This window comes from Malus domestica, chromosome 14 (genome assembly GCF_042453785.1).
Source record: "Malus domestica chromosome 14, GDT2T_hap1".
Lineage (NCBI taxonomy): Eukaryota > Viridiplantae > Streptophyta > Magnoliopsida > Rosales > Rosaceae > Malus > Malus domestica.
In genome coordinates this window covers 15,085,298-15,157,230 of record NC_091674.1, presented here as the reverse complement: position 1 = coordinate 15,157,230, position 71,933 = coordinate 15,085,298, and the positions used below count along the sequence as shown (strand labels likewise).

Sequence of the window (71,933 nt, the reverse complement as noted above, 5' to 3'; positions counted from 1 at the left end):
GAGTATTCTCCCTCAAACGGTTTGAAGGTTAGAGATCCCTTGTTGTGCATTCACTTGCCTCCATGGCTAAGTGGCTTAACCCCAACTATGTCGTGGACACCCTCTGATGGAGTGACTTTGACATAGTCAAAGATCAAGGACCTAACCACAAGACAACTATGATGCCTCAGGTCAAAAAACTACTTTGCATTATCCCAACCATGAGTTCTCATGTGACATGAATATGAGAACTCCTTGTTGATCGTGTTCAGTGGACTTATTCTCTATTGAGCACTTATATGCTTATCTTGGTGTCAGTCACACCAATGACTCGAGACTAGTCATTCTCCTTAAGATCAGGAATGTCAATGCCCAATTGGCAATCCTATGATCAGGAATGTTTAGGATATGTATATGAAAGAGAATAGTCTTATAAATCTAACTTCTTTAGATCACATTATCCCAATTACATATTCCTTGGACTTATCGTTTGAGCATATAACATTTATATGAGACAGCTTAAAACAATAATCTTTGCCCTTTATATTAAACTAGAATAGTTTAACATGTGAAATATCTGTAAAGTATCATCATATGATTGGTTATAGGGCACATTTCCAACACGCACTACAACTCCCTAGCACGAGTATCGCGTCACGAGCGATCGTCGTCTAGAACAAATATCAAATCATGTCTCAAAATTCTAATCGATAGAACACCTAATTACATAAAACACATTCCCAAGGATGTTCTAGAATGCTTTGTGACCTATTGACCAAAAGTTAATTGTCAGTCAAAGGCCGACGGTAAGGTCCACAACCCTATGTAATTCGATCCAGAAGATCCGCACCTTGGATTTCCTATCCGCAACTTCCCAAGGGTTTCAATAAGCTTCTAGAACAATGTCCTAAAGTTTCGGAATGATCCAACAGTCAGATCTCCGCCAATTGTTAAAAATTAAGTGGCAGCTGACGTTTAGATTTACAAACTTAGAAAACCCATTCGAGAAGATCCATATGTCAGATTCTCTATTCGTCAGTTCTTAATATCCTTAAATATTATGTACTATTACGTATCAAAGTTTGGTGACGATCCAATGATCGGATCATCAAATCATATAATAACCAAGTGGCAGCCCTTAATAGAAATATAACCAAACAATGGAATTTCATCAATCAGATGTCTAATATGGAATTGGGGCACTCACTTTATCCTAGAGAGGTCAAATGGTGTCTCTGCCCACGCGCCGCCCCGACCCGTGGGAAAAAATCAATTATTTCCAAAAATTACAAAATTTCATAGAAATGAAGATCTTAATGAGTAGAAAAAGTTTTATACTTGTGGCCAAGTCCAATTTGGCCGGGAAAAGCTCCAATTTCCCTCGAACTCGCCGGAAACCTTAGGAATAGGTGGCTTCGATTCGTCACCTCCGGTGCTCCGCCACCCCTATAGTTGTTTGGGCTTTGTTCTAGGCTTCAAGGGGAGTATAATGGTGGTGAAGATCGAAAGAATTCGCTTCACAAATGGTGGTTCAAAGTTTGGAACCACTCGAACCAGTCGGTGGGTTTCTAGCAACATCAGGCTAAAACCAGTCGGTGGTTCAAAGTTGTGATGAGGTTTGATGATGATGGAAATTGGACGAAAAAACCGTCGGATTTTCTGCCCAAAACTGGGCCAACTCGCGGGTCCAAGGCCAGTTTCCTCTCTCCTTTCCCTCATGTTTCTCCTTTCTCTCCTCCTAATGGGTCCATCTCCTCACCTCTTTCTTCTAGTTGGTCCATCCACCCTCCTTTTCTCTCCTCCAATTGGGGCAATCCCTTCTCCCATCTCTCCTTTCTTCCTCCTCTCATCCGTCTCTCTCACTCATCACAATCATCCACGTGGCTCCCTAAAAAAAGTCACAAAAATATCTCCCAAAAATGAAATTTATCAATTTGTCCTCAGTATTCGATGTTTCGTAAAATTTTAACCGTAGCTCCGATTTTGATTCTGCTTGCACCTACGCATTCGTATCGTCGAGTACTCCGAGAATACGATAAAATAATAGCTCGTATGCATTATTAAAACATGGTCAACTAAAGTCAACAATCTCACTTCTAGAGCATTTTCGTCAATTTCACATTTTTCAAATTAATAAAATCGTAAAATCAGGGACAAGTTATCACATATACCTTTATGTAGGTAACAAAAAAATTTAAACATTTGATTTCGTAGTAATAATTTTAGCTTAGGCCACCCACAAAATAATTCCTGGCTCCACTGCCAACCACCTCAGCTGCCATTCGAGTAGTTGTACAAATATTAATTTTTAATATAATTAAATAAATATTTAAGGTTGTGATTGATTTTTGGCCTTTTAATTAATATAATGAGAATTAAAGAATTTATTTAAATTAATTTTTTTTTAATCTTGAGTATTTAAAAAAATTAAAACGGTTAGGGGACGAATATATCACCGAGCAAACTTTTATTGTTTTTTTTTTAACAGTTACCGGACGAAATTCTCGTCGGGCCAAAATTTTCATTTTATTAATTTCGAGTGACGCAACGAAGTTATGTCATCGGATTAGATGTATTTGTTGGGTGAAGTAAGTCAATGCTTCTTTATTACTCGGCGACTTCTTTCGTCGGTCAAACTCAGTTCACCCGACGGATGTGTATTTTTCATCGAATAAGACTTCGAGCGACTGTTTTTGCGTGACCAATTTGTCCTGAAGGATATTCAATGAAACCCAATTTGACCAGACAAATTATTTCCTCTGGCAAGGGATATTTTTTTTAGTTGTTTTGGTAAATAAAAACCAAGGATCAGGGTCTGGAGATTGACAAGCAAATGCCTACTTAAGCGATGTCCATGCTTACATACAGATTTTTATTTTTGATATTTTGGTCCGAAGCTTACATAAATATTAAGTTGGACTTAAGCTTAGATAATTATATATAATCATGTGATGAGTGAATCTGTGAAGAATCGCGATATAATGCCAAATAGGTTGTAATCGATTCTACATAGTAGAAATATTCGTAACTGAGCATTAACGAAGCTTTGCTCAATCAATCAAACTTTTTTTTTAAGAAAGAAGGGATCCATGAGTAATATATTTCATGACTTCTTATTTGTTTTTAATTAATAATAGGGAAAGAACATGGATCTCGTGTAACATTAGGAAGAGAAGTATGGACCAAGTGCAAGTTTTATTTTTGTCAAGAGAAGATTTTCATTAAGATAATTATCAAGAGGCTGGGTTACAACTGCGAAGGTATTTTACCTCCATCCGGTCTTTACAAGCTACAAGTGCTGTTCTTGAGTTCGTGTCTTAATGGCATATCTGTGATCTTTGGTTTGAGGTGATTACACTTTTCTTACATTAGAATCATTTAAAAGAAATTTAGACAGAATCAAATGGAGGTGACACATTTGTACTATTAGGGGTGCATCTGTATTTTTCACTCAAAAAAATGTTGTTGAGAGGCAGTGCCCTTGTGGTGTATGGAGGTTGATCATGTAAAGTGACATATCTTTGATAAGGAGTGGTGCTCTGCATCACTCTTGGTGCTTCCCTTGCTTCCCACAAGATTGTGTTCGTGTAGGGTAATCAGTAATGATCTTCTTACTCCGACTCTGTGTGTGAAATTTTGGGGTAAACTTTTGCTTGCTATACTACGTTTAAGAATTTCTTGTTCTTTGCTTTGGAAGGAGGATCCTTCTCTATTAGGGTTTGTTTTACTTGCAGATGTATTTGGCCCGGCCTTTGTTGTGCGAGGAAGTTGTTTGTTTATTAAAAAAAAATGAATGAAAATTAACATGCACATAAATATAATAATGCTCAACTTCAAAAATGAAAATTTCTTGTAATTAATGGGATAATACAATTTATTAGAATCGGAACCCCGAAATGTCCTAAGCCAAGAGTGTAAATTTCAAGCACATAGAACTAGTCTAGTATGACGACTCTTTCCATCCACCTACAAATTCCAACTCTCGATCATTGGTCACCTGAGAAAAAAACACATAATTACTTGAAAATATTCAAAGAATAATTCTGTTGAGAATATCAAATCCCACATTCAGAATTTAGAAGCGCTATCGCGTTATCTATTGATAATAATTTGGGTTCAATATTTTGATTTTAAGCATGAAAGTAATTAATGAAAAAGAAAAATTACAGCTGGAGTGAACGTGAATCCGATTTTAATCTCTCCGTGGTACTTTTTGTTCCTTAGGACATTGTATTTCATTGGTGGTAGTTTCCCTTCCTCATAAATTGTTCTTAGTGGAATACTGCAATGATCATGAAACCATAGTTCTTATGTTAAAGTACATATTAAGAAAACTGCGAATGTAAATCTAACTTGAATGTTAATTGACTAGAATTTTTTTTTTTTACATATTTTGGCCACAACTTGCCTTAATTCTCCCACAAAGTCATCGGCGGTACCAGTATCCTTGTCCATGATCATCAGGTGGAGTTCTGTCACACCATCAGCGACGCTGAATACAAAGTTCTCATTCCATTCTGGATTGGACCCTTGTGCTGCACAAACATAAAACTATATTTTTCGAATGACCGTTGGCAAGACATTAATTTTATTTAAACACGAACAAGTTATTCCTAGCTCCCCCATTTGTTTGCATGTAGAAAAAATATTACTCTACAATGTAAATAAATGTATGAGATTTGGCGGACTAGAACTGATCACCTGTTGCGACCTTGCTCTTCTTCTGCTGTTTCTTGCAGGTGATGATGACATAAGGATCCATATTGCCTACAATTGAACATTTTAATTACATCAAAAGAGAAAAATTTATTGTAAACTCTATTTAAAGGGCTCACAATGTAAACTTGATAAACAGAATGACAATACCAAACTCAACTCATCAGCAGGTCACGTTATATTTACCATTACAAAAAATATATATTTGCACACACAAAAAAATCGTGAGTGAGATCAAAGAGAGCCAAATTTACCGAAAAACTCTGTGTTTTTAAGGCCCTTGGCATTAACAAGGTTAACTTCAAGAGTTCCTCGAGGCATTTTCGCTATCGAAAGGTATAGATCTCTAGAGAGAAACAGTTAAAAGGTATAAACTTAAGAGGAAAACAATTAAAGGTATACAAATCCCAGGAGAGTGCGTAACAAAGGTATAAAAGCTCCCAAGGAGAAGAGATCAAGAGTTGATTCTGGATCTCTTTCCTTTTGGCGGGCTATGAAATTGCCGCCAGGTATTAATACTTTTCTCAACTGTTGTTTCGGACAAAGGATGGTTTGGAGGGTATGAGAACCAGGTCAAAGTGCATGGCTGGTGTATAACCTGGCCGTGTTTATCGGGGTATGAGCAATGATCATTACCATCGACTTTGAGGCCTAAATATGAGGGGGTTTAACACACTTAACTGGATAGCATGTCTTAATTTAATTCATCTACAAATTTACATTTTCAAAGCACAATAAGATGAAATAATATTTGGAATGCATCATGAAAGTAAGTTTGAAACTTTATAATCTAGATGGAGGGTGTGCATGATCTTCAAGATTTCTGAAAGAGAGAATTGTAAGTGATTTTTAATAGTGTAAAAGAAGAACAAAAACCAGAAATATCAATACTCACGACTATTTTATGGCACGAGTCACCATCGATCACTATATAATTTTTCGAGACTAGAGATGCATTCTTGGGCATTTTAGTCATGGCCAGTGTTAATATGAAATAATTGAATTTGATTTGGTGCTTGTCATATTTACTATTAGCAATGAAAACTTAGTTCAATGGCAAAGGTACTTAATTAGCTGCATGACAAAGGCTAAACTTTATAATCTAGAGCCTTCTATTCAAAATTTGAAACTGGGCAGTGAGGCTCGTAACATTTTATTTTTATTTTTTTTTTATGTACATATATAATTGCAAATGGGTATAGCTACAAGTATGTTTAGTTTAGCCTTTTCACTTTGTTGGAGTCTGTGATATTATAATTACTCTTCTAGAAATAATTTTCGCACATTCTTTTTAGTTTATCACACACCCATCTTTCTTTCTAGCCATTAGATTAAATAAGCCAAACAAAATCAACGATTATGTTTAAATGGGGTGTGCAAGAGGCTAAAAAACATGTGCGTTTATCATTTCCCTTACACTATCTTTGGATGAAGAAATTTAAAATTTCTAAGGAATTTTAAAATGAAGGAAATTGAAATGATGGGAATTTATTTTCTGGAATTTGTTTCTTTCCCCTTCTACCTCTGCCTCCCTCTCATTCCCACTATGTATAGATTTTGAGTAACGAATGCATATATTAAATTAAAGTAAAGCATGAACTAAAAAAAAATCTAAGTCTCATGAAATTCAAGGCCTAGTGGATGGTGAACCAAGACTCTTTTCATAAAATGAAGAAGAAAGATTGAGCTTTCATTCCCTTCAAGCTCATCCTTGTTTTCACAAGGTTATCACCCATGCGAGGGCCTTCATTCCTCTTCATATGCTCCACGGATTTGGCTCCTTGAATCCTTGGAATTTTGCTTCTTCCCTGCTCCTTTGCTTCTTGAAGATTTGGTGAAAGGATTCTCCAAGCACCAAAAGGTTGGTGCCTCTAATTCTCCACACCAAGGATGTGATGTGAAGAGATGAGATGGAAGACCTATAAGATATTTGATGCTAGTTGTTGGGAGACTTTTAGGTCGAGGTGAACTTGGGCTTTGTGAACGTCCTCTTGTCTCCCTTGGTTTGATTTCATACTAGGCCCCTGAATATCTCGAAAGAATTCGTATGTCTTAGGAAATACTCTGGTTAGATCAATAACTCAAAGATAGCATCATTAAGCAAATATGGCTTGCTCAAGTGAGGCATGGTGTGGAAACTAGAAGTTCATCAATTTAGCATGAGAGAGAGAGAGAGAAATAGAGAGTTTGCATGGTTGAATAGGGTTCTTGGTTAGATCTGTAAACACGAAAATTGTGTATCGAATGAAACGAGAACACGTGTACAAAGTACATTTGTATTAATTTGAAGTTGTAGGCTACAATCTCTGTTTACAACTTTTCCTTTAATTCAATCTTCAAATTTGATGTAGATGGTTGATTGTTGATCCAAGGGTCACAATGACTTGATCTCGGATGAACGATTTAAGCGATTGCTTCAAGTTTTGAGCTTGAAAACAACGCGTGGATGATCTTCACCTCTAAGGTGCGGCAAGGGTAGTGTTTGATATGGGATTTCGTTGCTTCAAGGGTCTTGGTGACTTGATCTTGAAATGAACATTGCTACAAGTTTATAAGCTTGCAACAAATTCTTGAAGGAATCGGCACAAGCGCTTGTTGATTATTCAAGGAAGTGCTTTGGCTTTGGTCGAGAGAAAACTTCAGCTTCGGTTAAATGTTATTTGAAGAGAGCTTTGGCAGCATATTACTCTTCAAAGGTTTGGCAGAGGTTCTTCTATGTGGAGATTTTTTTACCCTTATGCTTGTGGAAGGACCTTGTATTTATAGGCTTTTCAAGGCTTGCCTTTGGGTGGATTTGGCTTTGATTTATGTTCTGATTCATCCATGGGAGAATTTAGGCATGTTTTGTGTCTTAATTTCAGCCACTTTACTCCCTTGGCCGAAATTATGAGGCGTTGCTTTCCCAAGTTAGTCTTCCACAAGAGTTACTTTTGGTAATGCGTCTCCTGGCTTTTAAGCGTTGATCTTCTATGTGAGCTAGGAAGGGAAAGTCAGCCTTCCTCTTCATTAAATGTACATCTTACTGGACTGTCACGTTAACTTAAGGCTTAGGATTTGGTTACTTCCTAACTAGATTGGTTGGCTTGCTAGGGAAAGAAGGAAACTAGGTTTGTTCTCTCTCAAGCTCACCCATGTGGACTTCAAAGGTTATTGGCTTGGATATTTGGGCACCCAAGTAGCCCAAAGTCTTCTATAATCTTGACTCTGCGTAGGCCCAATATGCTTCCGTAATCATTCACACAACAATTCACTTGGCAAGCGCCAGACATGTGACTTGGGCTTACTTTAGCATGAATAGTAGTTTAGCGTGATAAGGCTTGGCATGACGTGTATGCATGGATTTGCGTGAGGATGATGTGATTTATATAGATGTCCATTTTAATAATCGTAGCGTGGCATGATTTTAAATATTTCATTTTCTCGATTTCGCGCCTTTTTATGTATTTAGGCTTGGCTTATGGCCTTTTATGATGATGGCTTTGAGACTTGGTTGTTAATGTGAAATTAAACTAGCACACAAATTAAACCCTCTTTTTTACAATTGTAGTATGGATAAATAGGGATCATTCTAGGCCAAAGATCAGGAAGGACTGCTAATCTACTCAAATTAGACTCAATTTTACTTAACTAGACTTAAAAACACTAAACTAGACTCTTATGACTCAAAACTGACTCAAACTACTCAAAACAGCACAAAACAAGCAAACTGACTCAAAACTAACACTAAAGATGACTTTGGACGAATTCTAAACTAAAAAGACTCAAAACATTAAAAAGACACCAATTGGACAGATTCTAACCTAAAAACACAAAATAGAAAGGGGGGTTGGTTTTTTTGACGAATTTAAAACTTAAACTAAGTACTTGCAAACACAAACTAAAGCTAATACGAAATTCGATGTTTTTAAGAGGTGAATGGCTTGCTAGAGGGTCCTTCTCCACACATGACACATATGCATACGAATCGATTTCCAGTTACTCTTTCTATACACCATGAATGACAATGCCCTAGATTAACTGTGAACAACACTAATTAACCCTCAAATTTTCCTAAGTTCATTGAATTGGACTCAGCGTCTCAACCAAATTATTCTTATCAAGTTCCCTACACGAACAACATGATAGAGATACATATCAAAGATCATTAAGTTCTATGAAAATCATAAGCATTGACAAGGCATTCGTAACTCTGAACAACATGATACTCTTGCTAGGAATTCACTTAACACAATCATGGCCAGTGACCTCCACTACTTATAAATATAAGTTCATAACTATTAGGTGAAACTCCTTTATATTTTAGCATCAAATTCATGCATGCAAACTAAGTATGCATCCTTAATCAACATACAAGAACAAGTTCTGAATTAAACAATTAAGCAAATTGCATTCACGATTCATGGACTAATAACTGAAAGTAATCAATTCATATGCAATATATGTTCATGGCTTTGAATTCGCCTCTAACCAAAACGAGTTTAGTTCCTCATGTTTCGCACGTAAACAAAGATAACTTAAATTAAACATTGAAAACAAGAGATAGAATACACCTAAGAACGCTCCAACAATCCAAGCTTGAATGGTAGGGCACGATAAAGGGTCTCTTCTCCTTTCTCCTTGCAAAGTTGCGGCACAAGAGGGATTTTCTGTGTATGATGGATGTGTGGTGCGATTTTATGGTGAGAGATGGGTGAATTATGAATGCTGTGGCACAATATATTTATAGGGAGAAGGGAAGGCACGGCATAGGCTGAGAAGGAAGGGAATTAGGATTCCAAATTAGCAAGGAAATAGGACAATTCTCATCATATTTCAGGGAGGAAAATGAGTAGTCTTTGCATCAAGAAATACAGCTTCTAGAAGGGCTAGGTGCAGCACCAATTTAAGGATAGGATCTTGGCTTCTAGAAACCTGATTTGTAGGTACTTTAATGTGAAATTGATCCCTCCCCCCCCCCCTTTCAGTTGGAACTAAGGTAAGATAAGATTAAGATAGGATAAGATAAGATAAGGTTAATTTGGATAAGATAAGGTTGGATAATGTTTTGGATAATGTTCATTCTTTTTGGCTAATTCCTTGTCTTCAATCTTGTATGTCCAAAACAAAGGGAGTTCAAGGCCCTTTCAACCACTTCCTCGATCACATTTTGTTTTTAATGAGAATAGGTTCATTAACGTAACCAGATTTGAATGCAAATGGGACTCTTAAGTAGAGAACAATTGAAATCATCTTAAATACATGCTGGAAAGTAAATTAAGCGACATATCTACAAAATAAAAGTGTAAATAAAGAGATTCGGGCAACATTTAACCTTGTCGGGCAAGGTCAAATTTGTTGCAACCACTTCTCTTTGGGTTTACAGAGGGTTGTATGTTAAGAAGGATAGAAAGTAAATAGGTTTTACATGAGGAAATCGATACTACCATACTAAGGGAAGGTAGTAGAGCTTCTATACTAGACAAAAGATGGCTTTTCCTAAGGGAACTATTGTTCAAAGGATTGATCCTGGATAAGTTTCAGCTTTCTAGGTATGAACTGCCTTGAGAGCAGAATTTGTATATCTTTTGATTGGTTAGGTGAGTGTCATTGTCTTTGGTGTCTCTTCCTCATTTTATAGGTAGTTTGGCCCAACTGTCTTGGCTTTGCTCTTGGCCAATGGCTTTCGAGGGGTAGTGAGTCATCTCTTATTTACTTATTTATGCCATCAAAAAGTGCTTTTTGGCTAGTAGTGAGCTGGTCTCTGTCACCCATCACTTTAGTCATAGGCACATAACCTATATTGCGACTGAGACAACCTCACTTTGCTTCAGGCCTCTCCATTAGGCTTCGGGCAAGTCCTCATCTTCCTTCAATCTTCCTTATTTCCTTTCAATATTAACCATGACACCTAAACTTCACCCTACATGTGAGTTTGGTGAGAGGATCATCAACCTGCGATGTCGACTCAATGACCTTTTTCATCCTCAGGCTGGCTTGAACCTATCCATTTTCTTCAAAGAATGAGGTGTCCATTCTATGGGGCTAGCTTAGACTGCCTGAGTCCCTGTTGCAGTGAAGAACAATATTACTGTAGCTAATTGGTTCACTCCCAGCCCTTACTCCATCGAGGCTTACATCTCGGCCTCCAAATGGTCCAATTTCTAAAAGGGCTTCCCACTAATGAAGGATGAAACTTGGTCGCAGTGGGTGGATGAGCTCGAGCCTATTTAGAAGTAGAAGTGGATGGCTCATGGGATCTACGAGTTCATTATTCTCTCCAAGATCACTGTGATTTCTAAGCCCTAGCTCCTAACCAAAACTCTTCTCTTTTGGAACAATGAGACCAATACATTCGATTTCAGAATGGGTCATATGTCTCCTACATTCCTAGACGTGGCTTAAGTCTCTGGGCTGAGGCCCTCAGGCAGGTGCGTGGACATCACCCATGATTGGTCTTCGCCCTTATGCCCGACCATTACAAGCTTGGGCGCATCGGAGTCCATCACTTGTCTGGAGTATAACTCATCAAATTTCAAGAGCTAGAGACATCATTCGCGGGCTTCATCCCATTTGCAAAAAAGAATTTTAGCCTACCCTTCTCTACTGCAGATAGGGCTCAGGAACACATGTGTTTTCTCCTGTACTGGTTGAACAAACATGTGTTCCCAAACAAGTTCAAATGAGTAAAATTGGAGTGGATTCCCTTGGTGGAGGCACTGCATTCCTTTGATGACGTACCATCTCCTCTTCGAGATGACCAGAGGCTAGCTCTTCGAAACCAACCTCAACGGGCTAACTTAGATGGTCCAACTCTGGCTCCAATGGTATTTCCTTAAGTTTTGGGCGCCTAACTTGGAGTTCCTTGAGGGCATAGCTCCAGCCCGCATCTTGTTAGAGACTTCTCCTACGAACCATTTGCCTTGCCTGCCTTTATTTCTTCAGAGCTTGTCAAAATCGGGCAAACTTGGAGTGGGGTGCCTCTGTGCTCAGGAGGTACCCATGGTTCTCAGACCAGATCTTTCAAGATGCTTTTGGAAAGGATGCCAGCGATCTTTGCAAAGAGAAATTCATAAGCTGCATCCAATAATGGGACCTGGCTTGGGGAATGCAGGGTGACCGAACCGGTTATAAGCATGGGCTAGAGGTCTACCACCCTAATTTCTGTGTTAGACAACTAATCTTTAGGTAGGCGATCCCAGTACCCTACTTTAACTCCATGCACTATGGAACCTCCTTCTGTTTTCGTTCTTCCTCTGATGTGACCTTTCGGGCAGCTCGGCATAGCTTGAAGGTGATAAGTAGAATCGCCCACAAGCCCGTGGCTCTCAATTTTGAATGCACCTGCACAAAATGCACAGTTAATAGGTTCGACAGTTACAAAACCACAGTGCAGGGTATGCTCTAAGTTTCACTTTGGTGAATGTAGATATAAGGGGAAGCCTAAATGCTATAACTGTGAAAGGTTTAGACACTGGGCTCGAGAGTGTACTGCAGGTAAATCAGTGCAAAAGGCTAACAGTGCTAATCAAATAAAGATGGGAACTTGTTTTATGCAAATAGCATTATTTCTGGATCAGTTGTCAATGGTGAATGGTATATTGACAGTTGTTGTAGCAACCACATGACTGGAAATGAGAAGTTATTGGTTGATATAAGGACAAATGTGGTAGGCAAAGTACAAATGCCAACTGGTGAGCTTATGAATGTAGCTGGAATAGGGACTCTAGTAATTGATACTAGTAAGGGCAGAAAATACATCAAAGAGGTAATGTATCTACCTAGATTGAAGGAGAACTTACTGAGTGTGGGACAAATGGATGAGCATGGGTATTATTTGTTGTTTGGAGGTAAAATGTGCATCATTTTTTATAGTTCTTAACTAGAATGTCTTGTAATTAAAGTAGAAATGAAGAGGAATAGATGATATTCTTTAGCACTATTACTTGATGATCATATAGCTTTGAAAACATGTTTGTCTCACTCTACTTGGACCTGGCACAAAAGGCTAGGCCGTTTGCATCTAAAGAGGTTAAAACAACTCAAAGAGAAGGAAATGGTGCATGAACTTCCATACTTAGAAGAAGTTGATGAAATGTGTGAAGGTTGTTAGCTTGGAAAGCAACATAGAGAGTGGTTCCCAGAGAATTAGGCATGGAGAGCAAACAATCCACTAGAGTTGATTCATGTGGATTTATGTGGACCTATGCAAAATGAGTCCATAGCTGGTAATAAATATTTCATGCTTCTTGTAGATGACTGCACAAGAATGATGTGGGTTTCTTTTCTTAGATACAAGTCAGATGTATTGAATTGTTTTAGAAAATTCAAATCCATGGTAGAGCTACATAGTGGTTTCAAAGTGAAGTGCCTGAGAAGTGATAGAGGGGGTGAATTCACATCTTGTGAGTTTAACAAGTTGTGCGAAGATGACGGTATTCAAAGACAACTCTCTATGGCTATACTCCACAACAGAATTGAGTTGTAGAGAGAAAGAACAGAACGGTAGTTGAAATGGCAAAAGCTATGCTTCATGATAAAGGGTTACCTTACTATTTATGGGCAGAATATGTACACATAGCTGTCTACATACTGAATAGGTGTCCTACAAAAGCTCTCGGAGATATAACTCATTTTGAAGCATTCAGTGATCGAAAACCAGGGATTGCACATTTCAAAATCTTTGGTTGTTTGTGCTATGTACACATATCAAGTGAGTTGAGACAAAAACTAGATGCAAAGAGTGTCAAGGGCATATTTGTGGGTTATGCCACTTGTGAAAAGGGGTATAGAGTGTATGATCTTTTTACTAAGAAACTTATACTCTCAAGAGATGTTGTGTTTGATGAAAATGCAGCTTGGGAGTGGAAGAAGGTCTCTGAGAATTCTGTAATTGTGCTTAATCATGATGAGCTATTTGAGATGCCTAATAGTACATCACTTGGAGCAACTCCTGAAGGTTAGGACCATACTCAATCACCAAGCTTGTTATCTTCTCATGAATCAGCAAGTGATATAAGTAGCAGTATGAGAAAGTCTCAAGCAATTATGGAACCTGGATGATGTTCTAGCTCAATGCAATATCTGCATTATGGAACCTGAAAAGTTTGATGAGGCAACTAAGGATGAATCATGGATGATAGCTATGACAGATGAATTGCAAATGATTGAAAAGAATGCAACATGGGAGATAGTGGACAGACCAACTGATAAACCTATAATTTGGGTTAAATGGGTGTTCAAGACCAAGCTTAACCTTGATGGATCAGTGCAGAAAAATAAAGCAAGGCTGGTAGCCAAGGGATATGCTCAGAAACCAGGTGTTGACTATAATGAGACTTTTGCACCTGTGGCTAGACTCGATACAATTCGAACACTAGTTGCATTGGCAGCACAGAAGAATTGGAAGGGCTTAAAACAGGCACCAAGGGCCTGGTATAGTGAAAATGACTCTTATTTTGCTCAATATGGATTTGAAAAGAGTCAAAGTGAGGCCACTCTATATACTAAAACCAGAGGAGAAACATAAATTATGATTGTGTCTCTATATGTAGATGACATTGTGTACACATGTAATAGTCAAACAATGTTGAAGGAATTCAAGAGAGACATGATGCAAAGTATGAAATGACAGATTTGGGGCTCTTGCATCATTTTTCTGGGAATGGGAGTCATCCAAACACACACAAGCATTTTTATTCATCAAAGAAAGTATGTTATATCTTTCTTGAACAATTTTGGCTTGAGTGAGTGTAAATCTGCTGCTACACCTTTGGTTACAACTGAGAAGCTTAGTAAAGATGATGGCAGTGGTCCAGCAAATGAAGAACAATATAGGAAGATCGTGGGAAGCTTATTGTATCTCACAGCTACAAGACCTGATGTAATGTATGCAACTAGTTTACTTGCAAGATTCATGCACTGTCCCACCAACTAACACTATGGAACTGCCAAAAGAGTTCTCACGTATATTAAAGGAACACTTGACTATGGTTTGGAATATGTGAAGGGAAGAAATGCAATTCTAATTGGTTACTATGATAGTGACTGGGGTGGCTCAGTTGATGACAGTAAAAGCACCACAGGGTATGCTTTCTCTTTTGGTAGTGAGATTTTCTATTAGGCTTCAATCAAACAAAACTGTGTACACTCTCTACTGCTGAAGAAAAGAATATTAGTGCATCAGAGGCAACTGCACAAGCAATTTGGCTCAGATTTGTATTAGAGGACTTTGGTGAATTTCAAACTGAGGCTACTCCACTTCAGTGTGATAATATTGTTGCAATTGCCATCACAAAGAACCTTGTGTTTCATCAGAAAATTAAGCATATTGATCGAAGATATCACTTCATCAAGGATGCTTTATAGGAAGGAATCATTGATCTTGTTTACTGTCCTACAAATGAGCAAGTAGCAAATATCTTCACAAAGTCATTGGCTAAGGATCGGTTCTGCTATCTCAGGGATAAACTTGGAGTGAAATCAGCTCAAAACTTAAAGGGGAGTGTAGAATTGTAAGTAATGATCTGATTAGTAAATAAGAAGCCCCTTAATGTTAATTGTGTATGCACTTAATCTTATAGAATGACAAGTGTGAGGCTCCATTATGTAAGACTAAAATAGCCATGTGTAGTGATCCTAGAAGTTAGCTAGATGTGTGGCTGAGATCAAATGTGATGTGTGTGGATCTAGCTAAGGCGAAAATGGTTATGAAATGCACGTGTGTGTGCTCATTTTTCTATTAAGAGAAATATATTCCTCTCTGCAATTTTTGCAAAAGAGAAGGAGAACATTCATTCTTTTTACATTCTACAATCCTTTTCTTATCACCATCTTTGCATAACTCAGATAAATATTACACACTAACAAGTTTTCTGGAGAACGAACACACACGAAGGCGAAGAAAGACGCTGCAGAAGCCAAAATGCCAAAAGATTGAAGTTGCCCTTTTAAAGAATCTTCCAACCTTCAAGAAGTAGATTCAACCAGTTTCAACGTTCTTATTCCTCCTATGCTGCCTTGTAAGCTGAAACCAAGGCTAATGAGAAAGTAATTAAAAACACACACTAGCTTGAAAAGCTAACAGAAATTAACTAAAACAACCAACATCATCGTCCAATCCAACAAGCAAAATACGAACTGACCAAGCCACCCCCTCTATGCCCTTCAGTTCAAGCATTTGGCTACCATTCGTGGCGGGGGTGGCCGGGAATGAGATGATGGGTTAGAACTGCAATGAATTGTAGTAAAGAGGGTTTGATCAGAAATGTTAGATTGGTTGTTATATAGGAATTTTAGGTAGATCATGAGGGCAATGAAAGGGAGTGATGACTTTTTAGTGCTAAAGGAAAAGTAGAAAAAAAAAGTGAGAAACGGAGATTCAGCATCTTCAAAAGGATATGCCATTGGCACCACCCTTGCCTCCGCATTTGATATCCATGCATGACACCTTTTTCATTCTTGCTCTTTCATGTTTCCTTTTTGCAAAACACCTGTATATGCACACATCATAAAATTTCAATTTGACAATCACCGGAAAAAACCTTTCCAGACAAAATAAATAATTTCATCAGGCCAAATAAAGTTTTTGTCGCATAAGGTTTGCCCCATAAACTTTGTCGAGCAATGTTCGTAGCTTAAAGCTCGTTGCACGAAGTTTTGCTCGACAGATTTTCATTTTCGTTTGCCCGATGCAATTACCGATGAAAATTTACGTCGAGCAAAGTGCGTTGACGCAATTACCAACGAATATTGCCCGACAATAGATTTTTGTCAGTCAATGGTGTATTTATGGAATAAAAAAATTTAAAAAAAAAAACAATTTGCCCGACAAATACATGCTCAACAAATATTTCAACGAGCAAACTGTTTAAATTTTTTTAGTTTATAATAAATATATTTAATTTATATTGATTAGTTGTAATTATATTAATCTCAAAAGATATCACAATATGAAAAAGTTATTTAATTATATTAAAACTGAAATGTTCGTACAATGATATTAAAACTAAAAATATTAAATTATTCTCCATGACGCATTGTCTCTAAGTTCATGTCGAACTGCTTCAGTCCAAAAGTCGTCCATCAAATAGATTATAAGCTTTGAAAATGGTCGCAGAGCCAGTGCCAATCGTCTATCCTTTCCACATGATCTAGGGTGGATGGAACAGAGATCCATCGTGAGATGTAAAAGTCTCGTAGAATTGTGCATCTGGTGCATCCACTCCTTGAAACGAACAATCCATATCGAGTTATGTAGTCGGACATACCCCGCTCTTCCAAGTCAATCTCAAAATAGTCCAGAAATAGACAAAAAAAAAAAAAGTGTTAGTTTAAAAATACACTAATAATATTAAATTAAAAAAACACACACACTTATTGAGAGCACTACTATCATTGCCTCCTTCACTTCGGGGGCAAGCTTTTTCCACCTAGAGGCTTTCGTAGGGCACTTAGTGCGGATGATGGCTCTATATGTGCACTCAACCGCATGTGGACTTGGACGCCCGCACGCATATTGCAATTGTCGTAAATGATCCCTTATCTTGTAGTGCGTTATGCTTGAAATGCGCGATGGCAACACCAGTGGAAAATATTGCAAAAAAATTTAAAATTTCTAATATTTCCTAAAAAGTTCTAATATTTTCTAAACATTTATAATATTTGTAAAATTTCCTAATTATTGTAAAATTTCTAATAATTCCAAATTTGTAATTTATTGTAAAATTTAAATTGATGATCAGGTCCTTTCATTGTATTTTTTTAGAGTCGAGGAGTGTAGTTGTAAACGATCATCAATCGAAGCTAAAATAACCGTTAAATAATGATGATACATTTCTAATCATCTAAGGATTTCTTCTCGTTACTAATCCCTAAAAATTTGCTTTTTGTGATTTTTTACGTATGCGATCTCCTACTATATTCCACAAGTTTGACGATTGGATCATTGAAATTAGTTTTGCAGACTGTGAAAACCATCGAAGGAATTAAATATGCAAAAATGTCCTTCACCTTTGCCCAAAAAAATCATTCATTTTGCCCAACGAACTTTTAACCCTCAACCCTAATCCCTAAATCAAACCTTTGCCTGACAAAACTTTAACCTTTCCGTTGAGCAAGGTTATATTGCCTGATGAAACTTTAACCTTTCTGTTAACCTCAACCCTAATCCCAAATATTTCTATGTTGTATAAATTGGACTACTTTCCAACCAACACCCCCCCCCCCCCCGGGTGCCTTTGGATCATCAAGTTAGAATACTTGTTTTTCCGCATATAAACATTAGTGGAATCAAACACTGCATTTGTAGTGTGAATCCAAATGTAAAAATGAGGAGTTGCACAAGATGTGAAGCGTAGGAGGCACGTGACTAATGGAAAAAACAAAAATGGGAATCAGACACTGTAACGTAGTGTCTGAATCCAAGTGTAAAAAAACAGAACCAGGAAACAAACTCTGCATTGTAGCGTTTGAATCCAAATGTAAAAATCAAGAGCCACGCGAGGTGTGAAGCGTGCAAATGATGGAAAAAACGAAATCGAAAAACAGACACTGCAACCAGCGTCTAAATGAAATGCTAAAACAAAATCAAAAGCAGACATTGACTTATTCCAAAATATAAAAATATAAGAGATGAGGGTGTCAATTGAAGTGGGTGCCAGCTCTAGCGACAGATTTTGTAATTTTTGTTTATTTTAAATGCATTTAAGTATTATAATACATGATTGATCTATTTATATTTAACATAAACATTATAATATGTGGTTAATATTGTAACTTTTTATTAATTTTCTACACAATCACCCAAAAAAAATTATCTATATCAACCACTTTGGTGATGTAATGCGTTTGTTTTAAATGTGTAAGGTTCGGTAGGCCTTTTTCTTGAATGTTGTTTGCTTCATGTAGTGTGAGAATGTGAGTGAGATTTCATGCTCTCATAGTGACACCAGCAACCACAAAAAAAAAATGTTAAAAAGCTTTCAATCGCTTGCGTAATGCCTTGCGGATGAAGCTTCCCTTTTCTTTTTGCTTTTCTTTTTTTCTTTTCCACAAAAAAAAATAAAAAATTATATTTGACCCTAACTGCCAATTAGTCAAAGAAAAATTAAAATACATAAATAATTAGGGGTGTGAATAAGCAGAAAAAGAGTGCAGATATCATTTTCCTTTCTAAAAGAAGCGAACTAATGCTCAACTTGGTCCAAAAAAGAAAAGCATCGCTCAATTTTTTATTTTTTTTATTTGAGCAATATTCTAATTGGAAGAATATTACCTAATGCCTAGCCATACTTTGCAAGACTGATTTTCCACTATGGTCTAGTGATATTCCTCTTCACTGGTAAGTGAGATGTCTTGGGCTCGATTATTGCCAAAAACGAATTTGAACCACATTATTGCTAATTCATTGTGAGGCTTTAGCCCACTCCTCATCCCTTTAGTGTAATAATATTGTTTGTGCAAAAAAAAATGTGCAGGCAAATAATCTGGTATATAATACTATCAAAACGTTGATTACTACCTATCATATTATTTAAAATTTGTACTTCTAATTAACAATTTGTGAAACTTTCGACCTTTGGCTACGACGTATATTCTCCTCTACTCACTCACTTCACTTGCATATTCATGAAGAAGAAAAATTGTGATATACAGAGTTACGCGAAAAAGCTACCTGAGAGTGGAAGACTCAAGAAAACGGCATCAATGGAGTTGTCATGGTCATTCATCAAAACCACCTTTTGCCACCCTTGGCTACTTTGAGTTTCATCACAAGTTCTTCGCGCTGAGCTTCTACCTCCGCGTATCTCAGGCTCATGTGCAAGTAGCGCTCGCGAATGTCTTTCAGTTCCGTCTCTAGAGATGACCTTGAGTATTCGTGTCTTTCTTCAGCTTTTGAATTTCGATGAGCATCTGCATGATTGTGTCGAGCCTCAGACAAGCACCTGCGGGGGTGATAGTATATGTCTGTTAAATGACTTGTACATAATAGGTTTACCGTAAGAAGACAAATGATACTTAATGAGTTTTTTTTTTTTTTTTTTTCCGGACACATGATACTTAATGTGTTTTGAAGGCCTAATGTGTTTCCTCTTACACTCACCTATCAAGTTGAACTTTGTAAGTGTTATTTACTTCCAATGCCTTAACAAGTTCATCTTCAAGCAACTTAATCTTTAAACCAAGTTCTTCAACGTCATTTGGACTTTCATCATGAAATTCGACTCCGTTATCATCCTGTAATGGCAGAGAGTAAAAGGATGAAAACTAAGTAGACGATTTGTAAAGTTACATGAAACTAAAAACATATATTCATATACACTGTTATTATGCGTATGTCTTGTTGTACTAAGTCAACATAAAGAAAATGAGAACATATTTTGGCATTGCAAGATCAGCTGTAGAAGCAGGATATAAAATGTCTAACCTCTCTTTGATGCTGGTTTCTATACGGATAATTCTGATCTGTTGCATTTCCAAGCACCTGACCATTCTTCAAAATTGGCTTCCTTCTAAAATCACGACGGTGAATGCTGTTCCTCACCATTTCATTCTGTTTAGAGAAAAATCAAAGAATATCAGAAAGTAGTACCTTTACAGTCTTGACACCAACTGTTAATAAGCATATAACGAAAAAATGATACTTACTTTTGGGACCTTCATATCTTCACCAACAGGAATAACTCTGGTGCCGCCTTTTGATGAGCTGGAAATTGGACTGCTACAATCCCTGTGTTTCTTTTTTTCTTCCCTTGTCACTTTCAATTCTTGTTCAAGGGCTTGAGACTTTCTTAGGAACTCACTTCTCTCATCCTCAAGTAGCTGTATTTCCAGCTGATACTGCTCGTTGACTCTCCTGATCTGGTTGAGCTCATTCTTCAGCTCGGCATACTGTGCACACAAAGCCTCTTTTGCAGTTAGATCACCTTCCATCTGCAGAAATTTTTCCTCCAAGAGAACTTTATTACGTTGGCAATCCTCCAAGTCAAATAAGGCCTTCTCCAATGTTGATATCTTCTCATGGAATGAACTCTTCTCTGCCTTCAGATCTTCACATTCCTCAGATATTGAATCCAATAACGTTTCCAATTTTTCTTTCTCGAACTTGGTTGCATCCAGCTCATTCTTGAAAGCCAAAACTTCCTCCTGACAACGAGTTAGTTTCTCAAATTGAACCTTCATATTGGTGGATTCTTCCACCACCTGTTGACGTTCATAATCAGAAACTGTAAGCTTTAGTTCAAGATCATTCACATTGGTCTTCGGTTTTGCTTCACTTGATTTGTAATTCTCCAACAACTTCAATAGCTTTTCATGGTCAGCTGTTGTTGACTCCTGATTTTGTTTATCAGCAAGCTCAGCGAATAGGCCTTGTAACTTCGCTTCAGATTCTGTTCTCATAATATTCAATTCATCCTCCATCTGTATCGCTTTAGATTGAAACTCTAGGAGAGTAGATTGAAGCATTTCCTTCTCAGTTCGTAGTCTGGATGCTTCCTGGACAGCATCTGAAGCTGGTCCTTCTCTTTCTTCATGAGTAGCAGCAAATTGCTTGGTAAGTCGTTCTACCTCTTCCTGAAGGCTCTCAACTTCAATCGTCTTCTCCAAATACATCTTGTTGAACAAACTTTCTTCCAATGTAAGTTTCTCCTTATATTTCATGTTTTCATCAAGAAGTGCATCTAATTCTGAATTCAGGCTCTCCTCTTTTGAGGTGACATTTTCCAGCATTAAAGAAAGATCTTTTTCCAGCACTTCAACTCTTTTGGAGCAATTTGTAAAGCTCTCCTGTGATTGATTCAACTTTGCCTCCAGGAGGGAACAGAGCTGATGCAACTCCAGCTTTTGCTTCCTCAACTCGTCATTTGAATTCTGAATAGAATTGCACTCCTCAATGAGGCTCTCAGCAGTACCTTGTAGCTTCGGGTTTGCCCTTTTCAGAAATTCACATTCTTCTCGAGCTTCTGACCACTGCCTCTCTAAGTCCTTTAATTTCTGTTTCAGTTCAACTTTATCAGATATCATCTCAATGTTTAATCTACTAATCTCATCTTGGAGACTCAGAGAATAAGATTGGGAATTGTCTAATTCTAACTGATTGGCCTCTTTTTCATCCGTCAAGCATCTTTGTTGAGCTTCAAGTGCAGAAATATGTGCTGACAACTGTATGTTTTCTTGTTGAAACTCTGATAGATGAAGGTCCAGTTCACATTTATCAGCTTCTAGCTCTGAAGATTTCCTTTCAAGTACCTTATGTGTGGAAACATGGGAATTCACACTTCTGCTAAGCACCATTAATTCATTCCGCAAATCATTCAAACACTTAGAGCTGATATCGCCTTCCCTTAATACAACTTCCATCTGTTCCTCTAACTCTATTTTTTCCTTCTGAAGGTTGGAAACCTCAGCTTGTAATTCATTTTGTACCCCTCTTAGAAGACCAATTTCTTCTTCTTTGGTTAGTAAGTTCACCTCAAGCTTTTCTATCTCAAACATCTTCTCCGTCAATTCTTTACCCAGCTCTTTTACTTTACTTTCTAGTTCCATTTTCAAGCCGTCAAGTACTTGAACTGAAGCATCATTATTATTTGTAATCTCCCCAAGCACTTTCTTGTTAAGCTTCTCCTCTGCATTCTGTAATTGGGGTTTATTTTCAGTCACTTTGGACTCAAAGCTGGTAAAAGAATCGACTAAAAGCTCACTGGCTGGAAGTTCAACAGGTGCGTATCCCCCTGACGATTTTTTCTTCGCTGTCCTAAGCTTGCATAAGAGCTCTAAGTTTTCTTCCGTCAGCTCATTGCAATCTCGTTCTAGCTCGTTCACCTTTTCTTTCAAGTCCTCAATTTCACTGATCAGATCTGCTTCACTTCCACTCATGGTGATGGAATCCATTTCTGCAGAATGCCTTTCTTTGAGAGACTCGGACACCTTTTCTTTCAGTTTAACAATTTCGTGTTCCTTCAAAAGCAATTTACTTTTGTATTCTGTCTCAATATCCAAAAGGGAGTGTTCGTTCAGACTCGATCCATTCTCTATCTCATGATTTTTCTCTTCCACGGTTTGTTCCAGCTGTTGCACCACGACTTGCAACTTGTTCTCTGATTCCTGCAATTGTTGCAGCTGAAGCTTTAAATTTCTGTTTTCCTCTGTAGTTAAATTGATCAAGTTTTCCATATCACCAAATGTCGACTGTAGTCCTGAAAGATTCTCCAATTCCACCTTTTGTTTTTCAATTGTCTCTTCCAGCTCCTGGAGAACTGAAACCAGCTCAATATTTGATTCTTGACTTCTCTCCAACTGCAGGGACAAATTGGCTGTGGATTCTTTTTGAAAGTTCAGTTCATCTTGGAATGCCTTCTTAATCTCGGGCGTTCCTCCATCCTGAGAAGTTAAATCCTCACTGGCTGTTTGTTTTACCATTGCATTCTCAAGCAACAAATGCAAGTGTTCAACTTCTTTCTTCAAGCCATCGCGTTCTGCATATGCTGCTGAAAGCTCCACATGAATATTTGCCTGCTTTTTGGACTGATCAGAGAACTCTGCCCTCAGTATATCCAAATCAAGCATTAGCTTCCTGGCGTTCCTCTCCCACATCTTAGCTTCCGCATGTAACTCTTCAATCGTAACTTCTGCCGCATCCAGAAGGTTTTTAGAAGAATCAGTGGTGCTTAAAGAAGATTCTGTAAAATCTTTCCTGGAATTCTGAGTCTGAATTCCTGAACCATTAACCCTGGAATTAAATGATGAATGGTTTGACAGAGAACGAATATCAGCAGGAAAATTTCCATGAGTTGTACCAATTAGGGAGGTGGTTGAATCTTGTCTTCCTATCAGGTGGTTGCCTTCAACACTAAGGTTGCTTCTTGCGGACATATTATCCCTTCTTATGGAGCCCTCTGCTGAGTCATAGCTGCGATGTGAACCTGATGCGGAGAAACTACTATCCTACAAGAAGTGAGGAAGGTTTATTAATTTCCATGGTAAGGATAGACCAGAGCCTGTTAATAAGCATTTTAATCCATCAGCTGGTTATGCAGCACGCAAAACATAAAGCTAATATGGTCTAGATATTGGTCACTTCAGTACTAAAAAACTGAATGAAATTTCGATGAAATCATCATTAGCTAAATCTATGCTTCAAAAAACACAACATTCTTAAGTTTAAGATCATGCTCTGGATTGAATGAAACAAACCCAATAAAGCCACCAAATGAAGCAGGTAATGCTGTATCGTCATTAGCTAAATCTATGTGTCAAAAAACACAACATTCTTAAGTTTAAGATCATGCTCTGGATTGAATGAAGCAAACCCAATAAAGCCACCAAATGAAGCAGGTAATGCTGTATCGTAATAGCATTATGAAAAGACATGATCGATCAGAAAATGGGAAAGAAAAATTATTAGGGGAAAGTGTAAACATACTCGACTCCCAGGCTCTCCAGGATTTGAGATCAAGCCAAAATCTTTTCTGGAGGAAGATCCAGCACTCCATACAACGGAGCTATTAGATCCATCTGACTTGCTGTCCGCATCATGACCATGTTCAATTACTTCTTCTGAATGATAGCTCGTCTCTTTTGACTCTTCATCACTGAAAAATGTGCAGAAAATCTTCACTATCAAGTAGTAAACTAAATATCTAAAGATTAATGCAAGCAATTGCGTAATACTAACCTGCGCTTTTTTCTTGGTGTCAGGCAGTTAATTTTTACCTGCAAACAAGAAAGACAAGCAAACACTGCTGAAAAGGCAACTCCGAGGTGAATTTCTAGTGTAATGAGCGGGGAGAAAGAGATGTTGGAGAGAAAATAAGTACTCAAATGCATATATTCATGAACAATAACAGGCCATCCAGCCAGTATCCTCCCTCATATTGCTAAATATAGTACAAAAGGAACTTTTCATACCAAACAACGAAAGTATCAAGCACACACATTCAGAAAAAGAGATAAACCAAGCATGTTTTAAGGCGATAAGTATCACTTTTTATTTTTTTTAAGACGCGAGAAAAACATATTCAAGTATTTTCAACATAAGTAGATGGCAGAGACTGCTACGATTTGAGCGAATTAGGCATACTAGGTACATTGGAAAAATAAGAAATGCATAGAAAAGGCACCTGTAAAATTGTCCCAAAACTGCACTTTTTCAATGGAAGAGAAACTGGAGCAGAAGAGGTTGAACTTATGTAATCTGACATATTGACTGAAACCTCTCCAAGGATGCCGGATCTTGTCGAACCCTAGCATTATAAAATCCATTTAGAAATCAGCAAAAAACATCAGAAATACAAAAACTCTTATTCTGGAAACGAGTCACTGCAAGTACATAAACCAGATTCCTCATCGAGTCACAGAAACTAAGAAAATTGTCGAAAATAACATATTCTGGTATATATAATCAGCGAAAATAACAGTACCATGGAAATGACAAGCTTGATGAAATAATCTTCCATCTCCTTGGAAGACTCGTCTTGGGAAATCCATATAGATTCGCAAAGAGTCTCAGTCCACTGACAGTTTCCGTTGCGCACCACTGCCTTGCTTGATTTAGCAATTGGTTTCCCAGTTTCTACAGACACAATTGATACAAACAGCTTGTCCCACCCTCTGGGAACCTGCAATCCCAAACATCATCATCAAGCAAGCAAAAAAGTTATATCTACTTGTTGACAGAAATACATCAACAACTCCATCTACTCAAAGAACAAACCCATTCAACACAACACAATGATATAATTCTAGATATCTGACGTGTTACGTTGCGCAAATTAGATAAAGATAAACACATAATTCCACTCGATCAATAGTCCTGATTCACAGTCTGGCAACATAATTATCCCATAATCACATAATATGGTGTCCATAACCATAATACAAATATAGAAATTGAACGAGATAATTTATTGTTAATCGAAAAATTCAGCAGTTGTGCGAGTTTGGTCTGATCATTTTACACTTTCCAAATATAGACATTCACATAAACTTCCGGTCACTCTTCACAAATCTAGAATTGATAGAGAAATGCTACATTTTACACTATATTACCAATAAATTTAATCAAAATGCAAACAGTTAATTAGAAGGATTTAAATTAATACCTGGAGGGCCTTAAAGTGGGAGAACTTGAAATCCACCCTCTCCCCTGATTTAGCAGGCCTGTTCTTGTGTAGCCTGAACATTTCTCTCTCTCTCTCTCTCTCTCTCTCTCTCTAGATTCTCTCCTCTCCTTGTTGTTGGTGTTGCTGATAACTAATTGCTTTCTCTCTCTCTTAATGCACTTCTCTCTCACAACCACCATTACCAGCTAGAGAGAGAAAGCAAAGAATGTCTGACTGATCACTTTCGCTGAAGCGAGGGAACCAAAGTTGAGAGAGAGAGAGAGAGAGAGAGAGAGAATGCGTTAGCTAGCCGGTCATTGTTGCGAAAGTAGCTATTTGTTTTCCTTCCAACATTTTGGCGTTTCTTCCATTTCTTATGGAGAGAGAGAGAGTAGAATCGAATTTATCCGGCCTGAAACTGAGAATCCGGAAACAGTTTTCTCGCGTTAATTGCATCTGCTACTTCAGTACTGTACACTGTACAGACAATGACCCCCTCAGCCTCAAGTGTACGCGCTCAGTTCCTCTACTCGCGCTCTCTCCGCGACACGTGGGACATAGAAGTCAGCACTGCATTCGGGTTTTAGCGTGTCAGGCATTCATTGGCCGGAGAAGAATTATACTTTCGTTTTTGCAACGGCAAATGTGAACAAAAGTACGAGTAATGGGGACTGAGAATTTGATATTTAATTTAAGAGTAAATTGTACAAATGGTCCCTCAACTTTAATCAAATTGGAGCAATGGTCCCTCAACTAAAAATCCATTACCATTGGTCCCTCAACTTATCAAAATATGTAGCTATAGTCCTTTTCATCAATTTTGTCAAAATTTTGTCAAAATAAGTATGTTGGAATGACCATTTATATAATTAGGGTCCCTTAACTCATCAAAGTGTATAATTATGGTTCTTTTCGTCAACTATGTCAAAAAATTTGTCAAAACGAGTTATATTGGAAGGACCATTGCTACAATTTGATTAAAGTTAAAGGACCATTTCTCCACTTGAATTAAAGTTCAGGGACCAATGGTAATGGATTTTTAGTTGAGGGACCATAGCTGCACGTTTTGATAAGTTGAGGGACCAAAGGTAATGAGTTTTTAGTTGAGGGACCATTGCTCCAATTTGATTAAATTTGAGGGACCATTTGTACAATTTACTCTTAATTTAACGGAGGATTTAGAGCTTCCAAGCCTGCCATGCTAATAGAAAATTAAGATTGATGAAGTTGACAATTTTTTATAAAAATACTAGTTACGTGATGTCTTAGTATTATTTTACGTGTTATAACAAAACTAAAATATAACTGTAATAAGTGAGGGTTGTGGGATTGGGGAGGGGATGTGAGTACAGTTGTTTTCTATTTCTAGCCTCTTCCGTCTCGACGCCATCGACCATCTTTCCCACATTTTGTTGTGCTTTTTTCGGTGGGCTCGATTATGTGCTCACCATCATTTAGTGTGGTGTATGCTTACCATTCTATTTATCACCGTTAGATGAGTTTCAATTTCGAGATTCGTGTAGTGGATAGGAACAAATCTCAAAATTAAAATTCATCTAACGATGATAAATAAGATGGTGAACATACACCACACTAAATGATGGTGAGTAAAAATGTACTCTTCACTTGTGTGTATGAGAGGACAAAACCTCAGCGATTAGAATTCGGAAATTTGCTCATGGGTGGGCCCGATTATGACCGTCTCCAAACCCGGGGTGAGAAAATAAATTTCAAAATTTGGGTCCATTTCTTCTACAACGAGAGTATTCTGAGGGAGGGAAAAACAATTCTTTTGGATTGGCGTGGGTCTTTGGGTATTCACCTTCGCCGGATAGGATTTTGGGTGAAATGGGGCCCATCGCGGTTGCAAAACCATGTGAAATGGGCCACAACAGGGCCCGCGTGTCATTTTTACTGCGCAGGTTTATCCAGTGCGGCGCAACACATAATAAGACCGCAATGTGCGAATGTGATTTCATGACCGTGTTCATTCTTCAACTCTCTCATCTCTTCGGTTACTTTTAGAATCCAACTGCTCAAATTTAATTAATTAATTTCAACCGTAGTAAAAAAAACTCAATGACTCAAATTCAATTAAATGGTCAAAATAATATTATTAATTAATCCAAATCAGATTCAACACCAAAACTTTATAAATACCTATCTATTTGTGTGTAGATCCTAAAATATTCCTAACTTTTTTTTTTTGGAATTTGAATGTTTTTTTTACATTAAAACGTTCGTAAAGAAAAAGATAGTTGTTAGAAAAACTAATTTCAAAATTACGGTTCTGCCTGAACCACCAACCTCACTCTTTTGAGGGATCGGACATGAGTTTTGTTGAAGCTATAGAGAGTGATTTTACTCTTATTGATGTTGTCTAGGATTCGTATCCTTTCCATTGCGTCCTTAAAGAGGATGTTGACCCCATACCTGTTGTCCACCAAGACATGACTGACCATCGCATTGGAGATCTGAACCTTGATGACCGAGGCATCGTCGTGGGAGGAGTGGACATCATCCAAATCCCTATCCTAGGCTCTCTTTACATGCCGCCTTTCATTTGTTTCTGGCCTTTCTTTCGACAAGCTTTGTATGATCCTTACTTCGTGAAGCCTTTCAAAGTTTATTAGCAGAAGAATAGATGGGCTTCATTTCTAAAGCGTTAACTAGTCAATTATATTTTTTTTGTCAAACGATAGATTTTATTAGATTAGATGTTAGATTAGTCACCAACAAGATTTGAACCCATGCTGTCATGCAATGACTCAACATTTTTCCACCACTGTAGTAAAGGAACACTTGCAACTAGTCAACTATATTGACTCACACCTAAATTCTAATCCATAAAAGGAAAGTTATTGGAATTATATAATGTAACTTAATTAGCTTAATTCAAATAGGGGTTGATATCCACACATCATTTTTTACTTCTCTCACACCTTTTTGGTTTTCGGCTGTCGGATCAGATGAATTAAAGAATATCAACGGACATAAATTAACAAGTGGTGTGTGAGAAGTAAAAAGGGATGTGTGGATAGCACACCCCTTCAAATAAAGCCCAATTACTTTGCAGACACCATATAACTAAATGACAGTTCAGTCTTGCATATGTAGAAAACCATTTGTATGTATTTAAACCACCTAAGAATGCATGAAAGTCTCTAAGTCTCACTTACCGTCCTAAACTTGAGATGGTGACTTAGTTATCGTAGAACTACGATTACAGGTTGGGGTTTGATTAGTTATCGTGGAACTACGATTACAGGTTGGGGTTTGATCTTTAGCAACTTGAGTAGAACCAATTCTAACGACAAAGGTTTAGGCTAGGAAAATGCCAATTACCATAGATATGGACTAACATTTATTCAAAGCTTTTTCTCTTATGATCCCTAAGATTTAAAATGTTACTAGCTCTGCTACCTCTTAGTATGATTCAGGTTGACAGTAATTCCAACTGACCACTCACCTCTTTAAGGCACAACGTTTCCTACTTGACTCAGCCCGATATCAAAGCTGTCACTTTCTTTCAGCAGTATCATGCCTTACATGATTTGAATCTTCGTTTCTTTCTTCTTTTTTTTACATTTCAAGTGGATTTTATTTCCAGTTCACTTAGTTATGTAGATTGGCTCATAGCACATTTCTTTTCAAGAATTGTAGTTGTGTTTTCAATTATGAAGTGATTAAATTTAAAACCCAAGGCCCATTTGTTTATAATTATTTATACATTCATTATCACCTAGAGCCTCAAGGCCCAATGCCCATTTTTGATATTAATTATCCACCCCAAATCCCAAACACAAGATTTAAGCCCAATTTTGCTATCATTGTTTGCTTCGTTGGATGTGTGGGCACACGAGAAATGATAAGATTAGGAATGAGGATATCCGAGGTAAAGTAGGAGTAGCCGAAATTGAAAGAAAGATGAGAGAAAATCGGTTACGGTGGTTTGGACATGTGCAAAGAAGGCCTACTGATACTCCGGTTCGAAGATGTGACTACGGGACAAAGGTTCAGCGTCGAAGGGGTAGAGGAAGACCTAGGAAAACTTTGGAAGAGACCCTAAGAAAAGACTTAGAGTACTTGGATCTAACGGAGGACATGACACATAACCGAGCGCAATGGTGTTTTAGGATTCATATAGCCGACCCCACTTAGTGGGAAAAGGCTTTGTTGTTGTTGTTTGCTATCATGGTTCATCTTTCCAATTAGTTGGTAAGAGATACAAAGTGTTATAAGAGCAATTCCAGCGTGGGAACCCCCCTAGGCAATACACTATGTTATCCACCCAGTGAACACTAACTGCCTTTAATGAACAATAATCGCCTTTTGCATCTCTACCGTTGCACTTCAATAGCCCTAGCAATAGGCAATAAAATATTAGTATTTTTTTATTTATAAAATAATACAAAATAATTTTATTTGTAATTTTGGATAATATTTTTAATCGTTCTCGTTGTGCCACGTGCCATTATCCGAAAAGTTATAAAATAATACAAAATAATTTTATTTGTAATTTCGAATAAAATTTTTAATCGTTCTCGTTGCGTCACATGTCATAATCCGAAAAAGACAATTATTGGTGATGTATTTCTGATAAGATTTTTAATTGTTCTTGTTGCGCTATGTGTAATTATCCGAAAATATAATTATTGGTGATGGATTTCCAATAAGATTATTAACTAATCACGTCGCACCACGTGTCATAATCTATTTACAATCTTTGAGGATAGATTTCCATTAGATTTTTAACGAATGACGGCATGCCACGTGACATTATCTACAACCTAATCCTTTCTGAATCCTCCATATCATCGACCATCCATCATCACAATTCTCACACCAATTTTCTCAAGATCTCTATCATTATTCATAGTTTCTGCTTCCTTTTTCACCAAAATCTGTATCATTATTCATAGTTTCTGCTTCATTTTTTACAGTGTCTTCTTCTTCAAGGATGATGTGGGAAATCGATCAATAAGAGGAAGAATTGTTTAACCAATCAAAAGGAATGTTCAATCTCCAGGTGGCCCAAATAGAGAGGGAAGAGGATGAAGAGCGTAGAAGGAGAGATGATAAAGAAAGAATGGGCAGAGCCTCACATTCCCGTCAAGTCATCCAAGCTGTAGGTCAGATCTGCAGGCCCAGCCGTTCTGAAAACGTTGATAAAAATAGGCAACGACGAGGTACGGAACTCTTGGACGATTATTTTGTCCATAATAGTGGATTCCCTGATACGTACTTTAGTAGTCGTTTTAGAATGGAATGACATTTGTTCAACAAAATCATGATTGCTGTTTGCAACCATGATTCTTACTTTGTGCAAAGGAAAGATGCTTTTGGTGCTATGGGTCTCTTTCCTTAGCAAAAAATTACTGCTGCCTTGTAGATGCTTGCATATGGAGCATCTGCAGACCAAGTGGATGAGATAACGAGGATGGGGAAATCAATCAGTCTTGAGTCCCTGATGAGATTTTACGGAGCAATCGAATCTATCTACACCGCAGAGTACCTCCGGAAACCTGCTAAAATGATTGGAAGCATCGATTGTATGCACTGGACCTGGAAAAATTGTCCAAGTGCATGGCAAGATGCTTATAGGGACAGAAAATGATCAAAAAGTATCATTTTAGAGGCAGTGGAATCTTTTGATACATGGATTTGGCACGCCTTTTTCGAGGTTCCAGGAGCTCAAAATGACCTCAACGTCCTTATCCAATCCCTAGTCTTCAACGATGTCCTGTAAGGAAATGCACCAAAAGTCATTTACTGGGTCAACAGACGTATGTACGACGGGCTATACTACCTAGCAGACGACATTTACCCAAGGTGGGCATCGTTTGTCAAAACAGTGCCACGTCCACGAAATGCAAAGGAAAAACACTTTGCCAGCTGTCAAAAGAGGTGCAGGAAGGATGTGGAGCGTTATTTTGGTATCCTCAAAGCTCAATAGGCGATTGTCAGGGATGTTGCCAGAATGTTTGATGTAGAGTCGCTTCGATCCATCATGATGACGTGCATCATTCTTCACAACATGATTATGGAAGATGAGTACGATTATGATGTCGTTGATGAATATGAACCAGACACGATGAATAATTCAAGAACACGTATATATTGTGCTCATGACGTCACCGAAGAACCCGTGCAACATGAGCCATTAGAAAGGGATGGACGTTACAATGAATTGGACATTCAACGATATACTGCACTTCAAAGGCCATATATGCACAATGCCCGGCAAAATGACTTAATAGAGCACCAATAGGCATTGAAACAAGCTGAAGATAATTAAGTTCATTTAATGTGTTTGTTTTTATTTGGTGTGTTTATTTAATTTTAGTTGGTGTGTTTTTTTTTAATTCATTTTTAGTGAGTTTTTTATTATTTGGTATGTTTATGTAATTTTATTTGGTGTGTTTTTGTCATTTGAATAAATATTCTCTTAGTATAAATAACTTACCAAATTAAATCAATTTACTCTCACTTTAAATAAAGTACTAAATTCAATAAATTGGAAACAACATAAAGTACTCTATTTAATAAATAATAAATTACAACCCAAAGTGATTGAAAAATTATGGGCTCCGATTATAAAAACTACTCTATTCATCATCACTTAACCAATTTGTGGTGCTAGGATGATCTTCTCTTGTAGTGCTAGGACCACATTCTCTTGTTCTCGCTTCTCTTGCACGCCTCCTTCGCACCACGTCCGCTTTCTCCGATTTCCCAAAATATTTAGAATTTGGAGACTTCCCTTCTAAAGGCGTGTTCATAATTTCACAATCTCGTTGAGCCATTATTTCTTCTCTAACATGTTCCCTTTCTTGCCTAAGTAGCGCACTTTCTCTCTCATTAGCTTGAAATTCTCTCTCAACAGCTGCAACTTTTGCCTCTTTTCTAGCCTTATCAGCCTTAAATTTCGCCATTTCCCGCACCAAAGTCAATTCACCTTGGCGAGCAAGTTCTTCCATTTACTTTGCATAATCATTCTTGGAAGCATTCCCTTTTCTATTTGAAGCCTTCTTACCTTGAGGCCTAATTGGATAACGGGACGAACCCGACGCTTGTTCAGGGAGGGGCGTTTTGTGCACTTCTTCTACATCATCTTCATGAACATGCGAGCCATGATCGGGTGTAGAGTGTAGAGGGATGCTATTCATGAAAACTTCTGGACCGACAGGCACAACTCTGAATTTAGGACAATTTTTGACAATATTCCAACATTCCCACTGGTTGAATGATTTATTTTTGCTTTTGGTTTTGACACCATACCAAGCTTGTGCTTGAAGTTGCTACACAATGCGGGAGAAGAAATAATTAAAATGAAAGTAGGTAACAAATAAATAATACAAACAAATAATTATAATGAAAGTAGGTAACAAATAAATAATACAAACAAATAATTATAATGTAAATTTGGGTATAGTACAAACAAATAAATAATATATTGTTACCTGATCCGCGTAATTTTCCCCACTTCGAATATTAGTACTAGCTTGTGCCAAGGCGTCTCTCCATGTACAAAACGATTGGCTAAGTAATTTCTAATGACTGGACATCGATTCTTTGGTTCTTTTCCTACCCATTTTCTCAAGATAATTAGTATGAATAAGACTCCACATTTCTTGCAACTGCATCTCATTACTCGTAAGCGAACTATGAGTAACTTCAACCCAGCTAGTACACAACGCAACATCTTCAAGAAGCGACCAATTCGTAACTGCATCAGTAGTCATTTTGTTGATAAAAATTGGATTGAAACTTTGAGAGAAAGATAGGAATGTGATTGAAAGTAGTTGAGAAAATATGAAATTGTGGTGGAATGTAGATGATAATGAGAAGGTATTTATAGAAAAGTAAAAACAAATTTTTTTTCGGATATTTTACAATTTTTTATTCAACTAATTAATCTATGTCGTTGGATTTAAAAAAAATTGAATTCTAACACTCCAGATTGTGCCACGTAGCACAACGGTAACTTTTCTTAATTTTAAAACTATTCTTTCTTTTTTTTTTTTATAAAGGAGAATAATATCAACCATTGATCTTAGATCCAACGGTTGATATTAAGATTTTTTTATTTTATTTACTGGTGCAAATCGGACGGTCCACATTATATAGCTGTTGAGATCCAATGGACCATGGGAAGCCACGTGGCTTCCCAACGGTAACTTTTTGAAATTGCGCTGCGAGCCCCAGGCACTGAAACCCTGTCGGGTGATGCGCCCCCACGCGCAGATGAGATGCACGCGCCTGACAGAAACAAATAAATAATTGGGCTGACGTCAACCCTGCGTCAGATCCACTTCGGGCTTGCAGGTTGGCAATTCCTCATAGGCCTGGTGCTCAGGCCTCCACTGTCCCTCAAGCTCCCCACGCTGGAGTGTGTAGCCTGTCCCCCGAGCAAACTCCCACGTTGGAGTTGCTCTAAAGTGTGAGAAAGTTTTAATGGTGACCAATGTGGGACAATGAGTTATGCTGTGATTTCTACTAAAAAAACTCAAATAAAACACTATCTGTTGGGGGCCTCCAACAGTGCCATGCCTATTTTCCTACTTTCTTTCAATCCTCTCCTTGGCACTGAGACGGAAATAAACACTTGGGGCAAATCACGTGTGGACATAATTCGAACTCTGATTTTTGTCACCAACATCTTCAACTGTTAGGTTTAATATTCACAACTATTAAATCTTCTACCTTCGACCTCAGCTAGTCGTACCACTTAGTGCTACATACACTAATGAAAGATTGGTGATTTGAAAAAAAAATTCGGTGGAGGTTTGGATCGAATTGTCTAACCCCACATGTTTTACAAGTCCAAATCTTAATCAAAAGAAGCACAAAAAAGTTGAATCTAAGCCAAAAGAAACTTCACTTTTGGAATTCTAAGACGGTGTAGAAATAATCCATGTAGAATGGTCGGAAATGAGAGAAGCCAGCAGAGAGACCGAGCTGCCGGAGTTCATCTTCAAACCTATTCTTGCCCTTCGCCGTATAGATGGTCATCACGAATATGTCGTTTTCTAGGAGCGCACCGGTCTGATGACTTTCGTCTGATTTCTCCGGCAACACCGGCTCACAAGCTATCAGCTTCCCTCCTACCGGAAGTGCTTTGTAACAGTTCTCCATTATCAGCTTGCATTCGTTATCCGTCCACGTTGATAAAACCCACTGGCAAGTTATAATATGTATTCTATTAATTAATCAAGGCAATCAAGCATAATTAGTGCACATGTTTGATCAAATTAGTACAGATATTTGAGTTCCTGATTCGACATGCTAGCTAAGGTCACGGTGGAATGCTAGCTAGCTTTTTGGAATCAAGAGCTACTGAAATGAAGGTAAGAAATTTTACTTTGGTTCCAACTTGTTAAGGATTTTCCACAAACCCACTAACATTTTTTATTTTGAATTTTGGACCATAAATAAACTTACAAAAAAGAAAAAAATATTAGTAGTGTGCATTTGAGATTACTTTTATAAAAGCTAAAAGTGTTATCTAAACTACAAGCACTTTCTTAATGTGTTTGACATTAAACTACAAAAGCACTTGTACATCGTTAAAGCCCTTCTAGGTTGTAAAAACACTGTAGAGAAATATCTACGAAGTGCTTCTTTACAAGTGATTCTCTATAAAACACTTGATTTTCAAATAAATTTCTACATCTTTATGTTAAAAGCACTTCTAACATAAACACTTATGAAGTTAATATCTTATTACGTAAAACAGTCTCATACAAGGCCGATTACTAGTTAAACCTATGACTAGCATGTAATCCTTCCAATCAAAAACTCTATTCCAAACACAGCGATATATAGTAGAGTTATCAATTCATCAAATAAGGGGTAGTATATATTAACTGTTTTTTAATGAACCCAAGCCAAACAATTGAAATATTGGCTCGATTTTAGAAATTTGAAACTTTAAAGGTGCATTTGTTACATAGAATTAAATTGGCTAGGACTAACATAAGAAATAAATTGACTTGGTCTGGACTATAAGTATTTAGAATATAGTGTATGAATAGACTCATTCATGCATCTAAATATAGTTAAATAAGTCACCACTCATAAAATTTGAGTTCAAGCATGGACAGCGATGATATTGATTTTGGGAGGCACATGCATCTATTAAAGGAAAACTAATGAAAAAGGCTTGAAAACTTTGAGTTTTAATGATAAGGACAAAATAAAGGGTAAAGTGAATAGTACCAGGATTGACTTTTTAGTGTAAAAATGTGGTTTTTCGTTAAAGTGAACAGTACCGGGTGCTTTTCGTTAAAGTTCCCTTCTATTAATCATACATTTTTTTCAAATAAAAAAGTAGAAAACTATTTTTTATACTCCAAAAATTTAATCCTGCATTTATTATAAAAATGGTTTTGTGTTTAAATATACAAATTTTAAAATGCACAATTAATCTTTCAAAATGTCAATTACAGTTCTCAAAGGATGTGATATTCACACACCCATTTTTACTTCTCTCACACCTTTTTAATTTTCGGCCGTCGGATCGGATGAATTGAAGAAGATCAAAGGACATAAATTAACAAGGGGTGTGGGAGAAGTAAAAAGAGGTGTGTGGATAGCACACCCCTTCTCAAAATATATTTCTTTAATAGGAGTTTGCAGAGTTTGCACGAACCTTCATGAAAATAGCATCACCACTAGGAACTGACTTGAACAGTTTGATCTGAACTTGCAATTTTCAACCTTCCTTTCCATTAAAGACCAAATCTTTTTCTTTTTTTCTTCTTTGATCTACCTGGTGGGCCTAACCTGTTGTTTCAGGGGGATGGAAGGGTCAAGACGAAAATGGTTGGAAAGAAGTAGCCATAGTAAATCATAGATCTGACGACTCGGCAGATCACAATCAGAATAAATCCTCTCACCCTTTCTGGAGAAGTAATTACCCGCAACTACCCGAGTCGGCCAAGAATAAGACAGACATTCATACCTCAAACAGATCTAGAAGTAATGACACCTACTGCACAAGGGCAACAAACAAGTACTTGCAACCCCACTTTATTCTTCTGGTCTTCTTCTACTTACAAAACGATTACCAATACATGGAATCGAGAAAGGGAACAAGAACTTTTCAGCACAAAAAGGTGGGGGGTGATATTGAGATATACCTGTATTATACTTGTGGGAGCTATGATCTGTTTAATCACTGCAATCGACGACAAATGGTGACCCAGGAAGTTGAGGAACTGGTAGTCAATCTGGAAAGGACCATGGATTTATCGACCATGGAAAACGGGGTAAAACTCGTGGGTATGGCTTTGGTTAACAGAAATCTCAATAGATGGGGGGTGAGAAATATTCTCATATCAGCTTGGAAGGAGTTAGGGGAGGTTAAAATAAAATGGGTCAAGGATAATACGTTCTTAATCACTGCTCAAGATGAAAGCACAGCAACAAAAATTCTCAATCAAGTTCCATGGGCGGTAATGAAGCAGAACTTCTCTGTCCAAAGGTGGACATGAACTGGCTTTGGAAGAAATACAGATGGAGCTCATACCCTTCTGGGTTCAGATCCGAGGGGTCCCACTCTACCTTAGTTCAGAGGAAAATGCCAGACGAATTGCCAAAGAGATTGGGGAGGTTGTTGAGGTTGAAGATCTGTCAAAGAACAGAGGTTTTCTCAGAGTCAAGGTAATGGTGAATACTCAGAATCCCCTCATAACTGGATGCTGGCTGCCATGGGGAAACAACGAAGACACATGGATTGAATTTCGTTATGAAAGGCTCCAAGACTTCTGCTATCGTTGTGGCAGAATTGATGTTGGATATAAGTCAATAATATGTGATTTAAATATATATGCTAATAAACAATCTGTGATTTAAATATATATGCTAATAAACAATAAATGCAAATATAAAAAATTAACAGAGTATCAATAAACAAAAATATAAAACAAACAATTTGAAGATCGAGGTTTACGTACCGCAATGTCCTTGAAACAAAATTTCGTCCCTACTCAATGCTTGTAGTTCTACGGACGTCTGCTTCACCAAGATTCAACGATCTAAGTTAGAATTCTAGCACCGGAAAACTTAACTTCTGGCGAATTTCCTTATGGTACTCTCAGTAAGAATGCTATGGATTATAGAAGGAGATTTTTGTTTTTTTTTCTCTGTGTTCTAAATGCCATGCAGACGGATGTATATATAGAGGGATTAAGCATGTTCGCAACAGGTATGGAGAAGAGATGCATCTGTTGGAAAACATCTTTTCATAAGGGGTGCTTTGTTCTGTGTTCTTTCTGAACTCTCAGACTTCATCTGAAAGGATAAGTCTTTTCATAAAATAATTAATTAAATAATTTAATTTTCAGAGCCCAAGAGCCCCAAGGCCCATCTTTTGATAATTAAATATATATTAAATATCATTAATTATATATTAATTACTAATTAATTAGTGCACCTCAAAGCCCAACCCTAAGGGTGAGCCCAATTTTATTCTCCAAGGCCCGTTACTCCAAATATTTTCTATAAAGGACAAAGCCTTATAAAGTGATGAAAGCTTTTGGGAATGGCCAATGTGGGACAAAGAAATTTCTACTCAAACTCAAATTTCCAACAATACCCCACATTTGAGTTGAAATTTCATTCAAACTCTAACAATTACCCCACATTTGAATGCAAATGTAAATGCAAATGGATGACTAAGCTGCCTAAAACTGAGAGAGAATAGACAGGATATACATTGGGTGAAGTGTCTTTTGGACTTGAACTTACCCTAGTGAAAACATATCGGGTTTACTTGGTGACGCAGTGGATGTGGAAGATCTTGAACTGTTCACCACAGTAGTAAACCGAGACAATATGCTACACACATATCATGTCTACCACACGTCAATTCATACGGTTGTGTTCATTTTGGCCCTGAACAGATCCCGGATTTTGTAGAAGCTTTAGAGAATTTAGCCATGTCAATTCTCATAAATGTGGCCCCATTTACTCCTATATAGGTGACATTAATTAAGAATAGTCTGCCATATTCCTCTTGATAACAATATATTAATGTCATTAAATGTATAAAACATAATCCCTCAAATGTCAACAGACAACACACATTTTATCATAAGAATGGGTAAGTTGTGTGTTCAACTTTTGAATCAAACTAAACCAGTTTGCCTATTGAACCTAGACCATGGGATCTCCAATCAGTTAGGTTAGGTTTCCGCCCAGTTCGATTCATTGAATTGGCTTAAGACCCATTCCCCTCGATGTAAATAATATTTGCTCTCTTGGTAGGCCTTTTGTCAAAGGATCAGCTATATTTTCCTTTGACTTTACATAATCAATGGATATTATTCCATTGGAGAGCAACTTCTCAAGAGTATTATGTCGACGCCTGATGTGACGTGACTTCCCATTGTATACATGACTTTTGGCCCTTGATTGCGCGGCCATACTATCACAATGTATACATATAGCCGTTACCGACTTTGGCCACATTGGAATATTCTCCAGAAATTTTTTTAGTCATTCGGCTTCTTCGCCAGCCAAGTCTAAAGCTATAAACTCGGACTCCATGGTGGACCGAGCTATACATTTCTGTTTAGAGGATTTCCAAGATATTGCTGCACCTCCCAAGGTAAAAACATATCCACTTGTCGACTTGGATTCTATAGTGTCAGAAATCCAATTGGCATCACTGAAGCCTTCTACAACAGGTGGATATTTTGTGTAGTGTAATCCGTAGTCAAGTGTATTTTTCAAATACCTTAACACTCGTACTAAAGCATCCCAATGCTCTTGTGCCGGATTACTTGTATATCTACTAAGCCTACTTACTGCATAAGCTAAGTCGGGCCTAGTTGAATTCATAAAGTACATTAGACTTCCAATTACTTGAGAATATTCAAGTTGAGATATGGCATCGCCTTTATTTTTCTCCAACTTGCATCCAACATCAAAAGGAGTTGCAGCAGGTTTGCAGTCAAATTGACCAAACCTTCGTAATATTTTTTCTGCATAATGGGATTGTGTAAGGACATATCCTTCACTATTTCTCTTAATTTGAATTCCTAAAATGATATCGGCTTGACCTAAGTCTTTCATGTTAAAACTGGAATTCAACATTTTCTGTGTTTTGTTTATGACATCTTTATTGCTTCCCATTATGAGCATATCATCCACATTCAAGCAGACAATAACACAAGTTTTATCATTACTTTTAATGTAGACACATTTATCAGATTCATTTATTTTGAACCCATGTGTCAACAAAGTATGATCAAACTTCTCGTGCCATTGTTTTGGTGCTTGTTTAAGTCCATATAATGACTTAACTAATTTGCACACTTTGCTTTCTTGTCCTTTAAGCACAAACCCTTCAGGTTGTTCCATGTATATTTCTTCATCTAGTTCTCCATTTAAAAATGTTGTTTTTACATCCATTTGATGTATATCAAAATTGTATACAGCCGCAATCGCTATTAACGTCCTAATTGATGTTATGCGAGAAACCGGAGAATAGGTGTCGAAATAATCCAACCCTTCTTTTTGGCGATAACCTTTGGCTACAAAACGTGCCTTGAACTTATCAATGGTTCCATCCGCCTTAAGTTTCTTCTTGAAAATCCATTTATGGCCAATTAGTTTACTACCGGGAGGTAAATCAACCAATTCCCATGTGTTGTTTTCCATAATGGATTCCATTTCACTTTTAATTGCTTCCTTCCATAAAGGAGCCTCAGAAGAAGACATTGCTTCTTTAAAAGTGCTAGGTTCATTCTCCGACAAGAAAGCAATGAAATCTGGTCTAAAGTTTTTAGAAACTTTGATTCTTTTTCCTCTTCTTGGTTCCACATCATTTCCTTGGACACCAGAAGAAGAGACTTCATCATGACTATGATCATGAACCCTCTTTGTATTAGAACCAGATTCCTTTTCTTTGTAAGGAAATATATCCTCAAAGAATTTCGCATCCGCTGATTATAATATAGTGTTGACATGTATGTCAGAAATCGAAGATTTTACAACAAGGAACCTATAAGCATCACTATTATTTGCATATCCAATGAATACACAATCAATAATTTTAGGTCCTAGTTTCGTTCTTTTTAGTAACGGAACTTGCACCTTTGCTAAGCAACCCCACACTTTAAGGGTTTTATAAGTGGGTCTATGTCCTTTCCATAGTTCATAAGGTGACTCGTCAATCTTCTTTAGAGGAACCTTATTCAATATGGTATTTGCAGTAAGTAAAGCTTCACCCCACAAACTGTGTGGAAGCCTTGAACTATTTAACATGGAATTAATCATATCTTTGAATGTTCTATTTTTTCTTTCGGCAACACCATTTTGTTGTGGTGTGTAAAGAGCCGTTGTTTGTTGTATAATTCCATGTTGTGCACAAAAATTTGAGAAGACAGTAGACTCATACTCTCCTCCTCTATCAAATCTAAGTGCTTTGATTTTTCTCTCAAGTTGATTTTCAACTTCGGCTTTATATGTCTTAAACATATTCAAAGCTTCGTCCTTACTATGAATCAAATAAACATAGCAATACTTACTGCAATCATCAATAAAAGTGACATAATAATTCTTTCCTCCATGAGTTGGTGTGGATTTAAAGTCACAAAGATCACTATGAATTAATCCAAGTAATTCATTTGATCTTTCCAAAATTGACTTTCTCGTTTGCTTAGCAAATTTCGATTCAATACATGTTTCACACTTATGATTAAAATCAATTTCGAATTTAGGTAATAAGTCTAATTTAACCATTCTATGCATGGAACGAAAATTAACATGTCATAATCTAGCATGCCAAATATTATAAGACTCAACAATATAAGTAGAAGCATTTATTTTATTAGCATCATCAATGGCAATTACATTGAGTTTCATGAGGCCATCAGCCACATAACCCTTTCCAACAAACATCCCACCCTTGGTAAGTACAAATTTGTTGGATTCCATTACAAGTTTAGAGCCCTTAGCAATCAGAATAGGTCCAGAAACCAAGTTCCTCCTTATTTCAGGAACATGCAGCACATTCAGCAAGGTGAGACTCTTTCCAGATGTGAATTTGAGTACCACTTTGCCTTTGCCCTCCACCGCAGATGAGGCAGAATTGCCCATATACAGCTTTTCTCTATGGGCAGCAGGATGGTATTCAGTGAATATTTCTGTCAGCGCATATGTGCTTAGTAGCACCAGTATCCAACAGTCATTCACTCACATTTGAGACCATGTTGACATCGGACACAACAGCAGCCAATTCTTCATTGGTGGTTGCCATGTTAGCATGGTTGTTGTTGTTTCCGTTGGCATGATTTCCATCCTTGCGATGATAACAATCTTGTGCCTTGTGACCAGATTTGCCACACACATAACATGCGCCCTTAATCTTCTTCATATTCTTGCCTTTGGGAGCAAGGGTAGATTGTACAAACTGCTTGGTTTTAGGAGCCTTATTCTTCTTCGGCTTGGCCTTGGAGTTTCCTCCCTTAACATAATTTGCATTGGCTTCAATGGCAGCAAACCCTCCAGAACGGTCTGCCTTTCTGTGGTCTTCTTTCACTCGTAGTCTCAGGATCAAATCCTCTATATTGATCTCACGACGCTTGTGCTTGAGATAAATTTTGAAGTCATTCCATGAAGTTGGCAATTTTTCAATTATCCCCCCAACTTGGAAATGCTCATTGATCTCGCATCCCTCAATGTGCAGTTCATAGATCAATTTCTGGATTTCTTTGACCTGAGAAACAACAGATTTGGAATCCACCATTGTATATTTGAGAAACTTACCGATAACAAATTTCTTTGAACCGACATCATCAATCTTATACTTTTTCTCTAGGGATTCCCACAACTCCTTCACTGTCTTGCACAGAGAATAAATGTCGTAGAGATTGTCATCCAAACTATTCAGAATATAATTCCTGCAACAAAACTCGGAATGATTCCAAGCTTCGATTGCCATGACAGTCTCTTTCGTCATTAGATTCTCATTAGACTTCGGAGCTTCTTCCTTGACAACATGAGCGAGATTCATTGTTGTCAGGAAGAACAGCATCTTCTGTTGCCATCTCTTGAAGTCCAACCCTTTGAACTTCTCAGGCTTTTCAGAGTATTTTGGCACAGCGCCATTCACATTTACAGATTGTTGATCCATAAAATTTTGTTTCAAGATTGTTGAATATAAGTAAACAATCTGTGATTTAAATATATGTGCTAATAAACAATAAATGAAATATATAAAATTAACAAAGTATCAATAAACAAAAATATAAAACAAACAACTTGAAGATCGAGGCTTGCGTACCGCAATGTCCTTGAAACAAAATTTCGTCCCTACTCAATGCTTGTAGTTCTACGGACGTCTACTTCACCAAGATTCAACGATCTAAGTTAGAATTCAAGCACTAGAAAACTTAACTTCTGGCGAATTTCCTTGTGGTACTCTCAGTAAAAATGCTATGGATTATAGAAGGAGATTTTTGGTTTTTTTTTTTTCTGTGTTCTAAATGCCATGCAAACGGAAGTATATATAGAGGGATTAAGCCTGTTCGCAACATGTATGGAGAAGAGATGCATCTGTTGGAAAGCATCTTCTCATAAGGGGTGCTTTGTTCTGTGTTCTTTCTGAACTCTCAGACTTCATTTGAAAGGATGAGTCTTTTCATAAAATAATTAAATTAATTAAATTTGAAATTAATTAAAAATAATTAATTACAGAATTTAATTTTGAGAGCCCAAGAGCCCCAAGGCCCATCTTTTGATAATTAAATATATATTAATTATATATATTATATATTAATTACTAATTAATTAGTGCACCTCAAAGCCCAACCCTAAGAGTGAGCCCAATTTTATTCTTCAATGCCTATTACTCCAATTACTTTCTATAAAGGACAAAGCCTTATAAAGTGATGAAAGCTTTTGGGAATGGCCAATGTGGGACAAAGAAATTTCTACTCAAACTCAAATTTCCAACAATTGGTCACTCAAATACGGAGTGTTCATATGATCCCACGAAGGGTGGTGCAGCAGGATATGGCGAGTGGACAAGAACGGCGCCAGTACGTGATATAGAGATGACACACACACCTTTGGCCATTAGGTATGGTGAATAGAGAAGGGCTGGTACTAGACGAAGTGGATCAAGACCTAGCTCTTCGGACAATGCAATAACAGCAGAGAGTGGAAGGGTGATTAATACTGAAACCTTGAGGGGGCCCTTTATGTCTGCTGGAAGTGGTGGCAATAAGGAGAGTCAAGAGCGCTGGCATAGAATTACAAAAAGGAAAACAGGTGTGTCTCGAGATCTGATACAATGGATTGTGAATGTTAATAACCCATTTACGACAAACCATGTGGGTTCACAACACCCCCACTTTATGGATATGCTTAACATGTATGCAAGGAATTCAGCAGTAACAATAGAAGAGATAAACGAGGCGGCACAATCTCAACCAACTGGCGTACTCATGCTGGGAAACAAAGAGGGTCAAAATCATTGCCACCATAGTCAGAAAGAGGCAGCCGAATGTAGCACAACGAAGCAGGGTACGGAGGAAGGAGATACTGAAATGGATCAGACCCCGATGAAAAAAAGCAAACCCATAATCGAAGTGAAGAAAACGGGAATTGCATCCCAAGGTGGTGGCGGCTGGCCTTCAACAGCCGCAAGGTTACCATGATCCATTTGTTTTGGAACTGCCGTGGTCTTGGGTCGAATGTTATCATAGAATCGAATGTGTTAGAAGGATGATGCGTTTTTTGAATGGCATCAATGTTGCTCCGATCGGAAAGGCTGGAGGTCTGAGTCTATGGTGGGATGATTTGATTGAGGTTGAAGGTGTGGATTATGCGAAACATTATATAGATGCCCAATGCTGATGTAAGGAGTCACAGTTTGTCTTTCGTTTCACTAGGGTTTATGGTACTTCTTATAGAGCTGAAAAAGTGGCTTTTTGGAGTGGGATGATTAACGACTTCTATCCTTCTACCATTCTTGGATTTACGGAGGTGATTTCAATGAATATCTGTGGGATTGGGAGAAGAAATGAGGCACGGAGTTTAGGTCCAATCGTCATAGATATCTGGATGATTTTATGAGGGAGATGGAATTAATAGATTTGGAGTTCAACGGCCCGCAATTCACTTGGCGTGGAACCTGTAATGGAACCTTGGTGGAGGAAAGGTTGGATCATGGGCTGATAAATAAATTGTGGCATGACAGTTGGCCTAATACTTCGGTGATCCATGGTACAGTCTTGGGCTCTGACCATTGCCCGGTGATTGTGCAAGGGGAGCCGTGTGGGGCAAGGAGTAGAAGCCTCTTCAAGTTTGAAGCTTTCTAGTCCTGTGAACATGAGTGCAAGAATATTGTTAAAAATTGTTGGGAAAGTATGTGCATGGGTGATAATATGAGGTGGAGTAAGAAAAAGTTTAAGTACAGGGGGCAGCAGATTGAGAAGATGATGTCCTGGCTGGGGAAGCTTCAAGAGGAATGGGGAAGGAATAGTAAGCAGATCGCTGATCTATCAATCAAAGTGGACAAACTATGGAGCCAAGAAGAAAGCTTTTGGCAGCAAAGATCTAGAGTGAAATGGCTTCAAGATGGAGACGCTAACACGACTTTCTTTCACCAATCCACCTTACAGAGGCGAAGGAGAAATAAAGTGATAAAAATTAAGGATGCGAATGATGTATGGATTGACTGCCCAAGGAAGGTGAGGGAAACCATTGGTAGCCATTTTATTAACCTGTTCACTTCGATGGGGGCTCAAGAGTGGGGGTCTAATTTGGATTGTGTTAATCCAAGGGTGACTACTGAGATGAATGCATCCCTTGTAGCTCTGGTAACTGTGGAGGAAATAAAAGATACGGCGATGCAAATGGGTGGATTAAAAGCCCCTGGCCGTGATGGTTTCTAGGGCATTTTCTGTCACTCTTTCTGGGATAATGTAGCAGGGGAGATTAATGGTGTGATTGAGGAAATAGTGAACGGAAATGGCAACCTACTCAAAATCAACGCTACACTTGTTGTTCTAATCCCAAAAGTCCCAAACTCGGATACAGTTTCTCAATTCCGACCAATCAGTCTGTGCAATTATTCTTACAAGATTCTGTCAAAAATCATGGCAAACCGCATCAAGCCCTTGCTTCCGAATTTGATCTCTCATTCGCAGAATGCATTCGTTGCTGGAAGACAAATCCATGACAATATTGGAATTGCGCATGAGCTATTCCATATTCTCAAAACTCGGAAAGCCAAGAGGAAATTCGAACTTGGGATTAAACTTGACATGCACAAGGCGTATGATAGGGTGGAGTGGGATTTTTTGATGGCAATTATGGAGAAGATGGGGTTTAATCCTAAGTGGCGCAGCCTTGTATTGGGGTGTATTTCAACTGTAAACTTTGCTATCATGCTCAATGGCCAACCTAGGTCGAAATTTGCTCCCTCTCGTGGCCACAGACAAGGTGATCCACTTTCACCTTATTTGTTCCTGTTGGTAAGTGAAGTCCTATCCTTACTGGTTCAAAGGGCGAGTGATACAAACAAGATCAATGGTGTTTAAATTAATCCCCAAGGGCCGAGTATTTCTCACATCTTCTTTGCGTATGACATTCTAAATTTTTTTAAGGTTGATAAGAAGAACTGCTCCAATATTGTGAATCTAATCAAGGAGTATTGTTTGGCTTCTGGCTAGCAGGTTAATATGCAAAAGTCCAGTGTGTTCTTTGGTGCAAAATCTTCCTAGTGCTCTAAGAGTGGATCTAGAAGGTATTTTGGGGATGCCTGCGGTGGAAAACCCTGGGATCTATCTAGGAGTGCCTGCCATCTAGGGAAGATCTAAGAAGGGGGGATTGGCTTATGTGAAAGAAAGGGTTTTGGGAAAAGTTCAAGGATGGAAGCAAGCAACATTATCACCAGTTGGAAAGAAAGTTTTAATTAAAGCGGTGGTTCAGGCTATTCCGGGCTACCCGATGAATATATTTAAATTTCCTGCCAATGTGTGTAATGATCTTGACTCCATCATTTCAAAATTCTGGTGGGGTCACAAAGGCAACGAAAGGCATATTCATTGGATTTCTAGAAACACTATGGGTTTACCGAAGGCCGAGGGGGGTCTAGGATTCCGTTGCTTCATGGATTTCAACGACGCCCTCCTTGCTAAACAATGTTGGAGGTTGATTCATGATCCACACTCTCTTTGGGCTCGGGTTCTGAAAGCCCGCTATTTCCCTCACTGCTCTTTCCTTGAAGTTAAGCGTGGTGGAAAAGCTTCGTGGGCATGGTCAAGCCTTCTTTCAGGAAGAGATCTACTGCTGAAAGAATCCCATTGGCAAATTTTCAATGGGAATGAGGTTCGGGTTTGGATTGATAAGTGGCTCCCCACTCTTCCGGATGGACACCCTTTTCCTCGGGGCAGTGTTCAGGTTAACAGGAATACTCAGGTGGTGGCATTATTGTGTCCTACAACTGGTGGCTGGGATATAGATTTTCTAAAACCTTTCATCTCGGCGATGGAGTACGACGCCATTGTGGATACTCAGATTGGTGATCCTAGTTTAAGGGACAAGTTGATTTGGCCTTATGATCGTCGAGGGATTTATACAGTTAAATCGGGCTATCACTGCGTTCATGCAAAGCCGGCTCAAAGGGTTAATTTGGGTTTGTCTTCCTCCTTGTCTATTCCATGAAATTTATGGAAAGTTATTTGGAAGCTACATACCCCACCTAAGCTTCGATGTTTCTTTTGGAAGACAGTTCATAATGCTTTGGCTACTCGGCGGGCCTATTTAGGAGAATGGTGGCGCCCTCACCTCTTTGTCCAATATGTCAAACTCATAAGGAGACCATTGAGCATCTCTTTCTTCTATGCCCATGGGTGGAACCGATATGGTTTGGTGATATGTTGAATCTTAGACTTAATCGCAATGCTATCACAACTTGGGTGAATTGGCTTATCACCCTCACTAACTCCACTTCGAATTCGAAGGTTGAGGTGGATAGAGTGTTATCATATGTTGCATTCACGTGTTGGCAAATTTGGAAAACTATATGCAATTTCCTTTTCCAGAAGCAATCTATCAACCCGAGACATGTGATCGCTGCCATTGATAATACTGCTCGTACATTCCATGAAGCCTCCAGGGTCCCGGTGCTGACTTCACCACAGGCCAACCTTGTTGCCTAGGTGCCAGCCCGTTGGGTTCCTCCTTCTTCTCTATTTGTCAAGCTCAATGTCGATGCTAGCTGGGACAAAGTTACAAAATCGTGTTTCTCGGGACTCTTCTAGCACCTTTATTGTTGCTAGAAGGAGTAGTTTTGTTGCTCAATCTACGGCAGCTACAGAGGTTGTTGCGATCCGTCATGGTTATGAGATGGAAGCTGTTATGGGTTTCAACTTTGTTATGATTGAATCTGATTCCCAGGATTCTATTTCTTGCCTCAAGGGTAAGATTTCAAATGGCAGGTGGGAGGCATTTCCAGTGCTGACGAAGTGTAAGTTGCTTAGAGATTCCTTTCAAGACTGTCATTGGTCTTGGACTCCAAGATTAGCCAATATGGCGGCGGACATCTTAGTGTCGCGAAGAAATAGGGAGATGTGTGATTTTACTTGGGTTGATAGGCCTCCATCTTCTTTGGTTCATGTATTATGTAGTGATGGACTTTCTTGTCCTCCTTAAGTTAGCTTTGGTAATGGAAGGGGTGACACTTGTTGTTTGCTTGTTGGGTCTGTTTCCTTCAACCCCTTGCATTACCCGGGTTTCTCTGATGCTTGCCTCGGGGTAGGCTTCATTATGTTTCTTTGGCATCTTTGCCCTGGTTATTAATCGTTTCCAGTTTTTCAAAAAAAAAAAATATATATATATATAACGCACCTCATAATTAACAAAAATTTGTTCGGTTCTGATGTATTTTATAGATTAAGTTTTTTGTTCGTTAAATAGTTGTCAGTTTATCATTAATCAAAATCTAAAGGCCAAAATTTTCAATATATAAAATTATTACTAATAACTCCGGTAATTAACCTCACCAGCTATGGTTGGTGCCTCGGCAACGACCTCAGGCAAGTCAAAGTTAATCCCTTCCCTTATATTAGGGTGTGCTTCCATAGGATCATCTGCAAGCAATCGCCTGCGCTCCCTCCCACATCCATCAATCTCTCCACCCCTTCAAATCCATCGTAGCCGTCCAATATTACGTTCATGAACGACACCGATACACTGGACATCGCCTTTTGCATCAGGCCGTTCATTTCCGGCTTCTTCCCATAGTACTCGTAAGCCAGCTCACCGTTCACCTTCACGAATGGCTCCATCGTGGCGTCCACCACAGCCTCGTGCACCATTGGCCATGCACTCATGAGCACATCCTGAAAAATTCGACATTTAATATTAAAAAAATGATGTTACGCTCATTCACTCGTCATTTTTAATTTCACCTAATTTATAAATAAATTAAGAAAATCTATTTGTGTCAAGGAGATCTTCAGTTCAAACTTGATAAACAATATTATTGATAAAATAACTTTTGTTAGAGGGTGAAGAAATTGAATGTCTAATAAATTAAGTAAATAATATCGTTTGTTAAAAAAAAATAAAAAATTTAAAAACCTGGTGGTGTTGAAGGACATAAAGGTCGTACGATGAGCCGTTTTTGTCGGTGACGAGGGTTTTACCAATTGCGGTGAGGGAGAACTTTCTGTCGTCGGAGCCGTCAATGGTGTCGTTCAGATGTTCCGTGAACACACCGTAGTTGGTGAGCATGCGGAGGATGCGCTGGAGGTTCTCGGCGTCTCCGCTGTCGTTGGAGAGAAGGCGTGCGAGGATGTCAGTGGCGGAGAGGGGAGTGTTGGAACCGCCCTGTCAGATGGCGTCGAGAACGTTAAGTCGAACAACGGCATTTTATAGGATGTAATGTGAGGCCTTGGATCATAATTCATGTGTTCAATAATTTAGATTAGATTGTAATGAGTCATAACTTATGAAAAGTTTGATCATCTTACTAGATGAATCAAGTTTGGATGGTTGGATTTTGCTACAATGATGTAATAGAGAAAGCTTTCCTCTCTCCCTCTAACAGTAACTAATCCAATGAAAGAATAAAGGAGTATTCTCTCTGCAACATTATCCTCTTCTTCATTATCTTTGTAATTTATAGTTACTGAGCTCATTCTTCTTCTTGATCTCAAAAAAGAAATCAATATACAAATTTATGAAACTCTAACATGGCATTAGAGCCAGGTTACAATCATCTACATTGGCGTGAATCTGTTACTCTTGGTGGCTGAAGAACTCGAATCGATTCGATCTTCGTCGTACCAAATCTCGATTTCTGAAAGCTCTGGGTTATTCAATTACAATTCTAGCATGGCTAAATCGAGTGGTGCTGTTCTAGCACTAGTTTTCAATGGAAAAAAACTTTGGTTTCTAGCAAATCAAAATGAAAACTATATTCCGATCTCATGAGCTTTAAAGTATTGTTGAGAAATGCTTCAATGTTCCAACAAAGAAGGAGGAAGAACTCTCTGCAACGGAGAGTAAGCTTTTGATAGAAAATGTTGTCAAAGACGCAAAAGCACTTGGAATCAATCAAGATGTTGTTTCTGATTAGATCTTCCCACGATTGTAACTCAGGAGACTGTAAAATGAGCCTGAGACGCACTGAAGTAAGAATTTGTGGGAGATAAACAAGTAAGGCTAGAGAAATTACAAAGTCTTCGTTGTGATTTTGAATATACACGAATGGATGAGAATGAATCATTACCTTGTTAGACTTTTGATTTGATTAACCAGATGAAAAGTTATGGTGAAAATATGAGTAGAACAATATGGAGATTTTACTCTATATTTTATTTTATTTTATTTTATGTTGCTTGGTTGAAATACAACTCTTTTAAAAAAGAAAGTGCAAGCTGCTTCTTTTTTTTTTTTTTTTTTTTTGAATAAACGATATTATCTACAATAGGGGGGTGAGCTTAGCCTCACAATGAGTTAGCAATAATGTGGTTCAAATTCTTCTTTGGCAAGAATCGAGCCTAAGACCCCTCACTTACAAGTGAAGAAGAATACCACTATACCATAGGTTTATTCTATAAACCTATCACACCCCAACCGCTCCCCCCCCTTTTTTCTCTCCCCTATGATAGCTTTTCTCTCCTCTATGAGAGTCTTTCTCACCGTTGTGTGATTGGGTTTTGTTCTCTCTGTTTTGCTTCGACACTAGCCCTAGCTTTTGCTAGGGTCGATGACAACCCCGTGAATTTCCTTTAGGGTTTGTGCTTTGTTTGTTTTCAGTTTTTTCTTCCTCACTTTTCCTTTCCCATCCATGCAATATGCACAATCTATTCTTTCTTTTTCTCTTTTTGCCTTTGATTTCACCATCTTGGGCCCTATTCCCCAATCCTTCGTTTCCTCCATCCTCCTTGACCTCTTCCCCTCCATCATTTTCCTCAATTGACTTCATCATCTATCTTCTCATTTTCGATCAAGTACCGCCTCTGCTTACCTTGTTTTGTTGTGGATATTTGGGAGAGTGTTTAGAGCTTTAGTTTGCGTGTCCGCACCACCACCCATGTTGGCCCTTGTTGGTCCCTCTCTTGCTCATTCTTGTCGGCGGTGTTTTTTGTGGATTCTTTATACTTGTGTGCTTCTTTGATCTCATGGCGGCTATCTCGGTGCTAGCCTTTGGAGGACGATGTGACCTATGTTTTCACCAATTCTGATTTTCTTGATGGTCTGATCTCAGGTGATCGTGAAGGGTGGTCGATCATGATGTGGCTCTCTAGCAGCGTCGACACCGTATGCAGCTTCAAGAAGCCTAGTTGTCTAAGGTTTTCTATGTGGCTTGTCTGTGTGTGCTGGCACCAAGGTTGGTTTTAGGCCTTTGTCTTTTGTGTGTTGTGGCCATTTTTCTTTTGTTGTAATTATTTGGTTTAGAACCTTTGTTGTATTTGTCCCCATTGACCAAAAAAATAAAATAAAATAAGGGGGTTTTAAAGATAAGGACTTATCAAAGATGATTTTTAGAATATAACCTAAGAGGTTTTTAGTATCTAAAAAAGAATCATCTATTTCAATGCACCTTGACATGTCACCTATAATAATACCAAACATTTTACCACTATTTACATGTATGTCCTCTTAATTGTTTGAAATGTAACCTCAACTTTGTTGTTTCAGAAACGTAACAATCAATTAGAGAGAGAGAACGACGTTAAAGCAAGCTTGAATTGCACCTGTAATCAATAAAAATTTTCAAATTTTCAAACAGGTTGTCTACTCTCCCAAACAGTGTTGTTACCGTATGGACCCATGCTCCATGAAAATCTGTTTGAAGCTACGATTGTTCGGCTTCCTCGATTCGCTGCCTTCGTCGGAACCCACGAATCATTTCTATAGAAATATATATATATATTTCTTTTTTTTTTGTCTTAATCAACATAGCAGTTGGTACGGTTTGTCTTAATCATAAGCTATATGGTGTGGAGAATGTGCTTAGCTCTCATAGCCAACACACCAATTGATACTTGTATAGCTTGTTGGTATGGTTTATATGTATTGATCCGAAAAGTTTCATTGTTTTAGCAAGAATTTATATTTGCAATGCACACCATGTGTTTGTTGAAATGCCCTTGTGGAGGTTTTTGTACACGTTGGTTCTTTTTTCATTTACTTTGGTCAATTAGGTTCTATCCATTCAGTACAGTCAATTTGGGGCTTGTTCAAGACATACAAAGAAGGCATTGCGACAGGTGATGCATGGAAGAACGACTACGATGTTATTGATATGCTGGAGACATACAATAAGGATCTTAATTGCTTTGATATAGGCGGTAAGCGTTTGGCAAAAACAGCTGCAGATATTGCTACCATTTTTGGACTACCTGAAGGAGGCAATGATAGCCAATTCCATTTCTCCTACAAACAACTAAAACATCAAAGAAAGTGAGTATAATGAACTAAACATGTGCACCTAAGAAAATAAGATGTATGAATACATAGTTACACAGTTTGTTCACACAAGATACGAATGCATCACCTGTCATAATGGATGAATTGGTTGGAATTGGTGCTGAAAACCCGAACGAAAAATAGTTTAGTATGCACGAATCACCAGTCAATATCACAACAACTGCTTCACTTTGATTTTGGACCCAAGCAGATTTTGAAAATCAGGATGATTACTATAAATTGATAATTCATTAAAGAGCAGATTTCGTGTAAGATTCATGGGCGAATATTTAGGGATCAGAATTGAGTAATTGAAATATATTAGGGTTGATATTTCATCTATTTCTTTAATTGGAATATATCATTTAGTGTTGTAGGGAAATATGATCATCTCTACGTTTTTACATCCATCTCATTTTTACAGAATCCCAGAGTTTCATATTGCATTTGAGAGCAAAAGTGAGTGCCCGTCTTGTTGAGATTTGTAATTAGGAAAGAATATTGATGAGGAGATATATTTTCGTACCATATAAAAATTATGAAACTCGATTTGGTGCCCGGTAGTGTCATCTATTTACTTCTTTGAAGTGCGACAGTCACTAAAAAACTCTATAAGCATCGCTACTTTGTTCCGCTAAAATACTTGTACAGACTCTTGACACTTCTAAGGGACACTGGGATTATCCCACCACTTACATGCATTCTTTAATTAACTGAATGCTAAGTGGCGGACGAAGACGAGGATGATGTAGCGAATGCAGATTTTGCCTGTCGTTGGCTTAATTTCATGTACAAACCCTGCAACAAGGAAGCAAACTGTTAGGAGACCATTTGTTCGCGGCCAGTTTATACAATACAAATCGGTTTTATTGATTATGCCACAAGGATGCCATGCGTACGAATCTAAATTTCTTATCCAGATTTGGATGTGTAATAAAGTTCTTGCATGTGAGTTGGAAAACATTACATTTGTGGTGTGAATTGTTGCTCCGGTTGTCATGCTAATTTTCTGATCCGGAACCAGCTCAAAGTTCAGGTTCTGAATAAAGATTGTGAGAGCAACAGTCGCTTCCAGCAGAGCAAATTGATCACCAACACACTTCCGTGGCCCTCCGCTGAATGGAATGAACCTACAGCAGATAATTCTGTTCAACCACAATTTTATGCCAAATGGGCTATGTAAATGGAAAGAATGAAGCCATTCGAGCTCTAGGTTGAATGTTTATAAGTATGCGTTTCTTGAAAAGAATGCTATCGAGGAGAAGTCCAGAGATTATGTAGGCACTGCAACATCATGAAAAGGGCATAAATTATAAGTACCTGAAATCTGTGTTTGTTTCATTAGGTACGGAGCCTTCAAGATCAAATCTTTCAGGTACAAACTCTTCTGCTCTCTCCCACACCTTGTAAAACCATGGGAAAAATACACACCAAATACGTTTTTAATTTCTAAAATAGAATGTGAAATTCATAAAATACAAGAAAGTTTGTTCAAAACTTAACATAAGATGGTACCTTTGAAGAACGATGGATATTGTATACTGATATCATAATATCTTGACCAGCATTGACTTTGTAATTTCCCGGGAGCACATCAGCTACTTGAGCTCTTCTTATCAAAACCTAAATAAATTAGAACAATGAAACCACCAAGAACAAACATGAGTTGATATGAACTTTAGACAATTGACTGTTTTTTCAAATTTTCCTAATTGTATGTGGTTTCATTGTTCTAATTTATTTAGGTTCTGATATGAACAAGAGAGAACTTAACATACAGGAGGATGTGGGAAGAGACGCAATGATTCCATTATGCAGCGTGTCAAGTACTTAAGGTTCTTTATGTCATCATAGGATGGACGCTGTCCTTGTAAAACTTTATCAACTTCTTCTTGTGCTTTCACCAAGGTGTGGGGATTCTACAGTAACAAAAATAATCAAATACAAGAAAAACAAAATGAGTACACACTTGTACCTCAGCAACCTATTGGAATGAGAGAAACACAGAAGGAAATGATACCTTACTTAGAAGATATAGCGTCCAAGTCAACACTGAACCAGTCGTCTCATGTCCAGCAACCAACATAGACAAAAGATCATCCCGCAATTGCTCACTTGATACCTGAAAAGTATTGCATCCTCAGTCCTCAATCTTCACTTTTACAACTAAAAAGTATAGCGACCAGAGTCTTTACTTTACAACTAACATTAACGATTGAGCAAGATTTGGATTACTGTTGGGCTCATTAACTCAGTCTTAATAATTCTTCAAAAAATGAATAACGAAAAACATTTGTAGCCTTTCTTGTACAAACATTTACATACTTATAAAGTCCATCTCAAATCAAGCATATCAGTAAAAGAAAAATGAGACGAGAATTTTCCACATACGCATATGCAGATAATACGCTATCATTTATCATAACACTGTTATTATGTATGATCAACGCTCTTTTGGAAAAAAATAAATAGTGTTCCCTTTTTCAACATTAACCTTGATTCTGTCAATGTAGTGTAAATGTTTATTGAAGCAAAGTAGCTGAGATTCCTATCCAAAATAGACCTTTCAAACTGTGGATGCTAACAAGATAAGAGAACAGTTATTATTGAACGCTAGTATATACCAACCTCTTCTCTACTTGCAAGCAAAAAGCGAAGGATGCTTGGATCAGTGTCATTTATATATTCTTCCTCATCAATTCTTTCGCCCTCAGCTTCCACAATTTCTTTGCACTTAGCAATAAGTTCTTCAACAGAACTCCTGATCACTTGAACTGCTTTTTCAGCTTTTATTTGTCTTGGGATTATCTTCCGCAAAACATCAACCTACAACAACCCAATAAAAGAAATCAGTAACTGTGATCACATTCCAAATTGAAAGGAAAAAATACAGCAGCAGAATATTAGCAAACTTGAGAGAGAGCTTGCCTTCCAATATGGTAATATATCAGTAGAGCGAAGCTCAGCCTCTTTCAATGCAGTGTAAACAGACTCAATAACCGGGCTATAAGCATTTAGCGAATCGAAATTGTAGTTGAACAAAGACAGGCCTATAACATCAAGAGTTAACTGAGAAAATCTGTCCTCCATGTTTACAGCAGTTCCATTAAGTGCATCACGTTGTAGCTTCTCCACTAATCTCTCAGCACATTTGCAAAATACCCGATCTACTATCACGGACAAGTACTTCTTATGAAGAGATGGCACCACAGCCCTGCGCCTCGCCTATTATGAATAAGACATTCACTCCAAATGAGATGGGAGAAAAGAAAAACCTGCTGAACCATATATCTGGTTTCATATTTCCATGAAACATGCAAGAGGCATTATTAAGATCACAATTCAAATTTCCATGTAGCTCAACAAAACAAGTTGAGCAAGGCAAACACCCGAATGAAATGCAAAATTCAGTTTGATCAAGAAAATCAAAGCTCACTAGATACATTCTGCTCTTCTTTATCAACATATCCATTACTAAGAAATCACCACGTATATCGAATTATAACTAAGAACAACACAAAGCATATAAACAGCCCTACCCATATCAGAGCAAACTATACCATGTCTAGATTTCATATTTCAGAGAGACGGATTAGTGGCTCACTACTAATCACAGATATTGTCACCAACTTGCACCTTACCACCTACTAGCACAATAAACGCGGAGTTGTGTTACAAAAGGCCCCGGTGCAATTAGGAGTAACACGATTCATTATATAGTATATTTTATTTTGTCAATTTTCCGACATGGGATTCTTACATTCCTCAACAAACCCACGTCTGTAATTAAACAATTTTCCAAGTTTTTTTCTTCCGAAACAGGGAACTGAAAAGCATTACCGTCCAAAGCGGGCCTTCAGCGATTGCAAAACCAGAGCCGAACAAAAACTCAGAGACCTCAGCAACAAGTCCCTTCGCGTACTTCCCGTAATTCCTAAGCACGTGCTTAGCAATGGCAGGGTCACTGACCACAAGGAAATTTCTCGGCCCGGCGGCGAGCCGGTAAATCGGACCATACTCGTTCATCCATTTGTACAGCGGCAGAAACAGAGCGCCACCCAGAAGCTCCGACACGTCCTCGAGCTGAGCGCTGGCGATGGGGATGCCGGAGTCGTCGTTTTTGGAAATGGTGAGGGAGCGAGTGAGCGAAGTGAGCCAATTTGGGCTGACCCATGAGCTGGGTTTGGAGTTTGTGGTGGTGGGTTCCTTGTTGTCAATGGAGGCTCTGAGGGAGGAGATGGAGTTGAATGGGGCGGCGCGTTTGGGAGGAGGGATTGGGTGGAGAGAGAAGGAGGAGAATGATGAGAGAGAGTGAGCCATGGATCGCTGCTGTGAATGGAGAGAGTCTGTTCGTCCCTACAAAACCAAACTCACTCAGTAGGCTTTGTTGCAGCCAACGATATCTCCAACTCAGCCTCACCTGCTTGTGCTACTCTCGGTGGGAAGAAAGGAAAATCCTTGAGATGTTTTGGTCCGGGTTTATAGAGGCTGCGGTTGGGCTTAAAGTCCTCTATGGCTTGAACCGGTTCGGCATTCTTTTCTTTCTTCCTAGTTATAAGTCGTAAATAATGAGATCGATATCAATAATAATAACTACTTCATTGTGTCAATTAACTCACTCACAATTAATCCTAATTTTTTGAAAAATAAAATAGGGATCCCCTTCCTTAAAGGACAATCTGAACAATCTATTTTTCAAGTTGCACCTCATAGATCATCCTTACAAAATATTAGTCAAATTAGAAATATTTGAGGCATCTAATTGAGTTCAAAGATATTGACGAATATTTGATCTATAAGAAACAATGAAATTTCATTGTGATAATTAAATAGAAACATGGTTTTGAATTGAATTGAATTTTTGTAAGGATAATATATGAATCGAGACTTACAAAATAGACGTTTCAAATATTTGAAGTTCGATGTGGAGTGGGCCTCACAACTAATCCCCATTTTTTTTAACTTCAACGATCTGAACCGTTTATTCTATAAGGCCTTCAAGTTGCACCTCATAGATCATCCTTACAAAATATTAGTCAAATAAAAAATATTTGAGACATTTAATTAAGTTCAAAGAAATTGACGAATACTTTGTTCCTAAGAAAACATTGAAATTTCTTCTTCATAATTAAATAGGCAAATGGTTTCATATTAAATTGAATTTTTGCAAGAATGATCTATGAATCGAGACTTATAAAATAAATGGTTCAGATAATTGAAATTTGATGTGAAGTAGGTCTCCCAACTAATCTCCATTTTTTGAATAAAGTGAGGAACCTCTTACATCAAAGTGCAAATATATTTTTATATTTAGAAAAAAAAAATCCCAATAATGATCATCAGAAAGAAGAAAGCTTAATGGTTACTTCAAACCAAACACAAGTATTATACTAAAGGGCAATTAGCAAGAATGGTCTCTAGTGACATTTAAATAAATGATCATTTATGAACACCGACGACATATTGATTGTATATCAACGACAAGACAATGAAATAAAGACATGTCGACACCTGATTGTTTCTGCAACTAAATATTAAAAAGTGATCATTCGTGCTAATTATCCTATATATTCTAGATTTTTTGTTTTCAAAACGATAATTTATCATTGGTTACATCAAGATCTAGCTGAATACAATCGGAAATCCACCCTATATCACAAACTAAGAATTAGAAAAACATCGCGTACTTTATCCAACACGGGTAAGTGAACAAAGTTAAGGTTTCACCATTGAACCAATTAGTAATATGAGAAGTATTACTGTAAACACGAAAATTCTATATCGAATGAAACAAGAACATGTGTACAAAGTAGATTTGTATTGATTTGACTGTGTAGGTTACAATCTCTGCTTACAACTTTTCCTCTGACCCAGTCTTCAAATTTGATGTAGATGCGTGATTGTTGATCCAGGGGTCACGATGACTAGATCTTGAACGAACGGTTGAACGATTGTTTCAAGTTTTGAGCTTGAAAACAACGTGTAGATGATCTTCACCTCAAGGGTGCGGCAAAGGTGGTGTTTGATATGAGATTTCGTTGCTTCAAGGGTCTTGGCGACTTGATCTTAAAATGAATGTTACTACAAGTTTATAAGCTTGCAACAAAGTCTTGAATGAATCGGCATGAGCGCTTGTTGATTCTTCAAGGAAGTGCTTTAGCTTTGGTCAAGAGAAAGCTTCGGCTTTGGTTGAATGTTCTTCGAAGATAGCTTTGGTAGTGTATTAATCAAGAAGAGATTTTACGCTTAGAGCAAGAGATGGGTGCAGCCATGGAAGTGCCCACCTTGTCTCTTACCGATGTAGAGACTTTGAGGACTTTGGAAGGCTTGTTTGAAGATTGTCGCCGTAGTTTTAGGGATATAGCTTTCAAGTAGTGTCTTCCATTTTTGAGCTTGATGCCTTTTTTTGCCTTTGCTCATTTTTGTAATAAGGTTTTGTAGCCAAATTTTTTTAAAGAAATAAAGTATTCATATTTGAATTTGCTCTTTATTCTTCAAAGTGTTTGTGTTTTGTTGGTGATGTGATTGTACTTGAAATTTTTGAAGTTTCAAGTTGCCTACGTACCCTTGGTTGAGGAGGGATGAAGTCAGGAATGACGGATTGTGGCAATTTTGGATGGTGATTTTTTTGTTTTGTTTTATTTTACAGTACACAGTTTATGCTCTTGCGTGCCAGGAGCGTTGGGTGTCGCCTTTTATGCTCATGTGAACAAGGACCATTGTGCCGTGTGCAATTTAGGCTCATGCAGGCGATGAGCGTTGTGTGTTTGCCTTAGGGGTAGTAGCGCTTCAGGAATCTGCCGTTGATAGGGCCGAACTTCAAGCCATCTTCTGCCATGATTAAGTAAGTGTCGTTGGTGTAGACCTCTTGTATTACGTAAAGTCCATCCCATTTTGATGTGAACTTACTTTTTGTCTTTTGAGTTGTGATGATGGGCTTGCATAATGCCAAGACAAGATCTCCAGTTTGGAAAGACCTTGGGCGGATCTTTTTGTTGAACTCCTTGGATAACCATGCTTGGTAGCATTCCAAGTGTTGTTGAGCTTCGAGCCTTATTTCGTTGAGTGCTTCCAACTCTTGAAGTCACAACTTTGCGTTTTCCTCTTCAGTCAAGTTTTCTTGTATAGCCATCCTTAGTAAGGGGATTTAATTTTTGAGTGGCAGAACAACTTCCACACTATATACAAGAGAATAAGGCGTCGCTTGGGTAAAAGTCCTATGTTTCGTCCTATATGCCCAAAGTGCTTCGCTTATTCTTTCATGCCAGTCTTACTTTGTTCGGCCGATTACCTTCTTTAAGAGGTTGCACAATGTTTTGTTGAATGCTTCTACAAGACAGTTGGCCGGAGCATGATACATAGAAGACTTGTGATGCTTGAACTTGTATTTCTCGCATAGCTTGTCCACGAGTCAGTTGGAGAACTATTTTCCGTTATCGGTGATAATGTAGGAAGGTATACCATATCGATAGATGATATGCTCTTTAATGAAATCGATGACAGTTTCCTTTTTGACTTCCTTTCTAGGTATGACTTCAGCCCATTTGGAGAAGTAGTCTGTTGCGGCTAGGATGTAGACCTCTCCGGTAGATGATTTTGGTGCAATTGGTCATACGACGTCCAATCCCCATGTATCAAATTGCCATGAAGCAACCGTATGGTGTGATGGCTCAGGTTGTTGATGTATGAAGTTGGTGTGGAATTGGTAGGCTTGGCACATTTTGGCATGTTCCAGGCAATCCTTCACCATACTTAGCCAGTAGTAGCCCATCATTTTGAGCTGGAAATGTAACTTTGGTTAAGACTGATGCGATTCACATATGCCTGAGTGTGCTTCTTCTATGGCTTGATTAGCTTCTTCCTCACCTAGGCATCTTAGAAGTGCTTATTCAAAAGAACGTTGATAGATTGTTCTTTTGTAGTAGAGGAAACAGGGTGCTCGTCGACGTATTTCAAAGTGGTGTCTAGGATCGTCGGGAAGCTTTCCATGCTTCAAGTGGTCGATCAGTGACTATCTCCACTCTTCAGTGTCGACTGGAAGTACTGAGATGATGTTTATATCATCTAGTAGCATTTCAATAATGGGCAAGATCACCCATCTTTGGCAAACTGGCACGTCTGCAGCTTCGTCCTCTCATAGCGCCATACTTGAGGCTAAATTAGCAAGAGTGTCTGTCATTTGATTTTCTTTTCTTGGCACATGTTTTAATGCCACGACCTCAAATTTTCAGAGCAATTGAGTTACTAGCTGGAAGTATGGGACGAGATCATATTTCCTCACTTTATATTTAGTCAAGAGTTGATTGATTATGAACTTGGAGTCCTCATATACTTCAGCGACATTGTTGGAGCATAGCTTGCGTAGCCAAAATAAATATGGTAGTATTTGTCTTTGTGGTGACATGAATACTACTCATGCCCATGCTCTATTTGCTTGTGCAGATTCGTCGAAGAACATTGTCCATGTCGGGAAGAAGTCAATGTAAAACACCTCCTCGTTAGGCAAGTCATCTGAGATTTTCCAATTGGCTGAGATTGGATGATCGGCAAGGAAGTTTGCTAGCGCTTGTCCCTTGATGACTTTAGTTGGAACGTATATGATCTCGTAATGATTGAGAAACAATGCCCATTTTGCTAGTCACCTCATCAAAACTGGCTTGGACATGACGTATTTGACAATGTCAGCTTTGGCAACCAAGTGGATGGTATAAGCATGCATGTAGTGTTTGAGCTTTTGGACAACAAATCTGAAGGCAAGGCATATCTTCTTGATTAGGGTGTAGTTGAGCTCAGCCCCAGTGAGGGTTTTACTTAGGTAGTAGAGTGCTATTTCATTTTGGTCTTCATTTTCTTGTGCTAAGAGTGTTTCAATGGAACCTTCTTGTGTAGCAATGTACAGGATGATCGGCTTTCCAGGCATGGGAGCTCCTAAGACAAGTAGGCTTGCCAGGTATGTTTTTATGCTTTCAAAGGCATTGTGGCATGCGTCATCCCATATGAATGAAGTGTTACTCTTCATGAGTTAACTAAAGGGTTGACAGCGTCCAGCGAGGTTGGAGATGAAACGTTTGATGAAGGCAAATTGTCCTTATAGACTTTTCAACTCGTGTAGATTCTTTGGCTCGGGCATGCTTTGAATGGCCTTAATCTTTGATTGATCCACTTCAATGCCACGGTGCTTGACAATGAAGCCGAGGAACTTCTTAGAGGTGACACTAAATACATATTTTAACGAGTTCATCTTGAGGTTGTAATGCCATAGTCCGTCGAACACCATTCATAAATCCTTTAAGTGATCGGATCTCTTCTTGGTCTTGACAACTACACCATCTATGTAACATTTTACGTTTTTGTGCATCATGTCGTTGAAGATCATCTGCATTGCGCGTTGATATGTAGCTCCAGCGTTCTTCAAGCTGAAGAGCATTACCTTGTAGGAGTAGATACCTTTTGGAGTACGAAAGGCTGTTAGATCCTTGTCTTCGGAAGCTATGCAGATTTGATTGTACCCAGATGAGCTGTCCATGAATGATAGTGCCTCATAGCTAGTGGTTGCGTTCACCATGATTTCACTGATTGGCAAGGGAAAGTCGTCATTTGGGCAAACATCGATGAGATCGTAGAAATCTACGAAAACACGTATTTGTCTAGATTTCTTAAGGATAATGACGATGTAAGAGATACACTTAGGGTATTGCACCTCTCGATTGAAGCCTGCTTCGATTAGCTTGTCAATCTCGACCTCAATTTGTGGGATGAGTTCAGATCGATAACGTCTTTCAGTTTGCTTTATTGGTCGTGTTCCAGGCTTGACTGTCAGGTGATGCACAATAATGGTAAGGTCAAGGCCGAGTTTTTCCTTGTAAGTCTAAACAAAGATGTCTTTGTACTCCAAGAGCAGTTGGTAGTACTTATCGATCTTATATGTGCTTAGTAGAGCACTTACGAAGATAGGTTTTGGCTCATCGTTTGTGCCTAGGTTGAGCTCCTTAAGATTATTGACTGTGGCTTTCCCCCTGTCTTCGCGTTGTGGTCGCGCAGCAATGACATCCTCCTTGGGAACTTCGTATTTCTCGTCCTCTTGGATCGTGATGTGGAAAACGTCTTGGACCTCATTTTCAGTGTCGTCCACTTGGGCTTGTTAGCGTGAAGATTGGTCAGTGTGGATGATGATGCGCTGCTTTACCTTGAATTGTCCTTTTGTGTCCACTTCTAAGGTTGCTTGGTGCTTCATCCTTAAAGGAATCGAGTTGCGAACGTCGTTTTTTTCTCGAGCTTTTCTTCCTTTGGCATTATCTTTCTCTTTCTAGAAGTCTTTTTGTTCTCTAAAAGTCTTTCCAAGGCAGATCGTCGCGGATGAGACTTTGATATTTTAGCATCGCCTAGCTATGTAAGAGGTAAAATTGCATTTGCCTTGATTAGCTTTATGTCGGCTTTGCTTGTTTCGAATGGGGTTTTCCCCCTCTTTCTTCTCAACATCGAGATGTATCGGAAGACAGGTGTGTTTGATCCTTTTGAGGGCATTACATTCCCTTTGGTTGTTGCGGGCTTAGCAGGCTAATTGTCATTTTTGCTTAAAGATGGCACGGCTTCCCTTCTTGCTCTTTGGGCGCAGCTTGCCACTCATTCTTTTTGGGTGCAGCTTTGCCTGTGGACTTGATCTCTTTTGGAAGAGCTTCAAGCACCGTATCTTTATCCATGTAGAACTTGGCGTCCACGAAGTGTGATTTAACTTCGGTGAATGGCTTGGTGTCGCCTTGTATCACCTTCACTCATTCTCGGTAGTATTTTAAGCATTGGTGGAGGGTGAACGGCACCACTTAATTCTCATGGATCTAAGGCCTTCCCAAGAGCAAACTATATGAAGTTCTCATGTCAATCACATAGAATATCGTGCTCAACTTGAAATCGCTAATGGTCATCTCGACACAGACCATGCTCATTGCTCTTTGTCCTCCTTGGTTGAAACCTTGGATTAAAAGACAGCTTCGGGTCAGTTCGTCCACCTTTATGCTGATTGTAGTCATTGTTGACTTTGGAATGATGTTTATGGCTGAACCACCATCCACAAGCATGTGGTTGACTTTGTGCTCTTTCACGTACCTAGAGATGAAGGGAGGATGGTTGTGAGGCTTTGACCCTAGCAGCAAGTCTTCGTCAGTAAAGGTGATTGCGTCATGGGTGGCACATCATGTGGCCTAAGCTCCAAGCTTTTGTCCTTGATTTCTTGCAGTTCATGGTTGTCGGGACTCGCCAAGACCACTATTAGTGCTTTTCGCATCTCATTGGGCAATCATAGCACCTCCTCAATACTAAAGTATAACTCTAGGCTTTCTTTAGGTGTGGGAGTTTTCTCTTCCTTGATGGTTATAACTTTGCCTTTTGAGGGCTCTTTTATCTTTACTTCAACCATGTGACAGGCAGCGGTAGTGCACTATTGGAAGAAATCCTTCGGGAAGTACTCTTGCAAGAAGACGGGAATAAATGGCTCTTGCTCTATAAGTTCCCCAGCGTATGTCGACTTAGTAGCTCTTACGTTTTTCTTGAGCTTCCTATTATTGCGGCTGCGGTGTTTTCTCGCTTATTCCATTTTTGGTTTAATGACTTGTGGTCTTGGCATCCTTGTTTTCTTATAGGTCACCAGTGTCTACCCCTCTTCATCGTCGATAAGTGCATTTTGGTCACTTGTCCTCAGGGATGCTTGTGTAGAAGGTGCCATGTGGCTTGAGCATGGACATGAATGAGCATGCGTCATTTGGAGAGGCACGAGATCAAATGATCTAAACACAATCGTAGTAGTGTGTGTTGCAGCCGTGTCTTCAAGGTCAAGTTTAATTTGCCCTTGTTTTGCCAGCTTCATGATGAGCACCTTAAGGACGAAGCAATTGCCAACATGATGGCTCACGATAAGATGGTATTTTGCAGTACCTAGGATCGTTTACGTGATTCATCTCTTCGGGACACTTGCATTTAGGCAACTCGATCACTTTTTTCTCTAGCAAGTCGTTTAGCATTGCGGCCACGTTAAAGTCTGAAAAAGGGTACGTCTTTTGCTCCAGCTCCCTTAAGGTGTTTTTGTACCTATCTTGGGTGAGAGAAGGCTCACCTTTTTTTTATCTCATTCGCTTTGTTCTTAGAAGAGATCTTAACGGGCGCAGGGGAGGTCTTGACTGGGGTAGTGTTGATGGTAAAAGCTTCATTGGCGGACTTTTTCCTAGTCTTATTTACCTTCGGAGCGAGCACTTTGTCTTTCTTGAAGTCGGTGATTGGCTTTTTTTTTCCATGGTTGGCGATACTCAGCTCCATGTTGTGGGAACGAGTCGTTAATTCCTCAAATGTCCTCGGCTTTATGCATTGGATGATGTAGTATAGGCCCAATGCATGCCTTGAACGCACATCTCAATGGCGGCTGTTTCAGAAAACCGATCCTTGCAATCCAGACTTAATGAGCACAATCTATTAATGTAGTTGACCACTAGTTCATCCTTCTATTGTTTTGTACTTATCAGCTCCAGCATGCTTACAGTGCGGCTTGTGCTGTAGAAGCGGTTAAGGAATTCCCTTTCAAGCTAGTGCTAGCTATTGATGGATTCGGGCTAGAGGTCGGTGTACCAATCAAATGTGTTACCTTTCAGTGAGCGCACAAACTACTAGACGAGGTAGTCTCCCTTTGTTTCAGCGTCGTTGCAAGTTTCAATGAAATAGGCAATATGTTGTTTGGGATTGCCTCTTCCATCGAATTGCATGAACTTTGGCGGCTGATAACCCCTTGGCATCTTCAAGGCGTCAATATTCTTGGAGTAGGGCTTTAAGTACAACATGGAGTTATGCGAGTTTCCTTGGTATTGTGTCTTGATAGTGCTAATGATCATCTCTTGCAGCAGTTAGATAGATAGAGATCACATGAGCGTTGTTGCTTGGTTCAACTTATCTTCAATTTTCTCTACCAGAAGCTCTTCCTTTTCGTCGGTTTCCTCCTTTGGTGGATCAACCTCCAGGTCAGCTTCGTCGTTATGTTGCACCTCTAGACGGTTAACGAGCCTAGCAATTTGCAAGTCTTTCTCCTCTACTGTCCTTGTCATTCTTGTAATTGCTTCACTTATTTGAGCTAGCTACTCCTCGATAGAAGTCGTGCTAGTAGTCATGACTTGCATGGCTACGGGGCACGAGCTGCTTGAGTCGGCGTTAGAAGTCAAAGACTCAGAGTACCTTCTCAGACTTTCTTCCCTTGGTGCCCTTAGCGAGGCTAGGGTGATCACATATCCGTGCCTTGGGTGCTCTTGCTTCTTCGGCAAAGTTAATGAAGGGGTGGAAGGCACAATAGAGAGAGTTCTTGCCTTGTTTCGGGTTGTGATGCCCAAAGTGCCATCATTTAAGGCAAGGATGCCCTTGTTCTTTGCGTTGGTAGCAGGAATAGCTTGATCCTTTCTTAAGGCCATTTGTTGTGTATTTGGAGACAGAGATGAGAGGCAGTGATTGTCCCACTGGGCGACCCAAATTTGTAAACACAAAAAATTCTGTATCGAATGAATTGAGAACACCTATACAAAGTAGATTTGTATTGATTTGAATTTGTAGGTTACAATATTTGTTTACAACTTTTCCTCTTATTTAGTCTTCAAATTTGATGTAGATGCGTGATTATTGATCTAAGGGTCGCGATGACTTAATCTTGAACGAACAGGCGAACGATTGCTTCAAGTTTTGAGCTTGAAAACAACGTGTGGATGATTTTCACCTCAAGGGTGCGGCAAATGTGGTGTTTGATGCTGGATTTCGTTGCTTCAAGGATCTTGGTGACTTGATCTTGAAACGAACATTGCTACAAGTTTATAAGCTTGCAACAAAGTCTTGAAGGAATCGGCATAAGCACTTGTTGATTCTTCAAGGAAGTGCTTCGGCTTTGGTCAAGAGAAAGCTTCGACTTTGGTTGAATGTTCTTAAAAGAGAGCTTTGGCAGCGTATTAGTCTTCAAAGGTTTGGCAGAGGTTCCTCTGTGTAGAGATTTTTTGACCCCAATGCTTGTAGGAAGACCTTGTATTTATAGACTTCTCAAGGCTTGCCTTTGGGAGCATTTGGCTTTGATTTGTGTCTAATTTGTCCATGAGAGAATTTAGGCATGTTTTGTGTATTAATTTCAGCGATTTCCTTGCTTTAGCCGAATTTAAGAACCTTGCCTATTTTGTGAGCAATCTTTAAATCTTACTTGTTTTATGAAGATGCTTTAACTTTTTTTCCGATTGTGAAAGATTTTGGACCTCATTTGCCGAATTTAAAGGATGTTTCTTCCATTAGCCGAATTTAGGGAATGTTTTATACTTTCCTTGCTTGATTTGTGCCACATGTCATTGATGACTTGTCCATTTATGATAAGTCATATGTCACGTGGAGCTTTGCGATGCATCGTTTTATATGCAACAAAATTTACATGTCTACAATTACAATTACTTATAAGCATATACAAAGTCTCTTCCTTTCCAGATGTGTGATTCATACTCTTAACACACCCGTCATATGTGGCGAATTTTTGAGTCCTAGTATGTAAACAAGAAAAATTAGGTGATGCGGAGCACATATGGCCGTTGGGCTCACCCATGGGGTAGCTTACTCTGACCTGCCTTACTCCAGCCTTGGAAAATCATAGTCCCACAAAACCCATATTCTATTCTTGCTAAAACTCTCACCCATTCCACGTCATGTTACAATAACTAATTATAAGACATTTTCGTAGAGCAAAACAAGATCTTGTGATGAATGGAGGGTTTCTGTTAGGATGTGAAGGTAAAAAAGTCCCACATCAATAAAAGGAGAAACCTTGCAAGGGCCTATAAGAGGTTGGGCTACTCCTCATATTACTGATTAGTTTTATGGTGGAACCTCAACTTTCTTTAGTGTTGGAATAAAAATTTCACACCACCGTGGATCGTAGAGAAACTAAGAATAACCACCTACAAACAAGAGCAAACAATCATGATTAACCTAATGTACCAGTATGGCATTGACCAAAGGATCTCTGATGGTTAAGTTAGTCTAAAATATTAGAACTCAAGCAAATGACAAAAGAGCAAAACATGCTCTATGAAAGTGTTATCATAGACGAATCCTAGATGAGTGTATTATACTAGTCAAGAAAGTGTCCTTTTAAGATATAAGATACATATTAAACCACTGAATCCTAAAGGATATCTAACATAAGATATGGCTTCCTTTTTAGATTGTTTTTACTTGCAGCATACGTTAATGCTTAGATTGTAGAAATCTCCAAAAATATAAGAAACTAATATGATCCCCAGTTAAACAAGGTTTCTGAGTCTTGTGGAACAACCATGGTCGATCTCAACAAGGCTTGGGGGCTTTCCCTGCATTCCAATGCCCAACAAGATATGGTGGCATCATTGCCATTTAGTCGGCTAAGTCTGGTTTAGAGGTGTTGAGTTCGTGTCTAGACTTCAAGGACACTTGTATTTTAATTTGCCATACTCCAACCTAGTTAAATTTAAGGTCCCACAAATGCCCCTAAATAAGCTTTGAAAAGGGCACCCCAATTGAGGATGAATATTTACCCAATGGCTATGGCAGAGTAGATCGAAATAGCTTACCGTTCAGAATTCTTTTAACACATGTCAATTTAATTCCGTTACCAATGCAAGGTAGTGGAGACATTTTGGATTTGAATATGTGACCGTTGAATAGGGTTTCATTAAGACAAGGTTGATGATGGGTCGTCACTCTGCATGTGCACGAAGCTCGAGAGGCTACTTTTTGTGTGTTTGATAAGATCTAACCGTCAGATTCACAAATCTCGAGTCGAGTCATTCTAGATTCAACGGTCGTGTGATTAAAAAAAAACTTTATAAATATCTCATTCTTCCTCCTCATTTTCTTTATATCTTCGTCGATGAGATCGTACCGATTGGACTAGTCTTTACCTTTTTTATCAGCAAGTTCTTCCTTCTTAACCCTATCCTTCATGACCTCCTAGCAATATCCTTAGTCTATCAGGTCTTCAATGTGCTCTCGAAGCATACGATTGTTCTTCGTAGTATGCCTAGTGCTCTGGTGAATAGAACAATACTCATTAGATTGTTTCCTGGCAAGGTGATTCGGAAAAGGGTTCGGCTTTTTAGGATAAGGCTTATCTTTGGCATTGAAGGATATTGTTGATTAAAGTGTTTAGAGCAGTGAATATCTTTGGCTTGTAAAAAGTTGACTTGTCCTTGCATCCCCTTTTATTTTTTCGCTCGGACTTCTTACTTTAGTCTGAATCAGAACTCTTCTTTTAGGCTTTGTTCTCCTAGCTTATGATGTCATCTACAAAAATTAAGATAATTTATGATACTTTCGTGTTTAGATTGAGTCTCCATGCTAAAACAACTTCATGGCATATTTTTTTTTTGACATCGCGGTATATAGAGAAGTTGGCTATGAAGATCTTAGCAAGTGCATCAAAACTACAAATCGAGCGAGAAGGCAACTCTGAATACCGTCTCATAGCGTTTTGATAAAAAGCTCGAATACCATCACATGCGTATGACTGACGATTCAATTTTCAAGTTGTTTTGTACGTTAGTTTGGATCAAGAGTTTTCGTAGTATCCAAAAGAAAAGTTTTGACTGACTGCCTGTTCTAAGTTGAAGTACTCAGAAGTCTAAATCCAGAGACCAAAATTTGAGTTTGTAGAGAGAATTTGCTAGCGTTCTCCAGGGCCTTCATCTGCCTCTCAAAATCAATAAAGTTTGAACAGTTTTCCATATGAAAAGCCTTTGAAGTCTCTTAAATATCATCAATAGTCGTGCTGATATTCCTCAGTGTCTCCCAAATCTGGTCCATGTTATGAGTTATGTTTCTAGCTAGAGTTGGGTTGTTTCCCGGAGTGACAAAGGTATCTGGAAACCGGTTGCTTTTGCCTTGGGTATTGGTGTTGGCAGAGCTGTCATTGGTAGACTTGGTAAGCACTCGTTTACGGTAAGCACATGAATTTAAATGTCAATGAAAATACTTATTGTTGGAACCAAAATTCTGCACCACCTAAGATGGCAAAGTAAGCGAGAACAACCATCTACAAATAAAAGCAAACAACCGTGATACATTAGGTAATGGTGTGGTACTGACCAATGGGTCTCCAACAGTTAAGTTAGTATAAAATCTTAGACTCAAGCAGTGGGTAAGAGAGCAAAGTGTGCATTATAAAAATTTTACCATAGATTGGCCCTAGATGAGAATATTAATACTAGTCGGGAGAGAATCATTTTATAATATAGGATCTGTACTAAGCTGGGAGAATCTTAAAGAATATCTAGCATAAGATATTGCTTCATTTTAGGATTGTGACTACGTCAGTACACCCTAATCCTAGATTGTTGAAATCTCCAACATAGGAAACTGATTGGAGATCTTGAGTCCACGACCAAACTTTGAAGGTATACGTATTCTAATCCATCTTACCTTGTCCCTAGAATATTATGGTCCCACACCATTCATACGTTAATAGTATGATTAAGAGTATTAAGAAAGATCGAATTGCATTGCAATTGCAACCAAATACGTTTTCTAAAGTATTCTATATTGGCTTGGGTAGTCATGACTAGATGTCACTCATGACTTGTGAGCCCTCTCGATGACTAACCATATAGTCATTGATGATTGGGAGAATTAAAGGTGTTCTAATTCGCTAAGTGATTGTAGTAATACTAATCACCTCACTGCCTCATTGAATGAAGCCTAAAGGACCGTAAACTGATACGCTTGTGGATTGAGATAAATACATAATGATGGAAAGAATTAATTAGATAAATTAAATAAAGGCATTATTAATTAGAGAGTCTTAATTAATCATTTTAATGATTAGCGATAATTTTGGGCCTTGAAATAGTTTCGAGTTTTTCGGGCCATTGAGCTCAAACCTATTAGGCTTCATTTAGGACATAAAATGACTGAAGTGTCAAAAGACAAAATTATTTATTAGAGCATTGGTTGTACCCTTCCTCACTTAGATAATGATACGAATGTGAGTTCCTTTATCGCCTAGTTGGTGAGAATAATAGTGAGTTGCTGAAAGAAAGTTGTTTATTGGAGTACTGGTTGTACCTTTCATCATGTAGATAGTGATACGAAAGTGAGTATCTTTATTACCTAGTTCGTGAGAATACTGGTGAGTTGTCGAGGCGCATTGTTACATGTGCTAGAGGGCAATAATATATGTTTATATCCTTTTAAGTCTCAATGGGCTTATGTATGAATGTGTTGAAGGTATAATGTTTATGTTGAATGATATGATTGATGCTTATGATATGAGTGATGCTTATGATATGTTTGTTGTTCATGAATGTTGTTCTATGTATGAAGAAATCCATTATTTGGATACAAGACCCATGGTTTGAGCTTAATTGAATATATGAATATGCATCATAATGTTGCTACTGCTATCTTGTCCAACCATGTTGGTTGCACACATAGTTTTATTTACTTTGTGTTAAAGTATGTATGCTGAAGATCTGAGTTAGACTATAGAGTTAGGTCAGAGTTAGATCAAGTGTTTTATCGTTTGGAAATTAAAAGACTTAGACAAAGTTGTCTAAATTTCTTTTTCATCAAGTATTTGCCCAATGTCTTGTGTTACACAGATCCCAAACGGCTAAAGGTTTTGTAATTTGTACGTTTATTTGTAATAGCCTTTTCTTTAATACCCAGTCGCCCACTTTGAAAGAGTGAGGCTTGGCCCTAGATTAATAGTAATTGAAGATAAGTTCACCCTTGGTTATCTTGATACAAGTTTTGTCCCTCTTATTGTAATGAGGTTGTTGAGGGTAAACATTCTTCCTCTTGCCATTAGATGAATAAGCTTGGTGACTTAGCAGGTTGGTAAGTGAGGAATGAGGGGATGCAATGGTTGTTCGAAAGGTTAAAGCTTTTTTCTTTGCTAGAACTTGAGTTTACGTTCCCTACTTGTTGAAAGGGGAGAGTCATAGAGAGGCTCTTTTCGCTCCCCATGTTGGAGAGGGATGCCTAATTGAATGAGAGTGTATAAAAGATGGAAATTAGCTTGATGAAGCTGGTAAGAGTATGAATCAGTGTCGTTCCCACAAGTGGTGCTAAATCTTGATGTACACAACTGGGTTGACTTTGGAACAACGTAAAGTGTCAAGGTGTGACCTTCGCAAGGTTGCTTTGGTCACCAAGTGTAGGTAATAAGTAAAGAGATAGAGTTAGGGAATC

The 71,933-nt window shown here is 38.3% G+C and overlaps 3 protein-coding genes, 1 long non-coding RNA gene and 1 pseudogene across 8 annotated transcripts; 1 reads left to right on the top strand and 4 right to left on the bottom strand.

Annotated features, from left to right (window-relative positions):
* Positions 1 to 3,811: 3,811 nt before the first annotated feature.
* On the bottom strand, positions 3,812 to 5,170 carry LOC103454737 (elicitor-responsive protein 3-like). Its single transcript, XM_008394336.3, has 5 exons — positions 4,950 to 5,170; positions 4,681 to 4,746; positions 4,388 to 4,514; positions 4,147 to 4,261; positions 3,812 to 3,976 (listed from the first exon to the last, which is right to left on the bottom strand). Exons 1-5 carry the CDS (start codon positions 5,014 to 5,016, stop codon positions 3,920 to 3,922), a joined length of 432 nt encoding a protein of 143 aa, XP_008392558.1. The 5' UTR covers positions 5,017 to 5,170; the 3' UTR covers positions 3,812 to 3,919.
* Positions 5,171 to 15,375: 10,205 nt separating this feature from the next.
* On the bottom strand, positions 15,376 to 26,209 carry LOC103454797 (uncharacterized). Of its 5 annotated transcripts, XR_011575250.1 has the most exons (11): positions 25,773 to 26,209; positions 25,092 to 25,289; positions 24,792 to 24,914; positions 24,347 to 24,384; positions 24,095 to 24,263; positions 23,469 to 23,616; positions 20,320 to 23,387; positions 20,099 to 20,224; positions 19,775 to 19,908; positions 19,346 to 19,616; positions 16,622 to 16,959 (listed from the first exon to the last, which is right to left on the bottom strand). XR_011575250.1 is itself a non-coding variant. In XM_017337381.3 (10 exons), exons 1-10 carry the CDS (start codon positions 25,851 to 25,853, stop codon positions 19,400 to 19,402), a joined length of 4,302 nt encoding a protein of 1,433 aa, XP_017192870.3. In that variant the 5' UTR covers positions 25,854 to 26,209; the 3' UTR covers positions 19,144 to 19,399. The 5 variants fall into 5 exon arrangements, 2 of the variants coding, with proteins under 2 accessions (XP_017192870.3, XP_028948417.2); XR_003768384.2 differs by lacking the exon at positions 16,622 to 16,959 and adding an exon at positions 15,376 to 16,163 and having other exon boundaries at positions 20,320 to 23,616; XR_003768383.2 differs by having other exon boundaries at positions 20,320 to 23,616.
* Positions 26,210 to 34,471: 8,262 nt separating this feature from the next.
* Positions 34,472 to 49,670, bottom strand: LOC108171095 (nicotinate N-methyltransferase 1-like; annotated as a pseudogene).
* A 1,229-nt stretch (positions 49,671 to 50,899) lies between these two features.
* LOC139191101 (uncharacterized) lies at positions 50,900 to 52,413 on the top strand. The gene is made up of 2 exons (XR_011575249.1): positions 50,900 to 51,636; positions 51,948 to 52,413. It is a non-coding gene; the product is annotated as an uncharacterized lncRNA (long non-coding RNA).
* Positions 52,414 to 53,223: 810 nt separating this feature from the next.
* LOC103454736 (carotene epsilon-monooxygenase, chloroplastic) lies at positions 53,224 to 57,230 on the bottom strand. The gene is made up of 9 exons (XM_008394335.4): positions 56,559 to 57,230; positions 55,647 to 55,943; positions 55,347 to 55,544; positions 54,739 to 54,840; positions 54,497 to 54,637; positions 54,234 to 54,341; positions 54,039 to 54,121; positions 53,686 to 53,848; positions 53,224 to 53,516 (listed from the first exon to the last, which is right to left on the bottom strand). Exons 1-9 carry the CDS (start codon positions 57,036 to 57,038, stop codon positions 53,439 to 53,441), a joined length of 1,650 nt encoding a protein of 549 aa, XP_008392557.1. The 5' UTR covers positions 57,039 to 57,230; the 3' UTR covers positions 53,224 to 53,438.
* Positions 57,231 to 71,933: the final 14,703 nt, after the last annotated feature.

Coding starts and splice junctions, on each gene's coding strand:
- LOC103454737 (XM_008394336.3), bottom strand. CDS start 5,016: ATGCCTCGAGGAACTCTTGAAGTTAACCTTGTTAATGCCAAGGGCCTT. Junction 4,747..4,949: donor TAAAAACACAGAGTTTTTCG/GTAAATTTGGCT, acceptor GTTCAATTGTAG/GCAATATGGATCCTTATGTC. Junction 4,515..4,680: donor GAAGAGCAAGGTCGCAACAG/GTGATCAGTTCT, acceptor ATGTTTGTGCAG/CACAAGGGTCCAATCCAGAA.
- LOC103454797 (XM_029092584.2), bottom strand. CDS start 25,853: ATGTTCAGGCTACACAAGAACAGGCCTGCTAAATCAGGGGAGAGGGTG. Junction 20,225..20,319: donor AAGATATGAAGGTCCCAAAA/GTAAGTATCATT, acceptor TTCTCTAAACAG/AATGAAATGGTGAGGAACAG. Junction 19,617..19,774: donor TACAAAGTTCAACTTGATAG/GTGAGTGTAAGA, acceptor TCACCCCCGCAG/GTGCTTGTCTGAGGCTCGAC.
- LOC103454736 (XM_008394335.4), bottom strand. CDS start 57,038: ATGGCTCACTCTCTCTCATCATTCTCCTCCTTCTCTCTCCACCCAATC. Junction 54,122..54,233: donor ATATCCATCGTTCTTCAAAG/GTACCATCTTAT, acceptor TGGTTTTACAAG/GTGTGGGAGAGAGCAGAAGA. Junction 53,849..54,038: donor GAAACAAACACAGATTTCAG/GTACTTATAATT, acceptor TATCTGCTGTAG/GTTCATTCCATTCAGCGGAG.